The following is a 60,948-nucleotide window of genomic DNA, read 5'->3' on the forward strand; positions in this document are numbered from 1 at the left end:
ATATATGGAAAAAATATTCGCTACTGAGATTGCTGTCAACATTTCGTTTCAAAGGTGACATATTAAAAAAAAGAGGAAAATATAAAATGATAACTCATAATAGTAATCATGGTTGGTAACAGATTAGTTAATATTGTAGCATCGATAATTACTTGCAGATGTACTTTTGATGTTCACGGGGGGGGGGGGGGCACACAGAAGTACGTTACCATAAGAAGTGACAACAAAGCGAAGTGTTGAATTTTGAAAGAAAACAAAATGACAGTGTCTGAAGTGTGAAAACATTTCACAATTTGTCTTTTCTGTAAATAACGCGTTTGGGCTGCCTTTCTTTTAAAGTGTTCGTCATTTCCACATCAATGTAACACTTCCAGTAGTACAACAGTGAAAGCTATAGACATGCATGGAAAAGGAGTTAATGTATAAATACCCTGTGGGCATATGGCGAGCAGCATTCTAAAACAAACACACAAGCAAATGAACTAACGAACAAATAAACAGAATATGACGAGAAACCGCGTATTTCTGGTTCAATGGTTATGTAGTTCACAAAAAATACGAGATCGGGGCGAGGGGGGGGGAGAGATGTAACTTTTATCTTTCCCTTACATCATCGGGCGTGAAAGAGCACCAATACACCAGGCTACTTTTAAAGTAGAACAGTAATTAACCGACATCATCCAGGTTTTGAAATTAGAGTGATCAGTCTATGCAGGTGTTGGTTCATTTACTTCAAGTGGACGGTTATTTACAACATGATTGTTTTTCTACTTTGATGAGAAAGGAAAGAGAATGTTTAATCGATTCAGTACCGTTATATCACTTTGTTTAACAAAACTGCTTGTGTTTACTTTTAAGGACCGACATCTCACTATATTAGGACAATTCACGAAGGGTAGGCATTTAAATCAACAGACCATGTACGCATAAAGTTTGATCTGCATTGTACACTTTATAAGCTAAAAGTTCATAAAAATCTCTCCAAATTTGCATTATGAAAATATGTTCACAGTCCTTTTGAAACAATAAAACAACATTTGGGGATTTGTCGTCTTGTTTTCAAGGAATTCAACAATCTTTTATTTTCCCATAGAGTTAACAACGTATTCGGAGGCCATATTGGATTCTAAAATGACTAAATTTTGATATCATATGACCCCTATGGTGACCCCTTGTATTTTTCTTGTTTTAACTGACAATGGGGTTGTGTTTTAATGACCATGTAACAACTTATATCCAAGTCGCACACTACGTTAATGTAGTAGGTAACATTCCACCCTTATCAGCTGAGGACCAAACCCTAAATAACGCGACTTTGGGATTTGACATGATGTTAAACATATTAGTGAGTTGGACACCAGGATTGGCTGACCGAATCAATACCATTAGATTTTAATTTAATTAGCGTCTTTTAATTTCATGAATTTTCTCGCTGTAGACACCTAGCTTAGGTTTGGTTGATTGGGACTCGGACGCTACATTATTACAACGGAACGAAACACATACTTACACTCCTGACTGTATAAACCAATATACTTTATTTCTAGTCTACTCGTTAACGTGCTTAGAGACTATTGAGATCGCCGTTTAAAGGGGAATTGTCAGATCTGAACATTTTTGCCGAGTTATTTGTATTTCATGTAAACATAAGTTATGTTGCACTATCTACTGAAACATATTTCATCTCCATCTCCATCTCCACAGATAAGTGGGATTTCGCATGTTGGCAAATTAATAACATTTCAACTATTAATTACATATTTTTTGTGCAAACAATCGACACTATTACGATTATAGTAGATAAACACTTAATTAGGTGAAAATAGAATCACTAAACTCCGTACGTTGCTTTTTTTTTTTTAGGTAAAACAAAATTCCATGCCATAGAACTATTCATGAAGTCAAAGATTAACATAGAATTTCTGTTTAAAAATTTCCTTTTTTGATCAGGTGACAAATCAAGTGTGGGTAGACGCAAGGTTTTCTTAATGAGTTTCGGCAAGATTAACGATAAGAATGTTCTCGATCATTCTAATACAATCGATGAAACACGAAATACCCCATCCATAATCCAAATGGAGGGGAAGGGAAAACGGTCTGACGTTTTATTACGTATGAATGAACGTGTCGCGTTGAAGTTGCGTAGAAATCACCATGGCAACCATCGGAGACAATGACAGACAGTTGATTTGCACTACCTTGACAGATGAAATCAATAGGTTGATCAAATTCATCGTCTCATCAAACCAAAGTTATGGCAAATTATCTCTCTTCATATCCGTTAGAAATCAATGGCCTTGGTAGGGGAAGTAGTGAACAGATTTATAAGTACAAAGTACAAACTTCTTCTGAACTGCCATATAGCATTGTGAATGGCTGGCAAAGTTTAAAACTGAATCTGTCCGTGTATAGCCTGCTGGCTATGTCTGAATCATTAGCAGGCCACAGTGGATAAGTAGAACGGAGGGAAGTACCTAAGTACGGACCAACAACCTTTAAGACACGCTCTGTCGCCACGAGGGATTCCAGGGTTATAACGGCTTGCCAGTAAAAACATTGTGTTCATTAGTGTCCAAATATTTTGTCACGTGTGCCACTAATTGCTTCGATCTACGGGCTATTATGGTGATGTTTCTATATAACACTAGATGAAAGCGAGGGACGTACTTGACAACGTCGTGGTAGCTGATGGCACTTTCTTTGTATCATGTCCAATTTTTCTTTCACAATCTTTCGCGAGAGACCAACGCGTGACTTAGCAACATTTCCAACGATACGTGACGTTAAAAACTTGGTATAATGCAATAAAATGTCCTCGTCCATGAAAAACCTGTACGTTCTGGGATTAACTCTTCAAAGATTCTAACTCCTCACACGTCCAAAGCTGTGAGAAACAGATATTCTATCTTGTGTTATATGGTTGGACGATGAGCGTGGGCATACCTACGCATGCACGTATTATATTTGACGGAAGGATGCAAACTTTTAACTGAATTAGTTCAACATGAAATTTTTGTCTGCTTTGAATGTTGAAACATTTTTTGAAAGCAGCCCTTGACAACTGCGTCAGGCCAATATTCATTAATTGTTGCACTTATACCCAAGAAACTTTAATGGCTAAATCTAAGCAAATTATTACGAACGACAACTACATTTTTATAACCACGTCAGTAGATGCAAATAGTTCGCTTCGTTGGCTGCTAACGAGAGAAAAGAAAAGCCGTTAAATTACACTTAAAATGGGGTTATTAAAGCAAATCTTGACTGAGGAAGTGATCTCTTTACAATATGTCAAAAGTGGAAAAAATCTGACAGTCTATTTTGGACGTTGATGCAAGAACCCACGTTTGTTAAATACGAGAAAGTGATTTGACAGTTTAACAAGCACCAACTGGGATACTTGCTTTGAAATCTACCAGCCTCCAGTGCACTACGCCTTATCAATTCTTTGGCAGCAAATGGACGCGCTATTAAAATACTTCCCCTCTAAACCTGATAACTGTTCTCCCTACGGTTCAGAAATTCTTAATAGACGAAAAGAAACAGCTATTGACAGTTTTTAAAGTATTCAAGTTTTAGGCAGTGCGTAATTCGGTAGTCTATCACTATGCAAACAAAGTCCATTCGTACTCCACTAAGCCGTGATTGCCGCATATGTGGGATGGCCTCAGACTGAGCGTAATTTCAAATATCCGTGATATCTGCAGTAAAATAAACACTCATCTCCAGAATGTGTGAAGTGCTCAAAACTGCACTTGGTGGGCCGACTTAAACAGGCTGTGTATTTCGACGGCAAAATTTAATATTCGTCCCATGACGACGAAAAGAGAAGACGCCGCCTAGTGATACGCGACTATGAAAAATGGCAATAAAATGGCGTCTCTTGTAAGCCTCGCTGATGTATGGCCTACTCGTGATAGATTTGCCAACACGATTACCGATTTATCGAGACAAAGCTTTCCAGTAACTTGCTCATTAGCAAAGGGCACATTCTCCCAATACTTAACGATAGTCAAACGTCTTAGTACAAATCGGCACCGTCCTCCACTGGCATTATGTTCTTGATGGATGGGGGGCCTTGGGATCAGAGTGTCATACTTATTTCACATTTGAAGTATTTGTTTCAACAAGCCGTAATATTACAACAGTCGGGACCGAATCTCACATTTCGTGTCTGTTGTTTATTTGACCGGGATGTTGAAAGTCCCAGTCACGACGCACACTTTCCAGATTGCGTTATCATTTCCTTTGTACAGCAACACCATGTAATGTGGTTGTTTCCATATTGGGGTTTTGGATGGCACAACGCCAGGACCAAATTCCGTAAAAAGTTACGTCCAGAACAAAGATAGAGAGAGAGAAGCCACTCCGTCCAAATATCCCTCGACGTACATTCTACACCGTGTTTTACATCGCATTCAATTTAAAAGGGTAGACAGTGGTGTTTTTATTACCATCATAATGAACCCAATTACACGTCGACAACTAACGTATAATTACTGTTTACACAATGTCACAATAGCGATGTTTTAACTTTCGGGGCATTCGTGTAGAAAAAAGTACACCAACTGGCGCATTACATTGTTATTGAAACACCAGTTACCCGTTAGTGAATTTCTATTCTACCATCACTTTCTAATCGAAACCACTAATGTTGTCGGAGAATATTGATCCACTGATTGGAAATTATTCACTACCCTAGGGAGTCCAGTCGGTGGATGGTAGATGCTCAGTGAAGAATTGACGTATTCTCAATCACTTCATTCGTACCATCCATGTTGATTTCAGGTGACACCCTACGAAGACAGCCCTGACCAGGAGAGTGTTGTTGATGCCAATATTTTGTGCCATTCAACGGATAACAATGACGACCATTTTCCGCTTTTCATCGTGTGTTCTGTCATAGTTATATTTTTACACTGGGACGTTTTATCCTGGAATGGCAACGGACAGGGAGCGATCTTCACTGGAAACGTGGATTGTTTGTGTGCATTTTAAATTTGAACTCGTAGAAACTTGTCGTTGATGTGTGTGTGTGTGTGTAAACGATTACTATACCCAAAGGAAGGAACCGAATTGACTACTCCAATCCAATTCTACATTTTAATTCGTTATCAGCTGTGAACTATTGTGTGAGGAAAGAACAACACATAACATGGAATTGTCCTGGGTTTGGCTGATGACTTTCTTAGCGACGCTGCAAGTTGGTTTATCTCGGGAAAGTTCTATCAGAATCGGTGAGTCCTTGTTCTTGTTTTTCACTTTACTCTGTATCTGACAAACAACGTATATTCTGTTTATCACGTATGTATATTTTCCCCTATATTATCCTCACATTGCTACCATTTTCTGATTTGTTGTTCAGTATTGTCTATCACCGTTATTTGATTATGTATTCAAAAAATAACGATTGTTAAACAATGAGTTTTAATTTGGATACTGTGTTAGCATAATCACCATTTTAACGCTTTTAATTAAAACCATTGGGGACGTTAAGTTTAGGGGAAACACGCATACCAATCACGTCCGACTGCACACAATCTTCTCGTCTTTTCAGTTCATCGACACCTCCCTACCAATCACAAGAAATGCGATTTTTTCGCTACGTTTACCCCAGGCCTGCACCTGTTTTTCATCGACGACAATATATTTTTATAATGCCGACAGGGTACCGTTACCAAGACTTGTTAAACTTGAACGCACGTTTTGTCAAACTTGACGTTATTTTTCAATTGTAAATAACCGTTCTATTTTTTTCATTCATCTCTAGTTTAATACTTACATAACACGAGCTTTGGAATATTTTAAATGACATTCAAACCAACAGACACAGAATGCTAATCTCTTTTATTGAAATTAATCCTTTCGTGTTAACCCTCTTTATACAGTGGATAATGCACGTAAAGGGCATTACGAGGGGGGGGGGACTGTGTGTGTGTGTTAGGAAACCGTATTAAAGTGCAAGTCTGCGATTAAACCTTTACGGTATTCGACGTCTGATACTAAAAATCGCCTCGGGTTCTTTTGTTGAGAAATGTCAGGTTTCATGCATGTGAAATCATTCCTTGTTTTGAATAACTTCCAGACATGACATTTATAATGACGACTTTAATTTTTTTTTCACTGCAATCCTCTCTATTATTCGTACCCGTTTTTTTTTCATAATGCAACAACTTGTAGCCTTAACAGACACTGGGCGTTGACATTTTCAATATATGCTTTGGGTTTGATAACATCTCAGTATCATGTTGCTGTGCCAAAGATACGACAACGCGATTGGCTCATTTCTCCCTCAACAATTCTTCTTCGACAGCGTCGTTTTGATATTACTTGTTGCCAACCCATTTGTTTATATTTTCACATTGACAATTTTTTTGGATATAACAATTTTGTTTTGTATTCAAAGATGATAAATTAAAGGTGTACATGAAAAGTGAATCTTCAATGAAACTGTAATATTGAGAGTCATGGTCCCTCATTGTCTCATATTTACGTCATCGCAGTCATCCGTCTCACATTTTGACTGCCATCTTCTGTTCACAAGTTACGATATTGAAATAAATGCCACATCTCGCGAAGGCGGTACTTTGTCACGCAGTAACGTCGCGTTTCACTCTCTGAGAAATAGGAAACGTGACACTGTCAATTTTGTCGCCAAATATACTTTTAATGTGTTTTACATTTACACTGGATATTGACTTGGTCTGTGTGTCATACGTTACCGTTGCAACCTCTTTCGAAAAATATTGATTTTTTGAGAAGTTGATGAAAAACAGATACAAGTATGTCCGCCCACCATTGTTAGCCACTTCTGCGTACTTTGCAGGTTCCAAGAGATTTTAAATATCGATCATTTTGTCCATTCATTGCATTTAATTCAGTGTTGGTTTAATTATTGTCTCACTTGTTGAAGTCCCACAAACAAACTGATTAAATTTGAATTGTGCGAAGTCGGCCATTTTGGACAATGTTTCTTGTTGGACTAACGGCTTTCATCGCAATAATTAGTTTACATAAACTCTTCTCCAATGTTATATTTCACACCAACGAACGATAAATGCCAACATGCAACACTTCTCGCCTTCAACCCATTATCCGGCAGCGCCATGCGAATTAAGGGACCTTTTGAAATTGGTTCTGTCTGTGCGGTCTGCTCCTCACGTTACTCTTTTTCATCTTCTTTGGCTTAATGCAGGCTACACAGATAAACATTCGACTTATGATCAGATATCCGCGCTTTTTGAAAACTTTGGCAATTATCGTCAGGAAAACTGTTATGGTTCAAACATTCCTAACGTCAGTTCCTGTGATTGAACGATTGTGTCAATCGTGAAATGTCAAACTTATCACTGAACTTCATGATTGAAGTTAAATTTCAAGGTCATATTTTGTTTGACATCAGCTGGAGGAAATAAAACATGTGTTTCAAGAGTCCATTACTATGTTTTTGACGATATGAATGTTAATGAGTCGAGTGACCCTCTTTTTAATGTTCAACGCCAACCAATTATGCATATTTCCAGAAATTATTTCGTAAAATACACATATGCTAACACATGTCTAGTATAACGCTATAACTGACACCCTGTTAATTAACTCCGGTTGCTCATTGACACTTTGTCTCCAAAAACTAATCTCTCTTTTCACGTATCACGGGAGTTGAAAAGCAAAGAGGTATTTAACAATTATTTGACATTATTGCTGTAAACAGGGACACTTTTATTGTAATTAGGGCGGAGGCCAAAGTCCCTAAACAGTTATTTCAAAGGACAAGTGCGAAAATTACTCATTCTCGTTGTCGTAAATCATTGTGACTGTCCTTTTTACGGTACGGCGACACCACCTAAAGTACGATATCCCCATGTACGTCCATTAGCTTGGATTTGACATTCACCCATCCCCCACCCCACTCTCACACACGTGGCACATCATTCATGTCACGTAGAAATTATAAGACTAATACCAAATCTTATCCGATGTATGCAAACAGGTGATGTAGGGAAGGGAGGGGTGTCAAACCGGAGCTGGCGCATGTAAACACTCTAGCATGATACTCGTGGTATGGCGTATCAAATTTCAGATAAAGTACACAAACTTTTCGTTGATATCGATGTTTTCCCTAATGAGGACACGCATGTAAAGGTCAAAGTTCAGGCGCAAAGTTGGAAGTGATGTTCTCCTACAGCAACTACGCATACTTCGTACAATAATACCCACTACGATTATGTTCAAGGTCAGATTTAATGATCAGTTTGTTTCGATTGGTAAAGTACCGACAATAGGGTGCAGCTTAGTGTCCAAATTGATAATTTAGTTGATGGTGCACTGCAGAAGTATCAATGATAACCTTAATTTATTTAACTCATTGTGTAAATGTACCTCTATTGCAGGAGAAATAAAGTTGAATAAATCTCGCGAGACATATGGAAATATCAAACAAGAAAAATATTAGTTTCATTTTTACCGGTTAATCCGACCATACGGGATTTAAAAAACAACAATGGTTAAGAAACAGCTGTACACTACAACCAACAATAAAACACATTGCACAAAGTCGACATAAATTGATCTGAAACCACACTAGATAAAACTAGGATAACAGTTCGAACAATATAACCGCGATTTTTTTGTTTGTTTGTTTTTCATCATTATTTTAGATCATTAATTGGTAATTTATGCAAAGAGTTACTTTATCAAAATTTCAAGTGAGTTTACAGATCGACAATTGAAAAAAAAAATGAATCTCAGGAGTGCGTCACAGTTACAAATTATTTCATTATGGACTTGAAAAGCTAATGTGAAAACAAATGTTCATAAATTATTCAAGACCTTTTAAAATTCTGATATGCGTTGACGGTTTGGTTGAATTTATTTTGATTTGTTTCACATAATGTTTCGTATTGTGTTTATTTGAGAATTGCACTTGTAAACGGGAGATAGGAAGAAAATGCTTCATTTACTAATCATGATTTAATAATTAATTAAATTATTAATTTATGATTGAATATAATCTAGATAACCTGAATAAATTATTATGTGATATAATGAAATTGATCATATCTATTGGTAGATATTGATTATCTGCACACTTAGTCGTTCATTCATTTCTGAATCGTGTTTTGCGATGTGAGAGAATTACTTAAGGTGATCTCTTGGTGGTGTGGTGTAAAAGTCAGAGAATTGCAATAGCCTCAAAATCAACACGGGTAACAAAAGAGGGTTTTAATACAGATAATGCCACTTTTGATGACATTTAGCATTCAAGCTCGTAGACGCAAGATTTGACTCGGGTTAAGTAGCGAAGATAGTGTTCGTGACGACGTTACCTGATAACGGCATGCAATTTCGCAAATTGATTTTGTAAAAAAAAAAATCAGCCGTGAATCATTCACAAATAAACTAGGGAGTCTGTCGTGTTTTATGTAGAGGATGCCGTTATACTTATACACCAAGATATTACTAAAAATATCAATTTTGAGAAATATATATAATTTTCTCAGAATCTGGTGTTTCGGGAAAGCTGGATAATACATATTAGTCTGTGTGTGGAAAGGTGAATTCTATTATTGACTCTGATCCCTTGAAGTATAGTTTTAAATGTCCTGTAGCAATTCGCTTTGTTTGCTTTCGAAAGGTCAATATTTTTCAGTTATTCCATAGCTTGGCGGAAAAAAATCCCAAGGCAATGGTTTTTCTTGCATAAGACCACCCTGAACTGACACAATAGAAATCAGAGTCTTACAGATATTTTATTATTCTCATTAATATACCTGCGGTGTTGTTTGAAATATCAGGTTAGGATGTTGTTCTGAGAAATATGTGTCACCTAATACTTTCTAACAACTACTTCTCCAAGTATTGGTACACACTTTAGACCAAGAGTACAGAAATACACCGACAAAAAACAACCAAAAAAATGTCTCGCCGTTATATGTAAACTCCCATATTTATCTCATGAATGTGGCACATCTTGATTAACAACTCGTTTTCTGGTTCAATCTATTGTTCCCCAGAAATTCATAAAATCTGGTTTTGCCCAAGAGAGCTATACAAATGTCAGGTTACGTGTACACGGCACAAGTAACCCAGATACGCTATTTTCGCCATCAAGTTCATATTCGGACAGTCATATAGTTTCATTTTTTAGTAGCTTTGATGCGATAAGTACACTTTACAGTCGTAAACGAACATAACACGATTTTAAACGTCCAACCAGATTTTGTATCTATGGATGCTACATTTGGGACTTAACAAACAGCACACTGGAGGAAGAACCATCGATGCAAAGCAATAACCAAACTAATTTACTACCCTTTATATGAGAGCGTATGGGATTTATCGTAGCATCAGGAAAGGATATGTTGTTAGGCACGACCATAACAATGTCATTTTTGTACTGAAGTGACATTTTTTTCTAACGTTAATTACATTTTTAACCAAAACGACTAATATTTTACCCGTCTCACCACTCTGTTGTTGTTGTTGTTGTTGTTGTTGTTGTTGTTGTTGTTTTGTTGTTGTTTTTGGCGACACTTACAGGCCACCGCAGTTATCCGCAAGTGCTGACAACATGAATGCAGCACTTAAATTCAATTTGTCAGTCAGTATATTTATTCTTTATGTGAGTCCATGGCCTCATGTTACAACTGAGAAGGAAAGTGCAGAAGTAAAATTGGAATAGAGAGATATAGCTTGTTTAAACTGAATGCCTCCCGTAAGAGCAAAACACAGGCTTTTGCTCCTACACAAATTGTTGGAATGCATTTTTATTAAGATATAGCCTAATTACCGAAAATAGTTAATTATGCATATTAATCATTAAAAAATACAAACTGTGCCAACAGGCTTTATAGGATATGTGAGCTTTGGTATGGTTGATGTCTGCGCCAAATTATATTGAATTTGAAATTTGCATTCATAATATATAGCCTAATTACCAAAATTCATTAATTATTCAAATTACTAATTGAAACTAGATACTATACCAATAGATACTATACCAACAGATTTTATAGGGCATTCGCGCTTACTATGGCTGATGTATGTAACAAACATTCTTTATAGATATACCTTAATTACTGAAAATCATTAATTATGCACATTTCCCATTAAAACTGTAAGCTACACCAACAAGCACTATAACACATATGCACTTCGTTATGTTTAATGTATGTACTAAAATAAATTGAATTTTGAAATGCATTCTTAAGATATAGCCAAATTACCAAAAATAACTAATTATCCAAATTAATCATTAAAACTAAAAACTATACTAACATGCTTTAAAGTATATGTGTGTTCTGTTATGGCTGATGTATGTGCCAATTTATATGGAATTTCCAGCTTGCATTCTTAAGATATAGTCTAATTACGAAAGCTCACTAATTATGCAGATTATTCATTAAAACCACAGTTTACATGAACAAACTTATCAGCAGAGATGCGCTATGTTATGCGTAATATATACACCAAATTATATTGAATTTTAAGTTTGCACTTAAGATATAGCCTAATTACTAAAACTCATTAATTATGTAAATGACTAATTAATCTTCGTTGGATGTTTACCAAAATCTAATTAGTTCTTGTGTTTAGCATAAGATGTATAGCAAGTTTCATTAGAATCGGTGCTGTAGTTTTTTAGATATCATGTCCACAGGCAGACACAGACAGACAGACAGACAGACAGATAGACAGACAGACAGACAAAAGCATAACATGACACTCCATTACGGGAGGTAAAACGAGAGTATACACAAAACATGCATGGTTGCGTTTAACATGACTTACTACGATTGTACCCCAGCTTAAAGTTCAGAGGCTGTCCGACACAATGTCCGAATGAAGTATTGTTTGTTTGTTTGTTTGTTTGTTCTTTGTTTGTCCGTTGGCTGGTTAGTTGGTTGGTTGGTTGGTTGGTTGGTTGGTTGGTTGGTTGGTTGATTGATTGGTTGGCTGGGTGGGTGGTTGGTGTTGGTTGGTTGGTTGGTTGGTTAACAAAACACGATGCGGCGTGTGGTGATCAATATGTTGCTCTTCAAGTTCTGAACGACAATGGATTTATTTGTATGACCGTAGTATTCACTTAGGGGGGAAAAGTAGTATTGTAGCATGGGACTACGAGGCGTGCGTATGTGAAATGAGACGATTTCCGTACAATAAAAATACATTAACAAATTTGGATAGATGCAGGCTTGCGTTGCCTGAAGTTCAAGATTTTAAGAAAAAATGTTTCCTTTGTGAGGTCTAGAGACAATAATACTAACTGTAATCTCAATTGTTTGAATACGGAAAAGATTAATAAAAAATGGAACTCATTTTAGACAAGTCACATATTCGTTCTTTTCTATATATGTAGCAAAGTATGAGTTCGCCCACGCGCAATAAAATATTATGATCATAAATAAGAAATTTACATAATCCTGACATATTAATAACAAGGCAGTTCACGAATGATGTACTGGTTTTATGAGGACCGTTGAGTATAGGTCTTATAGTAGATTTTAGGAAGATATTAAATGGACAAACCGATCTTGATAAACAATACTAAATGACATTTGTTCTAATTCAAGTAGGAAAACACTCTCACTGCCAACACTGCTAAATAAAAGCAATTCAAAAACTAAACTTTAAGTTGGTGCATATAACAATTTTAATGTAAAGTGTATTCTACTTCAGGTTTATATGAGTCAATAACACCTTCTTTCTATCAAGTTCACCATGGACAGAATGATTATTTAGATAGGAAAGGTAAATCTTTCACTTGAAAAGTAAACCTTTTCGAAATTGTTCCTTCATACTTCGCTGCTTTACATCAGAACAGGGAGAAGTTGACAATATTGGATAATATTCCCCTGTCTTTTCCGTAGTTTAGCCGAGGAAAATACGAGTACGTGGCCTTGTTAGTACTAGACGAAGACGAGTAATGACAAAACCCTCATGTTACGAGTATTTCTAGGCCGAATATATTAAGACATTTATTGGAAGGAACTGTATTATAGCTACGCATGCTGTAATTATGAAAAACATGGTGAAAATAACAGGCGATTCTCAAAGACTTGGCTCATATTTCGAGCACCACAGAATCAATGACATAGACGCATGTTGTCATGACGTAGAATAGCAAGGGTATAAATTCCCTATTTTCTGTTCGAGCACTTCCAATTTGGTTTGCGTATAATGCGATTTAATATATTTAGAGTGGTGTCTTCATTCTGTTTTGTGTTGGTTATAGTAAATGGCATTTCTCTCTTGAATGGCGAACGGCTAAAATTGAAATTATTGGAATCCCTCAGAATGCCAACACACTATGTTGGTAAATTCGAAACTTTTTTGGTTCCAGTTTTGAGAAATGACCAGCGAGATTTCACAACTAGTTTATAATAATAGGTATTACTTGTATTTTGTGTGCGTGTTCAGTTAAACGTTTGACTTTGAAGTGTTTTGACGTCATACGTTTGACAGACCAAAATGAACATGCATAGACTCACAGACACAGACATAGACTGTTTCATTTTTGACCAATCTGAGATTTTCAAGGTTGTAACATAACAATTTCTACCAAACAGTAATAAGATATTACATCGCAAAGGACACCTTTGACTAATCAATAAAGAGTTCACTCACCCTGTAAATAAGGGGGGGGGTCAACGGCAATGTTGTCCGGTATCTACGGATAGTCGTAAATAACATCTCTACGTAGCCAAATCTGAAATACCATATATGGACAAAAAGTTGTAACCGAAGCAATAATTCCCTACCTGCTAACCCCATACCCTTCCGTAAAATACATAATGTCTGAAAAATATTTCAATTACAAAACTGGTTTGAGACATGAAGTAAAACTATACCACGAAGAGAATAAACTGTCTTGTTATTTCGACCTCAAGACGGAACAAGTACTGTACCGAAAAAGCAGGTATAATTATATACCGTCTATAGGTAAAACCATGGACCTATTTTCTCCTCCGTTCATAATTGTTCCAAAGAAGTATCGTTTTCTGCATCTATACATGGAATCATTACTTATTCATCAGTTTTAATGTCATAATGCTAGAGGAAAAAAGCCCAAAGTGTACATCTTTTACGATTTGAACACTTTACCAGCAATAGCCCTAAGGAAACAGCATCGAATTGCCACATCTTGCTAAAGCAGAAAATAAAGAAATCGCGCACCCACTGTGAATCACGGCTCTTATCAGGTTTCCATAACACCGGACCATTTGCAAAATTACAAGATAAGACGTTTCCATGGTAACATTATAATTGATAGCGCAAACAATTCAACGTTCGTGCTTATTTTTGTAACCTTTAGAGTTGCAATATACGATAAGGGTTTTTTAGAGTCATGATCTATTAATCATAACGTCTTATGTAGACTGAGTTGCGTATTGTTTTCTCGACGATGCGTTGTATGTATTGTAGACAAAGGAGGAAGGTATCAAATAAATGCCGTTGGGTTTGCAAAGTGCTCACTTTAAAGGGTATTAGAAATAGACAAATTTGAAACAGATCTAAATGATACAAGTTAATGTACGCTAATACGACGAAAATCGAGTGTAGGCCTACCACATTATTCCTATAAAAACTTTACCATTATTTCTCATTGTTTTTGCCAGGGCAATGATTAATGTTATCAGTTGGCGAGACGTTTACCTGTGATAAAGCTTGTACGCGTTTTCCTTAGAGCTCTCAATACGCAATCTATCAATGCTGAGGGACATGATATTTGACAGTCGTACACCTGCCATGAATTGAATAAATAGCTTGAACATAGATATTGAAATAGATGCAACGGAGAACACAGTTCTTTATTGTGAATGGCTCCAATCCTAATACTTCTCTAATGTTTTTTTCCTGGGAGATAAAATGTACAAGTACTACTAGATATGTTGTCGTCAAGTATGGCAATGGAGAATAATTTCGCAATCACATTCATAAACCCCAAGACGACACTGCTTCGACGAAACTATGAATAATTTACAAGAAGCACAACTCTCATGCATCAATAGTTTTCCAATAGTAGACATATATCCAGAGTACTATACTAATAGGATATCTACAGTAAAAGGCACGTGTATCAATGAAGAAGTCGATTAATATAATCACAAGATGGCACTCCATTTAGTACACTTCTTTATTACTCTACATTCACACGCCTAAATTATTCCCAAATTGCTCCTAGATCATTATTGTCTATTTGCATTTCCGTTTGTAAACTCGTTGTTCCTAGAAATTATGTAACAAATACGTGCTTTTTTATCTGAATATCGACTTTAAAGTTCCACTTAGAGAAATATTTTCAGGCAATATGAGTCTCTGCTTTTTTTTACATTTCTTGTACGTGAAAACATTGACCTCTCAAATACAATTCACAAAAAAAATTGCAACACCTGCTTTAGCTTAATATCATAATGTACAAGAAGATGTGTGAGATGGTTAGACACTTCACAGTTTGTACAAGTTTTACGATCGACAGATGGGGTTTTAAACACTACAACGAACACAGTTATGTAGAGGGTTTTGTATTTCTTGAGGGTGCTAATGTTAAATGATGTGTTTTGTGTTAATTTGTGTATGATATTGGTCAACTTGAATTCTATTATCCCATGTAAACATTATATGGTCACAGAAGGTGTTCAACTTCAGTCTCTGGAAGGGCAAACAACTGATAATATCTGGACACCTGTCCACCTACATGTGTATCATAACATACAAATTCCTCGGGACATTAACAAAGCAAAACTAACTAACTAAAAAAATAACATTTCTTAATACCATTCTTTTACTCATACACGGGCTCAGTGCTTGTTTAAACCCAACAATTGACAGCCTGTGGCGCCCAAGAAGCTATAATATAATTTCCTTAACATCTATGATCACATATGATTACTTAACCTTCCCCCCTCGTGACGTACAAAGCATAAAAAAAAACTTTTCTTTTGAACTTTAACATTTCTTTACACCACTCTTTACCCATCTACAGGCGGCATATTTAACCAACAATCGCCAGCAAGCGACGCCGAAGAAGCGTTTAAATTTGCAATCTCTAAAATTAATAAGGGACGAAATGGTACGAACAACAAACCGCATATCACGTATGATATTCAACTAATCACAGGAGACAACAGCTTTGAAGCCAATACCAAAGGTGAGTGACCCTGATTTGTACTTGAACTTGCCGTCAATAGAACTAATAGAAGATGTAGTCGTTCAATATATTAATGCAAAGAGCTTAAATGGAAACTTCTCATTCAATTAAGCATTCGATGAGTAAATTATTGGTTACATAATGTATTTATTTTAGATATTGCCAATGCTGTGATTAGTTTATTTCGCCACTTCCCCTTTGGTTTAAAATTTAGATAGTTAATTCGTGCCAATTGACCAGAAGTTAATTGGTAACAATGACCTTCTAAATTGATATCAATATGCAGTCTTAATGGTCGTATGTGACGTATTTATATTGACTTTAACAATCAGAATATATTACTTTCCAAAGTCATTGTCAAATGAATTTGGAGATTATGGACCGGAATGATCAATTTCCTCAATTAGTATGTCCATGGGCATCATTATAGAGCAAGTAGACAGGTGGAAACTTGCCACGATGTAGTATCCAGGGTGTAAACTAGAATGCTCTAAAAGGCTAGCTTGCCATACTAAGAATACCACATTTTGTCTATTGTGTGAGAAATCTGATTACAAAGACCTCGAGCCGTGCCATATTTTGTATGCCATATCTTGTTAGTTTGTATAGTAAAAAAGACTACTAGGTCTCCTACATTGGCCACAACATTCTCTTCGATATACTTTTTTGTGAGTTTTTTAACGGCTTCCAAACTTCTGTTGATTATCATTTTGCATGCTGCCATTGAACATAATTAGTTCAATCCGTGAATGTTTCGATCATAAAATTCCTTGATGAAGCCTCCGGATTCCACACATAACGGACAATTTTTCACATGACCGCTACATTTCAATTACATGCTATAAGTCAGCTGCGCAGTTAATATGCGAATTTCCCTGACAAATTAATGTTAACCAAATATGTATATAATTACATTCAATCTGACACTGACAATCTTTCAATGAGTGTTTACTCACAACAAGGTGATTTCAATTAAATGCGGAAGTGTTTTCGAACAGAGAAAAAAATCGTTAAGTCCTAACCGACTGAAGAGGTACCGCAGCAATTCAGGCTAATTACTAATACGTGCTTATGTAGAATACACAGGTCAACCTAAAACACTTACCATATTTGGGTACTTCAAATGTTCTCTTTGTGTCTACATCCAAATGTTTGTTCTTGTTTCAACAATATATATCTAAAATGTACAGCGTTAATTTTTCATAAAAGCAAATGTAGCAAATGTATGATATTGGAAACATTTTAACGTCAAAACTAGACAATTTACTATATTGACAATGAATCACTGACATGGGATCCCTTGTATTTGACCAAACATGCTCAGTGGTTTGGAAACAGTAAGTGTTTTCTCTTTAGCGTTCTTTTAAAGGTTCTGAAGAATCATTTCCGCGACGGCAAGAAAATTACCCTACCGAAGCTTACGTCATGCAAGTAAACTTTTGCGAACAGTGCAGCGTATGATAAGATAAATTTATCTCCTATTTTACTTCATACTGGGGCCATGGTATTGTGTATTATATGGATGATTTTACTTCATACTGGGGACATGGTATTCATGGTATTGTGTATTATATGGATGATTTTACTTCATACTGGGGCCATGGTATTGTGTATTATATGGATGATTTTACTTCATACTGGGGACATGGTATTCATGGTATTGTGTATTATATGGATGATTTTACTTCATACTGGGGCCATGGTATTGTGTATTATATGGATGATTTTACTTCATACTGGGGCCATGGTATTGTGTATTATATGGATGATTTTACTTCATACTGGGGGTCATGGTATTGTGTATTATATGGATGATTTTACTTCATACTGGGGCCATGGTATTGTGTATTATATGGATGATTTTACTTCATACTGGGGCCATGGTATTGTGTATTTAATATGGATGATTTTACTTCATACTGGGGCCATGGTATTGTGTATTATATGGATGATTTTACTTCATACTGGGGCCATGGTATTGCATATTATATGGCTGATTTTACTTCATACTGGGGTCATGGTATTGTGTATTATATGGATGATTTTACTTCATACTGGGGCCATGGTATTGTGTATTATATGGATGATTTTACTTCATACTGGGGCCATGGTATTGTGTATTATATGGATGACTTTACTTCATACTGGGGCCATGGTATTGTGTATTATATGGATGATTTTACTTCATACTGGGGCCATGGTATTGTGTGTTATATGGGTGATTTTACTTCATACTGGGGCCATGGTATTGTGTGTTATATGGATGATTTTACTTCATACTGAGGCCATGGTATTGTGTATTATATGGATGATTTTACTACATACTGGGGCCATGGTATTGTGTGTTATATGGGTGATTTTACTTCATACTGGGGTCATGGTATTGTGTATTTAATATGGATGATTTTACTTCATACTGGGGCCATGGTATTGTGTATTATATGGATGATTTTACTTTATACTGGGGCCATGGTATTGTGTATTATATGGATGATTTTCAATGTGTTTTACAAACCATTAGTGTGACGCAAATCCGCTTGCCTCCGACAATGTTCTTATATATAAATATCCATACATTCAGATATGTGTCAATAACTGCATTTTGGAAATTATAATACATTAGCGGCCTTACCCTAAGTTACACTATAGGCTATTTTAATTGTCGTCGGATAGCCAGACTCTTTCTTTGGTCCTATCTTAATATGTCTAACAAAAGAAAATGTCAAGTGATAAGAAGGAATTGCATGGCGCCAAGGAGATTTTATGATGATAGTACTTCGGCAAACGATATACCGTGGGTCGTTTCTCATCTCATTGCCAATCTATCCTTCAATCAACCCATTTTCTCTGAGAGAGAGAGAGAGAGAGAGAGAGAGAGAGAGAGAGAGAGAGAGAGAGAGAGAGAGAGAGAAAGAGAGAGAGAGAGAGAGAGAGAGAGAGAGAGAGAGAGAGCAATAAATATATAAGATGTATAGACATACGCTATATATCATTCACAGTAGATCAGTAGATGGGGTATTTCTGTCATTCGTGTTAACAACAATTTTATTTAAGGTAGCAGTGTGTGTGTGCATGTTTTTATGTCAGTACCTTGAAATTGTTAAAGGTCATGAGAAAGTTAACTCTATGTATCCAATTACAACGACAAAAGTGAAACTATTTTTGAAATCTAGACATTTCTGGTTATCCCTCCAATGTTTTATGTATTTGTTATTATTCAAAACAGAAGGATGTCGATAAAACCCAAGGTAACGATTCTGGATTTCACAACTCGGTGAATAATTTAAAAATGAAATTCAAACACAAACAAATTAGGTTATATATTCTCACAGTACAAATACACTGCCTTGCTTCTTGTGGATACGCGAGCGACAAGCCGTGTAGTCTGTAACCATAACAACAGCAAAACAGATTCAAAAGATGATCCCAATATGACGATGAATAATTTATTTTCACTCGGGGGATAAAAGTAGTTGCATTATTACTGTTTTTGATAGGTTTTGTAGCTCGGTGCTGTATAACATCTTCGGAGACTTCAGATCTAGCAAAGTAGTCACTCGGGTATTTCTTTCTGAAAATATCCATATAAGGAAATTTCTTGGGTTGAATCTGTTCATTGCTTTAATTTGCTGTGACCTTAATGTTTCAAAATCCAATTCTCCATGGAAATGAATTTAAAACGTTGTCTCAACAATGATTTACCTTAATAAGAAATGCTTCTTTATCACATCTCTTAATGTGCGGAAATAAAATTTCTAAACTTTTGCTGTTACTTTATTCAGGTACATAGAGACCCATCTCGGGTCAAATCAAGCAGAAAATCAGGGGTCATCATACAAACTTTTGAAAGGAATTGTCGATTTCCTTAGCAATAAGACGAGGAAACCCAAGATTCTTTTTAATATTTCAAAAGGGCCACGAAAAAGCTTTCATATTGCAAAGTGTGGATTGATTTTAGGAATTTGAATTTTCAGGGAAATTGATCCCTGGGGTGCATTCGACCTCGGAAGAAAATGTTTTACATGTCTCTGTCCCCGTAAATCGTCTATTTGTTATTCTTGTTGTAATGTTACTACAAATGCTCAATAGTTGACAGAACTCTAAATCAAAGCGAACACAGTCAATTCATCTGAAAATTTTCATCACTTTGGGAGACCTCGGTTGCTGGCAAATAACACATCTATGGGTTTCCGAACTACTTAGTTTAATGTAGCAAACGATGTTCATCTGTCAAGGGAAAATCACCACCTCTATCAAAGTAGAGTTTGATACATTTTAAAGTCGTTATTTAATATTAGAAAGGGTGAATGAGTGAGCGGCCCGTTTTATTACTTTTGAAGTAAAGTAAACTGAACTCAAAATCGAGCATATTCCATTCTGAAAAGGGGTTAGATTGCGATATTATTGACACATTCAGAGAACCTATAAACCAAAATAATTCGTTCTAATCATCGTTCAAGTGTGAACGTGCATTTGGTTAATTATTCATGTAAATATGGAGAAGCTTGCATAATTAACATGACATGCACCAGAGACTACACAAATGTTAATTATTCGGTCTCACACTCACAATGCACTTCTGTCCGCTAATTTTACTCGTTCTTGACTAGATAATGCTGATACGTAATGTCCACCATATTTGAAAGTGTCCGACAGATGCTGGAATTTTTCCGAAAAGAACTAAATCCAATTCGTACATGTAGTCGGTAGTCATACGATATATGTTTCTTTAGGGATTATATAAATTGTCTGATATAGTGACGAGTTTGACTGGGGGAGATTGTTATGGAGTAGTTCTTTAAAATAAGGAGTTTGCCTAAAGTCTTAAACATTGTGATTCGATTATGAAATTTGTGAAACTTGTTGACAATGTACATTTGTGCTGTGAAAATACCATACATACGGTCATTCGATTTCTAAAATTATAGAAGTATGAGTCTACAAGTAGAACCTAGTTTTTTTTCAATTCTATTGATATTGACCTTTCTGTTCAAGGTCAAACGACATTCAAAATGACTATAGTTGCACATGACACAAACCGTAGAATCTATTTTATTATGTGCTCAAATGAGGATGACTAGTTCTTTTAGCGCGTATTTCTATTCGGGAAAGCGCTGTACACCAAGTACATGAGTATGTTTGTATTACTTAAACAGATAGTATGCTCAACTTAAGTCAGTGATTAAATTTAAAGTTTCACTTCCTGTTTTTTACACATAAATGGTGTACACAGATTTGCGTTGCTTTCTTCTCTCTGTGATCTGCTATTCAAAATAAAGACTGTATTCCAAATACGATGACATCTTTATTGCCACGTGGGTGTCTCGTTTCATATTTTCCATATGGTGACAACAAAAACAAGCGGAGTTAAATATAGATTCTAAGACTAACAAATACACCGACAGTATATATAAGTAGCAATATGTCTGTGTTAGAACACTGGGGGTTAAAGTCGTGGTTAGAGTGCACATTCATTATTTTGTATCTTAAACTTGGGTGGGAGCCCAACCACAGGACGGACCTTGATTATATTTTGATTCCTAAGTCATAATGGTCAAATGGTTAGAGTGGCCAGCTAGTAATCTCCAAAATATTTCCTACGACCTTGCCATAACGTTTTATACTTATTAGTTAACGTGTGTATGCAAGACTCGAGTCAATTTAAGTTATACCCAGATAAGTGTCTACCTATTAGGATATGATTGTTATTAGCAGGATTAAATAATAAGTGCGTAGTGCCATGCTACGATTGTATACTCCAAACTGAGTTCAGAAGGTTTAGCCGTGGGTGTACCTTCATAAGCCAAAGGGTAAAACTGTACAGTACTTTCATCACGCTCAAGAGATAGCGTTATGTATGAAATGGGGCTTTATGCAATTGTTATCGTCGATTGAAATACAATGTTTTTTTACTGGAGTAAATCTTTCAAGAATAGATAACTTACAAATCATAGTTGTATGCATTGGTGCCCATTCAAAATATTGACCAACATTTCTTTCAAGTGAGGGTATTCCTCTGTGTCGACGTTTTTCTTTTAGCTAGGTGTATGTTAATTTTAACCTTTCAAAACCATGTAATAAGCTCAGATTCTGAATTACCCCATATGAATTGCTTAAAAACAAACTCAGACTCAGAGCATAGTATGGGAGTAAATCTATACAACACAACACAACACAACACAACACAACACAACACAACACAACACAACACAACACAACAACGTCTTACACAAAAAGTACATTTTCCTGACAAACGGCGACATTTTTGCTAGAATGCTGGATTTGTTTAGAAATAAATGTAAATACAGCTTAACCACATGTGTATAACAATAGTTTTATTTAGCATTTTGCACATCATTTGAAAGAATTAACCAGTCATCGCCAGTTTGTGATCAGACAAATAGTTACATTCTTTACCAGAATATCGCACGGTTTACTTGTCTATGCTGCAACAAATAGTAGAACCAAATAACGGAAGTGACGTGTTTTTAATCGATAAACGTCTTCGATTAAGGCTCTACATTTTTGTTTTAACTCATTTTCTCATTGTACAGTTCTGTTCCCATTAATTGAATATATCCTTTTAAGTTGCATAAGTCCTATTTTAAACATCAATAATTTATACACATGTTGTCTTGAAAATGTCAGATATCACGTGATACAAATATCTGACTCGGTACTCGAGAGAATTTCTTACATTCTTGTACACGAATCATAATATTACCGATTGAGAAATTAGAAGTCATACCAGTGGCTAACAATGTAATGGTTGCCAAATCGTTCGGTTTTAATAACTTACCATCAGCTTCAAATTCTGCAACCAACGAGGAAAGCACTGTGTAACATAATTATTCTGAAGTCCTGTTGACATGACATGAATTCATAGCTTCAGACCATGACACTTTCAACGGCAAACAATAAATATTTTAACTTAGCTTGAATGTCATTCGGTGATGTTTTGATCTTAGTTTTTACTGTGAAAGCAAACTATCACACTGGTATGGACAAAACAACGTATTTAAGAAATGGTTGGATGAAGCGAACACATCATTACATTATTTTTTTTCTCGCATCGTAGTGGTATTGGCTAGCTGAGGAAGACCATTCTACGTATATTGACCTTGGATATGTAACATAATACCTAATTAGCTATTTTAATTAATTGATATGCTTCTGAACACTCCATAGATTATGTTTGACCTTCGTAACAATACGCACAATACGCCGTTGTTTGCGCAAAAATAACAGACTAGTTTTGAATATTTTTTTATTCGGCAGCAAACGTTTTACGTGTTGTTACAGTCACTATAGTATGTGCAATTACAGCTGATCGAGTTCTGCATATCTACACAATATCGCAGTGGCATTATTAAATCAATATTCACAAAAATTAACAGTTGCATCCAACAAAGGCAACTGGATTAAAGATGGTTCTAGCGCTTAAACATGCTAATTGGTTCATTACAACTTATTGATGAGTAATAAAAATATTTGAAAAATAAAGATATTCATATGGGTGCATTTTCTTCTCACAATTATAAAGGTTGGAGGTGAAATTTAAGTAAAAGGATTTGGTCACAGACATTCGGAGGAAATAAATACAGCGTATGGGGAACTATTTTCGACGGAAATATGTTCATTCCTAATCTATCATATTTAACACAAAACTAAGTCTATAATGTATCGATGCGGAAAGACTGTTCTTTTGGTATTACTCATCCATAATACAAAGCTAAATCCAAATATGCTGACGTAAACAAATTATTCCGTTCAGTGTATTAATCTTTTAATACACAACTAAGTATCAATTTATTGGGATCAAAACATCTTCATCTTCATTACTCATGAATTGAGTCTGTATTAATAAAAAAAAGCTTTCCATCAAATGTAATCATCATTAATCCAAATTGATTTGAAATATGTACATAACATTGAGCAGAGATTATTTTCTGTACGTACATTTTATAGTAGGCACATGAGAATACTAAAGGCCCAGTAGATGAATTTCAGCTCATTGAAAAAATACACGAATCCTTTCATTTCATTCCTTCTGATTATGTAAATTACTTACAATGTTTAATTCTTTTTACATTGTTTGATGTCCGTATGTAAGCAATTATGTATATTGCAATGATCTATAGTAATTTCTTGTCAACATAATATATGTTGTTGGATGCTGATATGGTTTCCCTCACGATGGGATCGTAATGATACAGCAAGTACAACATAAAGAATTGAAATAATTAAGAACATCTATAACAACTCATTCCAGTTACAGCTGAAATGTGCTTACAATAGCATTATGCAAATTAGTGGTCTAAGCATAGAACATCATATTGAGGCAAGTGTTTATACAGTTCAAACCCAAAACAATAACGCGTGTCACATTAGGGAGCAGGATCTCGTGATTTGAAGTCCTGTCCTCTCACGCTTCTACTAAACTACGGTCATTTTTAATACTCATTGGCACACGTCGTGTATATAATATTGAGTGTATATTTATCAAACGTAGGTGGTAACGAATGATAATGATTGGCACGTGTAAAGAGCGACATCGAAGTATAACAAATCATAATTTGTAAATCGGACATTAATTTTACAATATAATTTAGACAATTGGTTTGTGGCTAGATTACAATATACAAATTTGTAATCTTTTGTGTGTAGCTTTTAATGTTTTTATGACAATATGTCTGTCGTTTTATTTGTTAATATTCCTACTGTCATAGATTTACGTAAAACCTTTAATCCATATGAATTATCAACTATGGTATCAAGGTTACAGAACATGGGAGGAAAAGGTGTCACAGAGTCATCTAAATGTTGTAACATTTCTGGAAGAAAACATACAGAAACAATATTGAATGGTGTCAATTATTAATAATGCTTAGCCCAAGAAGATATACGAAATTCAATGTAAATAATGTTCTAAAATAACCCTTTAGGATTTATGTTAAGCGGTTTGTGTAGAGATTTTTGACCGGTATATTTTGGAATGTGATACATGTTAACGAAATTGAAGGGATTTGAGGATGGGACACGTAAATACACTAAAGTGACACATACAATCAAACTCATAAGCAGTAATATATGCTAACTCCCCTCCCCAACTGACTGGCCTCTTCTTACGTTTCTTCATATGGTAACAAGTAATATCAAATGTTAAAAGTCCAATAGAATATAAATATGTCGATTTCTCCTCTTGTTCGTGAATGTATTATTTTAGAAGGTCACCCGTCAGTATTTTGATATACCACAAATGCTCAGACATGCTGAGTGTTCACAAGATGATGTAACACAGTGTAGTAGTAGTTTATTATAGTGACCTGTGACATTTTACAGTAGGAATACACAAAAAGAAAATTTTTTCACATAATGCAGTGGTCATGCAATTGCGATTGCTGCCATATACGACATACGTGTTTCATCTTATTTGTCATACCAACAGAGAAGTCATCATATTTTTGATGGAAGGTATGCGCTAATAGATTTTGAAATAGCTCCCATCGTTCTACCAATGCACCAGTTTTAAATCAGCAGCTGTTAGCACTAATCACAATCTGCGGGCCATATGCCAAATATTAATCCCAACGCCTCCAGCAATTCAGAATGAGCTGGAAAAAATGGATCGATTTCGACTTAATTGCTGACAATTCTGAAGTAGAGTTTCATCATATATACGTACAGTAAAGCGCCTCTGTCTAATTTTATAGATTGTGCCGTGCTAGTACGTATCAAAGTAAATATATATATCAAAGTAAATATCTTGAACAATTAAAAGAAAACATCCAAGTTCAAGAACGCAAACACATTATTCACGTAGAAACTTGTGAAAGTAGCACGTATTTTGCAAAGTTATGATATCAATGACATTTAACAACGTAACATGCTCAATGTATATTGCTTAATTAATGGTCGCCTCGGTATTATTATATTACATTTTACATGTCCAGAATTTATATCCATCCATGAGGAAATGTTCTAATTACGTTTTCGTCCGTACTCTAACATGCTAGCTATAAATTTATTGCTGACAGTGTAAAGTTTTGTCTTCAATATACAGTATATTTGAAGATGTGATCATAATCCTTCTCACGGGATATGTCGCACAGCATTGTCAGTATTCCGACCAAAGAATACGTTCAACTGAAAATAATATTCGAAAGTTAATTGCTATATTCAGGGAAAAGTCCATCGATGGAATTCGTTGACCAATCATGAGATCATTCTTTAAGCGATGCCAGCTATATCCAACGTAAATATTATCAGTTGTAAGCAATCTTAGTATTAAAGGATGTACGATTTGTACTCATGTCCTTTTTTGACTTGGTCTGTCAACAACGTGCAAAGGCAGAATACGAAGTAAAAATCTTATTGAGTCAACAAATTGTGGCACACAAAGGGGACCTCGAAACGGTGAGATGGGTTCTCGATAGTCCTGCTTGAAGACGGTGCACGGGTCTATATTACTGACACAACCCCAACAAGGAAGGGTCGACTTACTCCGTACGCAAGCAGGACCAGGTTCTCGATAGTAAATGGTACCAACACTTAAATGGTACCCATTATTTTTCGGTATATCAAATACATTTTCCCGTTGAGCGTTCTAGACATGTTATTTGGAATAACATTACTTTCAGTATGAATCAAAAGTGAAGACCAAACCATATAACATTACAGGCATGTCACCACTTATGCTCTACTCTGTACTTTGAAATAGTGTATTAACAATGTGATGAATGTATTGCGGCATCCTCGCTACATGTATTATCGTTCCACAATGCAACAATAAAAACAATAATATCCCTTGAATACGATGGCTACAAAGCGACCATATGGTCGGACCGTTAATTGTACCTAGTATAATTGGTATCATGAAAGCCTTAGATGTATATGCATGCAGTTTAACCACCAATCATACTTCAATAGTTACTATTTTGAAAAAAAACGAAAGTATAAGTTACTTCACAGAGGGAGTTATAATAGGGAACTTGCAATCCAGACTGAGCATGCTCAGACGCAAAGGACTATGGGATTATATGTGGTTATCGTAATACCTAATCAGGAGCTACCGATAAAATAAACCTCCCACAAAGGTCAGGGTGACTATGAATTGATTATCTGTGGTTACAAACGATGTAACAATATTGTTTACAATAATAATTGATTAGAATTTATTATCCCATTTCCCATGATGCAACATTCAACATGGCGGGTTTGCAAGTTCCCTACAGTTACTTGATAAAATGGATGTAGAGAAGATAATTAATATAGTATTCTGAAATACTATTGGTTGAAGTAAACACATGTTATTACTTAGAATGGCGATTCTGGACAATGGATTTCAAATAAGTCCGAACAATGTAAAAAAAACAACTTATCAATCTCGATTAGCACCAAATTATCCTCCCAAATCTCAATTAATGAAGGCTATCATCCAAACGCCCATGTGTGATATATTTGACGCACTTTCAACTTTCATAACGGCAAAATATGCAATATCCCATATCGATCCCTCATCCGTGTACAGTTACATGTAACACAATACTGTACAACAAAATACTGTTTCTCTCACATACTGCCAAATAATTCAGGCAGGTAAGCATGCCATCTGAATTACTAGATTGGTGATTTATATTTCATTTTTCGTAAGGAGAGGTGATGTTGTGGGTGTTGGAATTTTCTGTGTGTGTCCGTTAGTGTGTGTTCATGATAAGTCAATTTAATTTATGCAACGATTTACAATTCACGTGACAGTTATTTTTATTGATGCCAGTTATCATCCCACACAAAACATTAAAAAGATGACATCTTATAAAAAAATTATTATTATTGATGCCACAATTTGCGGTTTAAAGTGACTGCGTTATTAGTCGTCATCTCATGTTAAACTCAGATGTTTGTGTACAATTTGCATAGTTTTGAAAAATGAATGATATCGTTCCATGTGTTATCTGTCCAGCTATATTCTACTTTTGACATTGCAGGATTTAGTCACGTATGAATGTTCTTTTCCCCCTGTAAATTATCACCATCTCAATTAAGAGAACATCTGGGGCCGTGCACGCATTCAACCAGTAAGGTCATGCAGTGCTTCGTGTTAAATTGCTGTATTAAATAATTACAACAAACAAAGTTCCTCCTTGAGCTAAGTTACGAGGTGTAAGCTCTTGACCCGAATTCACCAATCATAAATAAACCATTCTTGGGCATACATAATTAACTCACTTCAAGCAGAACTGCCTAGGGAATTAACCATGTTTGTCCCTCTGTGCATTACGCAATTCTGCTAGAGACCAGCTAGATTACCATACTTCTTGTATATAATTGTCACTAGAATTCAGGTTTACGGTCTTTGGGAATTAAACATGACACTCTTTAAAATGAAATACAACAACATGCCACAGAAATTCTATTTCCATACTATTTTCAGGCTCATTTAAATAAAATTTTCGTATTTCGCAAACTTGTGTAAGGCATTGAGGTTGACTTAAACAAACGAATCCATTATGTCTGATAAAGCTGCAACTGGAAAGTTTTGTAACTCTTTATTTAGATATAATGACGTTATCGTAATATTGTATACCCTGCACAGTATTGAATCAACTATGGGTAAACATGTTTGTGTGGCAGTAGACATAGTATGGTGTTATGTGTCCGATCAAAATGATTTTGGGTTCACACCCAAATCAGCGCCCAATAAACCATAAATTCAACTTATTACAATACTACTTATAGACATGTAAATTATGTCATTATGGAATTTAAATATTGGTATTCAACAATATCTATTTGTATTGCTGACAAATTATATACCCTTTAAAATATAGTGCAGATTTATGTGAATGGAAACAAATTCAAAAAAGAGCTAGATAAATGTTTACGACTACAATGATATGAATTTGGACTGCTAGTAGCTTCGACCAGGCATATCGTTTTCTAACATTCTTTGTAACCTTTCTGAAAAACAACAACTCAATTATCATATCAGTATCTATATCAATATGTTCATACTAAGTATTACCCTATCAGCGAATCCTCTTTTAGTTTATAAATTGGTGATATGTATCGTTGCAAGAAATGGCATGCCATGCTGAAGTGATTAAACTTTAGCATTGATCTTGATATCGAGTAGGTAGACATGCTTCTGATATCTTATAATTCATTTGAAAGATACCACCAAGCACATTTCACTGTGATTATTAAATGTCACTAATGAGAAATGCCAAATGTTTCTTAACGTATATTGTGCCTTGTAAAATAAATTCTCACTCTGGCCGTTACTTTGTTCAAATAAATTCCTGCCTATGCTAATTCTTTTCAATAGAAGTCAACGTGATATTAACATTATTTATCCATTTTAGAATCCAATATGGCCGCTTATTACTTTTTTTAACTCTATGCGCAAATACGACATTGCCATATTCAAAAGGATCAGGAACAAGCTTGCACATGGCAAAATTTAAAGGAAAAAAATTGTCCTCAAAGCGCATTCTGCACTAAAATCTAATGTATTTTTACATCACAAGGCATATTTCACTCATTTAGCCTGGTTGATATCCAGGAAAGTTACCACTTTGATGTAACTATAAGAGAACGTGTTTTGTATCGGTGAAAGCGGTGCATGTCATTACTAGTGTAACACAATTAATTTATAGCAAAGTTACAATTTCATTCTTTGTTGCTGATTTAATTTGTTAATGTATTGATATAACTAGTGTATGAATATTTGAGTAATTTAAAAGAAATAGACAGATACAAGCTAAACAAAACTTTTGAATATTAATTTAGTTGTATGAAGTTTTGAGAAGTACTTTTCTGACATTAACTGACTTCTTAGGAAATCATTCCGTATATTTTTTAAGACACTTTACTTATTCATTCTTCTCAAATGTCTAATATCGTCGGTAAAATTGTGGTTGTTATAAGGTAAGCCGTATCTGGCAGCTAAAGTTTAAATATTTAAACCAGCTTATGAAAAAACTGACTCAGCATATTAGTACGTAGAAGGGGATAAACTGAACAGAGCGTGTAGCAACTCCTGTATGTTTAAAAATCTAATGATGTTACCTCTCAGACAAATTTGTACAGCAAAATGGTTATGTATATTTTAAAAGAAAGCGTACCATTAGATACTAGAAATATTGTTGTAGTGTGTTTTTAATATGAAAGACGCGACTGCTTAGCAAAGATAAGCGACCACACCCTACTAAGAGATAAGATGGAAAAAAGCGTAATATAGTGATGTAATGAATATGTGTTCATTTATAGATCAAGGTGCCTGCAAAATGTGACAACCTGTCATGCGTGCTTACATACATACATACATACATACATACATACATACATACATACATACATACATACACACACACATACATACATACATACATACATACACATATATGTACACACATACATACATACATACATACATACATTACATACATACATACATACATACATACATACACACACAGTCACACACACACATACATACATACATACATACATACATACATACATACATACATACATACATACACATACATACACATATACATACATACATACATACATACATACACACACATACACATACATACATACATACATACATACATACATACATACATACATACATACATACATACATACATACATACATACATACATACATACATACATACTAACAGACTGATACATAATGACAGAGAGACAGAGAGAGACAGGCAGACATAGAGACAGGCAGACATACATACATACATACAGACAGACAGACAGACACAGACAGACAGACAGACAGACAGACAGACAGACCCATCGAAAATAAACGACCTTTTTGCAAAGTTTCCTTTCTCAATATTAACTGTCCCGATCAATTCGAATCCCATATTTCCCTCCAATTAATCACACCAAGTTACCACTCCAGCTAATGGATGTAATTTCTTGTGTGTGTCTAAGATGTACTCAGCGACAGTAAACTTGTTCTTCACATATACGTCTACATCTCTTCACATGAGTAATGAAACGAACTTAAATGTCATATTGCGAACAATATGTTAGGCTAATGTCCCTGTTTAATCATAGTTCCATTACGTCGACCCATTATTCACAAAGTATGTCGAGGGTTTGCAGAACACGTAGTTCGCGGGTCAAGGGCTGCCATTACTCCCCTCAATCAGCTAATGTACTCTTTCCACACTAACGCCTCCCAATAGACGATCCAAAAAGATGAAATCTAAAAGAATATCAAATGTTATTTTCGTACCGTAGCATTCATGTTGCAGCTTCAACGATATATCTTTACAAATGTCAAGATTGACAAAAGACATTTTTAGAATGACATATTCGTATTACATACATTGTGAAGGTTTATTTGTCAGAGTGCACTCTCTGTGCGCCACTTTCTCGGATTATATTTTTAAATGCGGTAACTGTAGGGCGTGGTGTTGGAGGTAGGTTTTTACATGAATAAATGATGCAGATAAAAATCTCAGTGAAATGTAGATGATGCACTTGCATGCATGACATCAAAACAAATATGTCTCCAATTTTACATTCATCTCCTTCGTTAAGAAACGTAGGTATTCGCAAGTTAATATACATGGTTTATATAATATTTGTAAAAAGGTAAATTGGTGAAGTTATTTAGTATACATTAATCTTCTAAGAAATATCTTATAATCAATATTATTTGAGGACAAATTATTACTTTATGGATAAATCTTTTCACATGAAAGATCTAACTAAATTATTCAATATGACTGCTCAACCGCAAACTGACTTTATCAGAAAGTAGATATATAGATAAGAATTTACGCCTCCATTTATTATTTCATCTTTCAGACAGTTTTAAGAAATATAATCTTATACAATTTGTCGTCTCTGGGCTGCATTTTGCTTCATCTCAAGGAAGTTTAATAGCCAATTTCATATAAATTGCCGTATACAAGTTGTTTGATTCAATTTTAGGCTTTGGCTGTAATTGAGTTCGAACTGAAATAGTGTTGTGACTTTGCGCATCAACTCATGTTGATTGAATCGGAACACTTAAACGATGGTAGCGTTCTTAAGGATACACAATTAATCATGCCATCTGTCCACTTGCCCATTTACGACGCATTCGCCTCATTTTATGTGATTGCGTACATCTAAATATATATATCTGCTCTAATCTTGTTAAGTATTTGATAAGGAAAATTGCTTGGTATCCAATTTATGGGTTCTTTTTATCGCTTTTTGAAATCAATATTTATCGCTAACATTAAGACATTCTTTCTGGTCTTTGATACTAGCAATAATTGCCTATTTGCTCACTCATTTGGAAATATGAGCTTAATTAAGGAGTGGAAGGAGTAACCCCTCTAATCAATTCAAGGTTTACGTTGTACGTGTATTTTGCTTCATCTGTGGAAAGTACAACACTCGTCATTCGAAGCTCCCTCATTTGCTGTGTCCTTGAAATGTGTGAACTTCACGTAGATACAGAGTCATTACGTCACGATTCACCTTCAAAGTTCCATCCTATCCAACAAGTCGAAACGCCATGCTGTCCCAGTATCCAAATTCATAGTTTAAATTCCACTGTCAATGTTTGGTGAGACCGTAAGTCTGTCTTGCAAATACATTCAGGCCAAAAATAATGTAATGATATTTAAGCTGAAAATACGCTAATTCTGATGTTAGGTAAGCATGACATTCTCGTCCCTTGGATGGTACGATTTCGTCTGGTCGGAGAACAACACAAATTGATAACCTAACCTAGTGTAGAATGTCTTCAATAAAAAAGTGAACTTCGATCAATTTAGGATATATCAACGTCCATTGACAGGACAAGTAGAACTATTTCATGGTCCTCCCAAAATATCATGATAGCATAGTTACTTTTTCGTGCTCTTTGTTTGTATTTTCAGAAGTCTAAAACTTATTAGTATATATCTTTTTCTGTTCTCTGCAAATGTACCATTCGTCCAGCGAAATAAAATCGTATAATATTGACAAATCTAAGCTGGAACAAAGTTCATGTCAGGCGTAGAAGGGTACAGTAACATATGTATATCAAAGTATCAATTGCACACCGTAAGCTACTTAGACAGTGTGTAGACTAAAGATTAAAGGTAAAATCAACTATAGTATTGATTACGTCCAATAATGACAACGGTTTATGCTTTGAAGTAAAGATTAGGTACTAGACAGGTAGTAATCGTATGGAACTTTATACTGTAGGTCAAAGTATGTGTAATTATTGTTCTGTCATACGTTCCGGATCAGTCTTGCTATATCACATAAGTACTGGATAGATTTGTACTTCGGCTGAAATTGTTACTCAGAAAAATACTAACAATCTGTTTTTGAGATATATTATGAATTGAACGAGACAGTTTTAGTGTGTTTACTTAAAGTATATGTCGAAGCAATGATCAAAAGCTTGGAATTCTTACTGATCCATTTCTTTGTTCCACTATAAATAAGGATTTCTATGTCTGAAACATAAAACTTAAAAGCTGCAAGTTTGTTTTATTTCTTACTGGATGTCCGTAAAAAGCAGACTAAAAACGTGGGGGAAAACAACGACAGTTCGTCCTTTTTTCAAAGTGCAGAGACACATTAATGTTACTAAAGGAAATGGCACGACAGACTGAGTGGGTATGCATTGTACATACAAATTACGTTTTTGTTGTTAACGCTTTTCTAGGAAGCCGTCGGTATTTATTTTTACTATATATTTCCAGAACATTGTTTTCCATCCGAAAAGATGTCTGTGTCGAATTCCTAAACCGTACTGCAGATAATATACTAGATGGAATGTTTAAAGTTGATATTTCGAAGCAAAGTTATATCAATATAACATTCATTATAGATATGTTCATCTGTAATCTCCTCTAGAGATGTATTCAAAGATTGCGCATTGACATCGAAATGCCAGATTATATCTGTGCATAATAATATATCTAAATAGATATGGTTTCATAGCTAAAGTGATGACATTTCAAGTATATTATGGATCTAAGATTGATGATAAAAATTAATAATTTGTGTGCACAACATGGTCCCAGGGCATGAACTTTGTCTATTAAGCCAAAGTACACGCGTGTATGTTCAACCCTTATGTTAGACTACATCTGCGGAAATAGGAAGTCATAAGTTGCAATTCAGCGTGTCAAGTTTTTGAAGATCGCCACTGAAGGCAAGGATCATAACAGCGTTAAACTCTTGTTGTAACTTGTAACTTCCTATTTCCTCGGATTTTGTCTATATGCATATATTGCAATTAGTACTGTTCTCCCCAGTCAGACCTCTCTCTCCCTCCCTCCCTCCCCTCTCTCCCTCCCCCCCCCCTCTCTCTCTCGATTGATACTCGACTTGTATTATAACATAGGTTTGTCATTTCCACCTTTTGAACAATCAACAATGTATTTGATTGTAGGACTGTGACAATTGTTACTGTCACATTAAATTTCAATAAATTGTTTTCGGTAATACATTTAATTATCTATAAATACGTGTACAGTTAATTGTATTACTATCTAACAATATCACATGTACATATTTACCTATTGCTGTTTTAATTTTTTTATGACCAATTTATTTTTACTAGCATTGCTTTGTAATGAATATATGTTTTGAATAATATCATTTGACATATCCTTTTTTTTAAAGTAGCTATCATACTTTCTTGAACCATTTACGTTCTGATATGTGGCAACTTTACCATTGCCTGTGTAATGACATTATTGTGACGTTAATTACCTAAACATATCCTAGCTATTGATCCTAATTTATGGCATGACCTGAGTTGTAAAGCATTTAATTCAAGTGAAAATACTTATATAGCCTCTATTAAAATATTCTAATATAGTGTTAATGTCAAAGCATGTCTTTTATAATGTTACAATTGTCTTCTAGCATTGTTGGAATCGTTGATTGTACAATAGGGTTTCATCGACATTTTTATACGTATAATACATTACGTCATTGGATCATTGGATCGCTTATAAGTTGAATGGTAATACCATGTTTGAGTTTAGTAAATTGTAAGTGATGGTTAAGTATGTTTCAATAGATTGAATACTGTGTGTCATCTTTTAAATATGCAACAAAATTTTAACGTCTAATCTCAGCCTGTGCCCCCTCGAGTGTGTATTTTATGGCAAGTAACTTTGTACGTCTATTTTTGGGTACGGTCAAAGTATTATGTTTCAATCCCGGGTCTTAATTGGAATTACATAGGATAATTTTTTGTTGTGGACCTACTTTTTTATAGCTATTGCCAAACAAGCGGTTTCCACTTCCAGAAATGAATCCCACTTCGAAGCGGTTTATAGATAACCCTCGTCAGCCTAAGATGGTTTCTTGTTTGACACCATTTCTACTTGTTGTAATTCTTGATTGTTTTTCCGTCAACGGTATATGTAGTGGTATGTTTACAACAACAACAAAAACAACAACATAACATCAATTTCATACACACATTGTTACATAGGTTTCTCTGAAATAATGAATTGGTGGGTATAAATGAACAACCGTTGTCCCGCCTGCAATATTTAACTATAATAAAAAAGATTGTGGGATTTTAAGTTTGGGACGGTATTTTCGTCATTCTCCCCAAGTTATACACGATTGCTTCTACATTGTTTATTCACTGACTGATATGTCAGACTTACTTCATTGGACATCATTCAACCCTCACACCTTCATACACACTAACTATGGTATTGATGATTTATTTCTCGGTGAAATATTTATAACGTGATACATGTGATCCTGTATTTTCTCATTCAATATTCATAGCGATTTTTTCCTCAGTGACTGATCCAGTGTTTTTGTTTTCCGTGCGGTATATATTAAAGGGCAGAGATGGATTATGCTAACATTGGAGTGCGAATATAAAATAAAGTGACAATCTATATAAGATATTCAATCTGGGAAGAATTAGAAGGGTATCATAATTTCTGCAATTCTGACAGCATGAACTATGCAAAATAGAGTCTCACGGGTCGGTAACATTGATAGTTGCAGGAACGTCAATGTTTTGAGAAATGTGATGTTGTATGCATTAATGAAGAGATTCTTACAACTTTTAATGCCTCTTCATACATTTAGATCGTATGTAGTTGCCCTGTCTAAGAGGCCCTATCTGTTGTATATTTGTGCATGAAGGGCGCCACTGTACTTTTGTGATTTTGTGTTGTCTGTTCATATTTCTATGTGTCTGTGTCTATGTCTCTCGCTCTCTGTTTAGATGTCGCTGTCTCTTTGTCTCTGTCTGTCTGTATGTTTTCCTCCCTCCCTCCCCTCTCTCTCTCTCTCTCTCTCTCTCTCTCTCTCTCTCTCTCTCTCTCTCTCTCTCTCTCTCTCTCTCTCTCTCTCTCTCTCTCTCTCTCTCTCTCTCTCTCTCTCTCTCTCTCTCTCTCTCTCTCTCTCTCTCTCTCTCTCTCTCTCTCTCTCTCTCTAACCTGCGTCCGTCTATGCCCCATTTGACTACGGCCTTCTCTTTATCAGTGACCGTGTACGTGTCTGCGTGAGCATAGAGTATTTCAAAGGTTTACGTAATCGATATCTTAAAGAAACTGTAGTATAAATCGAATGCACCATAGACTTTGTCTCACAGGTTGTAAAGGCTTAAAGGCTTAGTTATGGCCTAATTATATTTACCGACAACCACTAAATTATTAATGCGAACGTTGCATAAGAAAGTCCGTTTGTACAGACGGTTTAAATCTCTAAGAATCCAAATGTGTCTGTATAGATACCGTTGTCATTATATCAGTAAGCGACCAAAATACAACATGGGCAAAGTATTTTAAATCACTATTTTTTTCTTTTGGGGTGGACATATTTTTTGTGAAAAGTACATGTTCAGATTACTAAACTTTGGAAATGTGTGTATGTGCGTATGGCAGATGACATTTTAACATGCTTTTGTCTAATAGCCTACTATTAATAATACTGCACTACATGTATACAGACTAAGTTTACAAACAGTCTATATATTGTATACACATTATGATATATACATATATATATATCTTCTATGTACGCATGTACAGAATTAATGGTGAAATTTTGTTAACTAAAAATGGCAATTATTATTTTATGATTTCGAAATATAGTATAAATATTTAATAACGTGTAGAAAATGTAGGTATCAAAGTGGACAATATGTCAGACAGTGAGAACTGTGTTGGTGTTACAGAGTGACAGAGAACGTAATAAAGACGACACACTTGTATAAATGTATGCATTTCGGTTAATGTTTCTGTTGTCGACACTCTCGGAAGAAATCATTTACACCATTTCTACATGACTTGTGAATGTGTAATGGATGACAGAGGCATATCGAAATGAGATTGTAACCAGCAGCAAATGTGGTGTCGACATCAATTCCTATTTCTAAGAATTCAAACTACTATCTCCACCCCCAACCTCACACTTCCATTCCCCCTCATATATACGATAAACCAATAATGTCGCCATTCTCTACTTACAATTTCGAAGAAAACAGAATATTAAATTCGAATATAACAGACTACATAGATAGATAATTATGCGAAAAAACGTAGAAAACGGATATTATAGCAGGTATAAGAGGTGAGATTGAAGAATTACTGTTCCTGGTTCTCTAATCTAGTAGATCTCTCTAAATTCGTATAAACATCACGCAGTTAAAAACAATGTTCCTATTATCGTCAAAATAGCCACCTGAAAAATTGCTATCGTCATCAAAGTTTCAGGCCATCGTTACATTAATCCCTTTGGTAGATTATGTCAGCTCCTCGTTATCTTGTTGCCATGGCACCATCTCGATTGAATATTTCAAACGTTTTCTCATGTACCATCATCACCGTGCTATCAAATTACAATACAATATTATGGCATTATTACGTACAATTTCACATAAATATGAAAAAGATAATGCACATTGGTTGCACAATAAACGATAATAGCTACTAATTATTTTTAACGATGTAATTTGTGGCAGATGGAATGTTTGCCTTTACTTTAGGATGTTGCACTTTTGATACAATTTTAAGAAAACAAAAACACAACCAGGGAGAATATTCACGTCGATCATTTGAAGGCTAACATACCATATAATGTGCAATAAATCGGTCGCTCTATTTTTATAGTGTACTTGGTCATTCTGATATTTGTTTACTTTGAGTGTAGGGCTTCCATTTTGATATGTTTTGGGTTAAAAACACGTCGAAAACACATTTATTTATTTATTTTAAAAATGTGTAGAAAATGTTCAAAATTGGTAGGCGTATAGCCTCATATATAAACTTAATCCGAGGAATTAGGAAGTCACATGTATTAACTCGAAGTTTCACACTTTTGCGATCTATATATCGTATTACATTGTATTTAATGACCTTGGGAAGTACATCTTCATCACAATTTGTCGCTACCATGCAAATCAATTAATACTTAATGTTTCTTTTGTATCATATCTATTAATATTTTTCAACTTCCTATCATACTATATTTGATAACGTAAAACCGACAAATTATATCTTTACTATATATAGACATAGATGCGTTTATCAATCAAATACGGCGTCATTACACTGAGTGACGTAAGTACAGACGTCAGATGATAAAGCTGGTTTCCTGTACATAACATGACGGAAATATTACTTTTACCGTTTCTCATTTTCCTGTAATGAACAATGTTGATCAACTTGATCATATTTGAAATCGATCGAAACTAGAAGTTCTTTTGGGATAAAGAATAATTGTTGTTGTTGTTGTCCTTGTTTTGTTTCTGTCCTTGGGTTTTGTTCCTTTTCTTATTGACATGATGGTCGTACAGGCGGTGTTGGTGGTGGTGGTGATGATGATAATCTCTATTTATACTGGATAGTTCGTTAAGTATATATATAAACACTTATCTCCCACGAAGTGAAGTCCAATGAGGACCATCCCTCATGGGTTCAGTGTTAATGAAGGAGGAAACCGGAGAAAACGTGCATTGTTAGGTAGAGTCAAATAAAACTGAACGACACTCTCCTTACTTACAGCGTAGTAAAATTTAATCAAACTCTGAAAGGGTTCGAACCAGCCCATGTGGTAATAAGCAAGTGGTTTAAATACTCGGCCACCGACAACATGATGATGATGATGATGATGATGATGATGATGATGATGATGATGATGATGATGATGGTGGTGGTGGTGGTGGTGGTGGTGGTGGTGGTGTGGTGTGGTGAATTCATTCAAGCCGCGCCGTGTCAAAGAATATGATGTGTCTATATGATTACTTTTATATCATTTATTTGATTACATAATGCAAACCTGACAGCCGCCTCCACCGTATAACCTAGGTCCGTTGTCCAGTACTCATGACATTATGAAATGCTAAAATGGTGCCAACGCTCTTTCTCAGTGTTGACTTTGTCGATCCATAAGGAATTGGAAGTGATGATCCAGTTTTACTATGTCATTTCAAATGAAAGGTAAACAGTTGTCCTAACACAAATGAAAATTGTTATCTGAAATGTTCGACAAAACATCTAATCAGTCTTTGTCAACAGATTCAACATATTAAAATTCGTATCAAAGCCAAAAATGTAATGTATTAAAAATTAAGAAAGATGTAATAACTAGGTTATAAATTCCGTATTTTCTGTTTGAACGCACAATCTACCTTGTGAAAGTGAACCACATTTGCAATGGGCGTTTCCACGTAACGGTTGTATGTACTAAGACAGTTCGTTGTCATCATTTGAAGAGACTGCAATTCGCATCTCGGATCATAATCTTAACCCTCTACCTGTGTTTCAATGTATATGTTATTTTAATACAGCGCCATGCTATATTTTCAAGAAATATTCTGAATTCAAATATGTCGATATCGGAGGCTAATCCACCTGTATTTAATTTCAAGAATTTCCACAGGGATTTTTAATGCGGCATTTTTTTCTCGAAAAGATTTGACATTCCTCCTGGTTTAAGGGTGAAGAAAATATCAGTAAGCTACCATTAAACACGAATCGAAGGTATAGAGAAAATGTTCAGCTAACATTGTCATAATTTGAAATATTCAAATCTGTATTTCCTACAAAAATAAGTTTGGTCGACGAAGGACAGAACTTTGAGAATATAACCTCTACTGACAAGATAATGACGTGGATGTACTAAATACCACTCCATCTGTCAGAACCATGTCCTTCTGAACTGACTAAGCCAGAAAATCGTGAGTGCTTGCGGCCAACTATTCTTACATTAGTGAATACGGTCTAAGTATGTGGCTGAAAATCGATATTTGTCACTAAATAGGAGATACGGCATGTGCGGGGTCAGTCTTGTTTGCTTACTTACGTCACGATGAGGTAACCTACGTGACATTTAATAGGATTAGAGATCTGGGCTTTTTATTGTTTATAGTACATAGGTAAATGTTCTGACTGAAGCCCGAGGTAACCTGTACTGGGATGTCAATGTACTTTGTTTGGAAATGTGTACTCTTTCCATAGGTACACAAAACAATATATACATACTAACTTTCACACCTACATGTGTACATACATATACACAGTCATATACTCAGACAGATAGACATATATACAGACTACTCACGTGCATGTGTGCGAGCACATACATGCATACATACATACATACATACATACATACATACATGCATGCACACACGCATGCCTACGCACGTGCATACACTTTTCCCAACCTTTTTCTTTCAATATTACACATCTCTGTCGATTACTCCAATATTTCGTCACTCAAGTTAATGTTTTCTATTCCTGCGATCATTATCTGATTAACATTTGCTCTGAAGACGTATGTGCTGTGATGAGACAGTAGGGCAGGGAAGGTGAACCGCCAGCAGCGAAAACTTTACTTACATAAACATAGCCAGGCTACTCTGCATACAGTCCTGCCGTTCGCTGATTGAATGGGTCAGGGTCGGCCAACTGGAGGACAGATACCTCTCCACGGGGATAACCAGGATCAAGAAAACACATACCAAGACGTTCTCATTCTTGTCATTCTTAATGGGGATATAGTGCACATCCTATTGGAAATAAAACCCATGGTTCATTTCAACATGAAAGTTATTGGGATCTGATTAGCGCTCTGTGTACGTAAATTGTTGGTATCGATGTTAATTTAATTAGTGGAACCCATCCTGGCCAATTAGTGTCTCGCTTTCTTCCATTCCTAGGGTGATTTGATACTCCCACTAGCTCACATATCACGTCCAATTTAATCGACTTTTCAATTTCCGACGTTGATTCGATTAAAACTATTTATGCCCTTTAACCAAGATATGAATTGTCTGCTGCTCAGATTCTAAGCTGTCAATTAAAAGTACTAACAGTAAAGTTTTATATATCCGCAAACTTAAAGAAAGGGATTTTATCGGAGAAATATATGAACCTCTGCTGCAGCTATCGAGAGAGGGACGCATATGTGTGGTGACTATTTCTGCTGTCTCCTTCCTTCACTACGCAGGTCATATTATTCATCATTGAAGGCAATGGCACAAAATGATGAACATGTTATCTGCCAACTATTATAACTAATATCCCTAAAAACAGGTTTAATGTATTATTGATGAATTCGGCAAACTGAAAGCCACAGATATTGCAAAACTGAAATCGCATTTCATTGGGATTCAAATATTAAATATTCTAAGCACAGTCAGAATATTTACAGTCATGAATAAGGCATTGAAGTGTCAACACAAGAAGAAGAAGATAAGTTCGGTAGCTTGTGTCATAACATGTCTTGCAGTCATCTTTCTGAAGTACCGTGACAACCTCCTTAACCCTAGCAGTTTTGCAACAATAGATTCTAAATAATAACGTATGATATTACAACACTTCAAATTGGGGATTTGCCGACAAAAAATGTTCCGTTATCGCTACTTTTCCCAAGTAACGACATTTCATTTAGCTGTTATTCCCCAATATTTTTCGTCATTCGGCGCGGCCAAGGAAAATGCAAGTGACCTAAGGGGCCTTTGTCACTACTCGTCTCGCAACTCGTTGTGACAGCCCCTATTAGCGCATGAGTATCTCCTGCTGAATGAAGAGAAATATTGGAGAATAACATAATTATACCAGCAGCAGTAATATCCAAGAAAAATCGGGAAAAGTAATGGCACCTTTGAACATTTTGACTAATGTTAAGAACATAACAGAACCAGTGACGTAGACACCCAGTGTCGTGACATAGACGCGCGTTGTCGTGACGTAGATAGCCCAGATTATATATTCCATCTTTTTTGTTTAACTTGACTCGTACATAGCATGGTCTAAATGTCTTGTTCAAGCGTGGGTGTCATCACAGGTGAGAAATAGGATGTCTGAAATTATCGTTTTGTCCAAGTTGGGGAAAACGAAACATCGAGCACACTGATCGAGTCTTTAACTAGTATATGGGCAGAGAAAACCCCTGGGCCCTGTAAATCAAACAATGGAAGGTTGGTTACTATATGCATCCACAAAGATACTATGACGAGCTACAGGTGGTGGCAAAACCCTACATCTGTTATCGAGCTAGGGAGTTTGGGATAGGCTAGGGAGAATTAGGTCAGGTTTAGGCTCCATAACATAAACCAATGTTTTCATAGATTTTGAGTGAAACACTATCCCACAGATACATGGATAATGTATACCTAAAGGTGTTGTCCAATTCACCAAGGAAGGCTTTTACGCCACGGATAGACCCAAGAAGGCTTATAACCTGGTATGAAGTCTCCACACATTGAATTATGTGTTGGTTCCCTTCTTCATTTAACCCTTGAAAAATGATAAATATCAATTTGGCAAAAGAAATTTGAAAAATGTGCAAAGGTTTTGAATATATGAAGAAACAACTAAAACAGCCGTCTTTGTAAAGATTTGAACTTATGGACTATAAGTCTCAAGAAAATGTGATAAAATATTCTCTATTAGTACTAGTAATAGTATCAGTAATGTCACAGACCTTACAATTTAACATACGACCGGATTTTGGATTAGGATTTTAAAAAATTGAAAAAAAATTATCTAGCAGAGTTATATAAAAGGTTGGCGATGAACAAAACAATTATCCTTATAAATGCTTATAGCTACCCTGATAACACGGTATCAACCATCAAATAGTGAGATTCAAATATTACGTTTAAACACTGTTGTGTTGCAGACTGCAAAATTTAAACATCATGATGTAGTTACACTGCTGATATAATGAAAAATAAACACTCAGAACTGTTTAGTATTACAATAGGCACTTCAAGCTAATATAATTTCTTTCAATATTTCAATCACTCCTCTACGTAATTAGGAATATCTTATTATGTGTGTATGTGATATAGCGCAAGTGACAAGTACAAGTTTTGAATTGTGATTAATTTGAAGCATACATATTGCATTAAGATAAAATTATGTTTCATTGATATTAAATAGCTGAAGTATAAAAAAAATGCATGATGCTTTTCAATATACCAATGCTTTCGAAAATAGCAAAATTATAGAAGATACAAATACATTGAATAAATATACAGGAAAATACATTGCTGCAATTTTGAACAAAAATGAGTTGATGTGATGTTTTAGAAATTTAAGCAAAGTCGCTATAATACACAAATCTGTGGGTGTACATTACATTTCGTAGAACATGGTGTACAGTGTATAAAATAGATGTGTGTGATATTCAAAGACTAATCAATCATTAAGATTACTATTACGATATTTGTCATTCGTTGTAAATTTTCGAGTGATACATGAATTCTACAACCAATTTTAAAGCAATACTTTCAATTTTAATAGGACATATTTTAAAATGATTATTCATGTTTAAGAAACGGTCTTACGTAGGTATTTGTATATAAATGGTCGCCATCCCCATCCACCAATGAAATTGTCTCGATCCACGCCATATATAATGATTTAATTTTGGACATCTAAATCGGATCACGCAATTAGACCTGATAGTGATGTAATGAAATAAGGGCAAATTTAATAGATGATGAGACAGCTGTGATGTTTCCAGTATGATTTAGGAGAAGTATTTGATGAAGTACCATTTATTACCATGTACATAATGTATGAACAAGATGGAGGGGGATCTGTGTGATGTCGAGGCAAACAGAAAGCAAACTATAAAATCTTAAGTACAAGGAAAACCCATGCATGTCCGCTCTTAAATCACCTAACACTATATTGCAAAGTATTTTTTTTAGATATACTAGTAGTAGTATTCATACACAAATATTACGCCAATGGTGTACTAATAGGTCTAGTCAACTGTGGACTTGAGATAATTGCACAAATAATGGGCAAAGAAGATTAAATAGCAATATAATGTACATCTACATGGGCTGTAAACAGACGAAAGCTATCTTAGAAGTTTAACATACGACACCATATCTGAGCGAGAAAATCTCCATCACTCACAGCAAATGGCCACTGACAATGTTCTTTTTATCTCATAAAAATCATTAATGTGTGCATCTTCGTCTGTGTGGAAGACCCAGTGTGATGGTAAAAACTGATAAAACGAGTTATTTCCGCCCTCTGAGCCGTGCTGGTGATTGATACTGATGGTGGTTTGTAATGGAGCATTCTTTCCTGTAATCAACTAAAGAGGGCTCTAGATAAAGCAAAATTGTCAAAATGGGGCAGATTTGATTGTTTAAAGTTGATCATACCCTAGTTGATTTGACTTAGTGTGTGTGTGTGTGTGTGTGTGTGTATGACCTCTACGTGTGTGAGTCTGTTTTTGTCTCTATTTATGTCGAAGATTCTAGTTGATTCAATAGTGCATCCGTTCCCCGAATAATCTTGGATGGAAAAAAGCGATGACGTTCCATTAAAATAATTGATAATAATTACTTGCTGCTTCTACGTCAAAATATGTTATTTAATAATTTGTATGGAAATCACTTCAAATATAACCACACTTTCAACATAGCAATTTGGATGTCAAGAAATTTTAACCGCCTTGTTCACATTGGTTTCCAAAGAAATTAAAAGTCGAAGTCAGACAGGCTTCTTGCATTTATTTTGCCAAGAACAACATATTTGTGAATGTCCTTTACTCATAGACTCTCTACTTGATAATTCCCCCCCCCCCCCATGGCAATGTCAACATGTTGACCAAATAATGTAACACTGGGTATGTTTATTTATATGAATCTATACACTGTATTTTAAAGTAGTGTTTGTGTATAAAACGAAAGTATGTACTGATTTTGCAATCTTACCGACTTGTTTAACCTTCGCACTAAATTACCTCAAAGACTACTTGATGAGTTACATAAATGAACAACTAATAATTAATACACAACATAATTATGATAATTGACTAATGGATTCTAATGGGGGTGTCATTAGTAAACATAGAATCAAGAAATCATATAAACAGAAATTTCTTCTAAATTTGTCTGGAAGTGTTTGGCACATTTAATAACATGCATTGTTGACGTGAATGGCTTAAAATGGAAATAAGCTGAGATGACACGGTTTCTGAGGTAACATGTCCTGCACAAAAACTGATATTTGTATTATTCTACTTCTTCGAGCAGATTTGAGCCTATTACTTGCGAGTATGTATGTATGTATGTATGTATGTATGTATGTATGTATGTATGTATGTGTGTGTATTTATGTATGTATGTATGTATGTATGTCTATTAACATTGCAAAATAATTTAAACAATAATATTCCTTGGGGCTTGTCGAACAATTTTGGTCATCCTATCAATATCATGGATGTAGTATGCATATGCGTCTCGCAAATGAAACGTTAAATTGTGTTGTTACTTAGTACAAGAAAACGTAAACCCAGTGTTACTTAAAAGCAAGAAAAATCAGGAGTCACTGCATGACCTTTTTAAAATAGATGTCAAAATGATCCCAAAATTAAGCCATTTTAGAATCCAATATGGCCGCCGAATACTGTCTGAACAATATGGGGAAAATAAACAAATTGTCGATTTTCTTGGACACAGGATCGCGCGCCCATATTTCTCAGCTACTTAGTTTTGAGAGATTTGAGAACTTTGAATTTCAGTTAAATTAGTCCCCTGGGCGCATTCTACCCTAGAGACTAGCCGTGTAAGTACAGGTGTTGGATGTTGCTCATTATGAATAGAACGTTCTGTTCAATAACCTTTATTAACTTTGAGTAAATTTTGTTTGTTAGTTTGCAGGCAACTTAACATGAGTATTGCAGCTGTGTTTGGTCCTCCTACATCAAGAGCCGCAACAGCAGTGCAGTCTGTGTTGGATGAAATGGAAGTCCCGCACATTGAAGCCAGATGGGACCACAGGAGAGAGAAAAACCGTTATTCAATAAACCTGTATCCTGACTCGAGGCTTATATCCAAAGCTATATCAGATATTGTTGAATACTACAGATGGAAGAAAGTAGCAATCCTTTATCAAAACGAAGACAGTAAGTCACTTAAATGATTGACACCCACACATTATGAGAGCAGTTAGATGTTTCGTGATCAGCTTTACCCTACAGAACAGAGAAATATTGTCGCTCTAGGTAGCATACACCCTACACCATCCCAGTCCAGTGTGGTAGATGAAGCACATTGATACTGAGCATACACATCACACTTTAAAAGTCGAGTTTTCCTTTCACAAGCGGACATACACTGGACGTACACATAGTGTGTTTATATGGAGGACATTTTTTTCTATACGCAATACATTTTGTACTTACATGTTCAGGTATGGAATTGCGGTAACCCCGCCCCCTAAACAAACACACACACACACACACACACACACACACACACACACACACACACACACACACACAAATGAATAAAGACTCACATTGGCATAATATGAAGCTTTCCACATGGTATACTATACTTTGCATGAAACGATGAATATAATAATGTCTGGATTATTAATTAAATTGACAAAAAAACATGTTGAGCATGATTTCCAATACTAGGGGAACCCTGACGAAGGTTTCACGCCTTCCCCCTCCCCCTATGTAGATAGGTACTACATGTATATATAAACACATCTTGATAATTCTTTTATTTCAGGTCTAGTGCGACTACAGGAGACTTTTAAATTATCAGCCAGTCGGGAAATAGAGATCAGTGTTAGGCAACTAAAAAAGCCCAATTTTAAACCGGTTCTGAAAGAAATCAAGTCTTCCGGTTTGAGTCATATTATCATAGACTGCGAATTCGACCTAGTGAAACAGGTTCTTGAACAGGTAAGTATTCCTGGGCGTAAATGTATGTAGAGTTAGTTCTATTTATATTATTAACCTGTGTATCCAGCTAAAAGGCTTGTCTGTTTTTAACCCATTTAACGGAGGAGTTCGTTACCTGTTTCAGCGTTGAGCGTGGTTTTGGAAAATCACTGGAAAACACTGCAAATTCCCTAGCTGAAATTTGGTTATTATCTGTTCCCTGTACAATTGATAAGGTGGTATTTTGAACTGTGTTTTATCCAGGGACAATGTCACATAACTCCCTTGTGTGCCCACATTACACTTTCCCTAAAGCTATCAAATGTGAAAAGGCAGCTTATTCCTAATCCCTTGCTTCTAATTATCATATGTATCTTTGTCAAAGTTATCTCTCCCTTCTACATCGACTTGTACTAGCACTTGTTGTCTTTTTCTCCAGCGTTAAGTTCCCGAAACAATGTCAGGCCTCTTTTGTATTTGAATCCGAAATACGGATACAATTATTATTAGTGTACTGTAGTGAATCGATGCCTGATTTGGAGAGTGGAAAAAATACTTATTTCTATTTAAGTACTTACAAATATTATATACCACCTGAATAAACTCGACAACCTTATCATAATATTGATAATAACGAACAATGTTATCTTTGTCAATTGTGAGAATTTTGAGGCCTAAAACATAATTGTTTGGTGCCGGTTACCCGACCCTACCTAGTTTTTCACTGTCTACCCTAAACTAGTTTTTTACGTATTTGAGGGAAAAAAAATCGCAAAATAAAATTGTGAAGTCTCACAAGAACAAGTGGATGCAGAAACCGACATCAACTTAAAAAGATAAAATAAAACTGTTCTTCCAATCTGTAATAGCAGTACATCTGGTAAACAACAGAGATACCATTTGTAGAAAGCAAATGGAAAACCTGAACTCTAGACACTCGCACAGAAAAAAATATAATAAAATAAAATAAAAAAACTACCTATCCCACCTATTCTAAAATTGAGCGTAATCGGAATCACAGTTTTTTTATTAGGCCTAACAGAGTTTTGAAGTGAGACAATATCAATGCCTCGTACTCTAGTCAAGTATATACAAACACTAGCCTACATTGGCGGCACTCCACTACATGAAGTGTATGGTAAAGAGCGCCACTGACGTTTAGAGTAGATATGGTGTTTTCAGTCATGTCAAAACGCTATATTCAGAAATACAAGAGTTGTACATTTTGGCGGCTACGTGGAGAGCTGTTCAGAAGAAGAGGTGAAGGCCATGCCAGTCGGGTCCCACAACTTCCCCTAAAAAACACATTAGTATTCCACGACAAACTTCGGTTGCATCCCGGTCAGTCAAAATATTCTGCCAAGTTGAACTTTGCTTTCAGATTGGGACCCATTTGGGAATTCACAGAGTTGTTTTAGCCACACTTTTTTAATAAGTCTTTTATTTACCGACGAGAGTTTTAGCTTTCATTTTTCCTCATGTGACGCGTCTTCTTCTGACACCTCTTTCGAAAAAGACTACGTTCATGTTGTACATATATAACTAAATTGGCTTTTTGTTGTTGCAGGCCTTAGAAGTGCAAATGTTGACGGATATCTTTCATTACTTTTTCACAACACCGGTAAGTGATTTTGTTGTTTTTGTTGTTGCTGTTGTTGTTTGTGGTGTTTTACAAAGAAAGTACCGAAAATGATTGACGACACTTTTTGATTCAAAGTCACATATAAATTGTATTGCAAGCGAACACTTAATTCAATATAATCTAAATCATTAGTCAATAGCCAAGACCTTAGAAGAGGTTACATTCTTGTTTAAAGCGTATATGTAATGTCCTTTTTTGCAAATATCTTCTCCGAGCGTCACTCTTTGAAAGTTGTCAAGAAATATGTGAAATGGTGATTTTGTGCTCACAAAACGGATTGAGTAAAGTAGGCAGTTTGCGAGAATTAAAGCCTGGTTTAGAAACTCATTTTGTTTTCTTGGGCAGGGCAGTGGTTCATAATCCGTTGTCGATAAGCTAGGGCATCCGCTCTTTGTCAGGGTAATATCAAAGGATTACACTACTACACTAAAGCATTTTTGTACATTACCAGTAATTCGTGAAGTGTTGATACAGTAGGATATTGGAAAGTTGTGATTAATATGAAATGATTATAGCCTAGAAAACACGACAAACATAAATTAAACGGATTTTTTTCGAGTCCATAGAGGTTAGGTGTTAAATATGCATAATGTTCAATCATTGCCCTTGAACTGGAGCCAGGGGCAATGTATCAATTGACGAGCAATCATCTGAACTATTTAAAATGTACACGTGTAAAACATGTACTGAACTCGATATTACAAAAAGTGTTGAATAAGTTTGTGAAACGGGACGAATGTATAACTCATCAGTGGGTTTAATAAGCGTATGGTGTTTCTGGTAATGGGTAAGTGGCCAGATTTGCCTTCTTCTTCAATACAATCGCAAGCCATCGTATTTGTATATGTTCATACAAAAGTATGTGAGTGTGTGCTACTGCTTACTCTAGCCATTGTTGGCGCTCTTTTGTGATGAGCCTATCCAATCATTGGTAAAATCATATGAACTCGTATAGTAAACAGTGCCACCATCGTTTGGCGTGTGAATTCTACCGTTTCTGCAAGAGTCCTGGTGGTTTCGCGAACATGTCCATATTTTATAACCTAACCTAAAGTAACTTATTTTAAATGTCTGTTAGCCTTGCCTTGTACAGGATTACAACAATGTCGCTCTTTATTTTTGTGTGTAGGATATACACCTATTGAATTTGGAAAGGTACAGCGAAGGTGAGGTAAACATCACCGGACTTAGAATGGTAAACGTCGAGGATAAAAGGGTACAGTCAGTCTTACGAGAATGGAGAGAGAAGAAAATCAATGCCGGGGTTCAGGATTTTGCAAAACAAGAAATGTCTGTAGGTTTTCCTTTAGTTTTATCTGTATAGTTCTTTTTTTTAAAGTCCATGAAAGTGTCGATGTTGATGGTCATGATCACCTTCATTAATAAATGCCCTTTGACTTTATAATGTCAAAATACTTTTGTAAGTTTTTAATGTATCGTTTTACTTTTAGTAGGATTTATAGCAACACATACATGTATATATTATCAGATGCACGTTTTTGTACCTTGAAGTTTGATTGACCTTGAAGGTCAATTATCAATGCAAACTCTAGCTATTTTAATAGGAAACTTGCAAACCTCGCCATGTTGAATGTTGCATCATGGGAAATGTGATAACAAATACTAATCAATTAGTATTGTAAACAGTGTTGATACATTGTTTGTAGCCATAAATAATCAATTCATAGTTACCCTGACAATTGTGGGAGGTTTATTTTATCAGTAGCTCCAGATTAGGTATTACGATAACCACAGATAATCCCATAGTCATTTGCATCTGAGCATGCTCAGTCTGGATTGCAAGTTTCCCTATTTCATTCGGTAGTCACATAGAAGTTAAGTATTAGAGGGGTACGGTGTCTTCTAAGAAGACTTGTTCACTTTTGACATCACTATCTCAACAGACGGAAGTTGCTCTAATATTTGATGCCGTGGATGTCTTTACCAAAGCTTTGATGGGGCTTGATAATGCACAGAATCTACAACGTTACCCCCTATCTTGTCAGAGATCTAATACATGGCACGTCGGTCATAGTCTGTTTAACCAGCTAACATTTGTAAGTACAAAGTCACTTTCTTTCGAAAAGTAAATTTTGATGTCAGAATGCAAAAAAACATATTGCTTCTTCATTTTTCGGCAATATATTGTTATTGTAAATTGGTCTAAATCACTATAAGAGAAGCACACGGTATCCTGCTGAACGATACGAACAGTGCACTGCATAAGTTTACACGTTTTTATCCGGAAGAGAGCTTTCAATTTTTGCGAGATGCACGTAACAGATATCGATGTACACGTACGCCTTCGAGTAAAGCTGAATATTGGGTATGTAGTGACATTGCAGAAAGAAAATTTAAATTTACAATGTAGTCTGATGAAAAGAGAAATGATTGTATGTGCGTATAATGAACATATTTTCGACAGCTTTTCTAAGCGAGAATGATTGGAATGTGTATGTAATCCATATGCAATGCTCTCTAACACGTCCATAATTTTAGTGCGATATGTTTATTCAATCACTGCATAATTCTGTCATTATCACAGGTTCACAACTTCAGTGGACTCACGGGGTCTATTGAATTTGACGATAAAGGTGTAAGAACAAACGTTACCATGGATATGTTAGAGTTACACGACGCAAAACTTATCAAAGTAAGTATTATATAATATTGATGTTCACTAGTATCCGATTATGTTTGAGTATATATCAGTAGAGTGTTTCAAAGTTAAGTTTGCGATTTTCTCCAAAGAGTTGCAGACTCTGATATTGGTAATATTAAAACGTTGGTGTACAGTACTGTATTCTCCGACCTTGAAGATGTTATTCTTTTCCAACAATCGTGTCTAAAATAATACTTTACTGGTACGGTATGTTGGTATTTTTCACTAGGCAATGAAAATGTATGACAAAACAAGTAATGTATGTGTAATTGTTTAATGTGACATTTCGTTAACTTCTGTTCTAAATGTTATACTAACTTTCAAACCTACTTTTACTAAGATACGTTCTATTAGTAAGTAGTGGCATCTAAACAGACACACAACTGCGCGACTATTATAAAACAGAACCATTTGTTGAGTTTCATTGCGCCCTTTCACTTACACACATACATACATACATACATACATACATACATACATACATACATACATACATACATACATACACACGTACACGAATGCATACATACATACATACACACACACACACACATACATACATACATACATACATACATACATACATACATTCATACAATCGGCTTCAGCAAACACGTGACGATCTATATTTATATCTCTTTTCCTCGTCTTGGTAGGTTGGTTTTTGGGAACCGAGCAAAGGAACAAACTATACGATGGTACCATCTGTTGTTAAACCCAATGTAACCAATGCGTTGAAAAATCGTACATTCATAGTAACAACGATATTGGTAAGTAGCTTTAATATCTTCTTTACTTTACCTGACATTCAAGTTCTATTCCATGACTGGTACCACCATAACTAAATCAAGACAAGTTTGACAGTGTCAACAATGGCACAACACGCACCATATAAGACTAAGTTATTCGACAAGAGTTAAAAAAGAATGCATTTGTAGTGTAATAATAATTAATAGAACATGTTTATAAAGCTCCTTCCACAATAGGGAACTTGCAATCCAGACTAAGCATGCTCAGACGCAAAGGAGTATGGGATTATTTGTGGCTATCGTAATGCCTAATCTGGAGCTACTGATAAAATCAACCTCCCACAATTATCAGGGTAACTATGAATTGATCATTCGTGGTTACAAACAATGCATCAACATTGTTTACAATACCAATTCATTAGTATTTATTGTCACATTTCCCATGATGCAACATTCAACATGGCGGGTTTGCAAGTTCCCAATTTGGATTGGTGTTGTAGTCATAATATTTTACAGTTAGTGCCCCTGGCACAGACCTACACCGGTACAACGTAGCTTCCTGAACTCCCTGAGGAGGATGCAATCAATATTGCAGCTCTGTAAGCGCTTAAAGCACACCTGTTCTACCAGCTGCAGGTCGCCAATTATACAACTGGGTTGACAATCGTCGTTCAAATCTTGCCCAGCTACTTTAATAAGACAGAAACAAACGGCAGCATCGAAAGTCGAATCAGCATCCTACCGATTCAAAGCCGGCCGGCCATTTTAACAAGGCGGTCATCATGACCATCGCTTTCTATGAATATAACTCATAACTCATTGTAATGTAATTGTATGTTTCAAATCTATTTTATAAAAATTATACGAGTTACTATGCCTATCAGCTTCCGAATTTGTTTCAACTGCCATCCCTTAGCGAAACATAATAGTTCAAAGACGTATTTTCCAATTCAAATGACTGACTGACTGACTGACTGACTGACTGACTGACTGACTGACTGACTGACTGACTGACTGACTGACTAATTGGTTTTAGCAATTTCTGAAAAAAATATGAGTGGTGTGGTGGTCGGCTAACTAATGATTTATTTCTTATTTAAAAAAATAACAGGAAAATCCTTATGTTATGGAAGTGGCCAGTGAAAATGGAGAGATATTGGCTGGTAATGACCGTTACAAGGGATTTTGTGTAGATCTACTCGCAGAAATAGCCAACATTCTGGGATTTGAGTACGAGCTGAAATTGGTTCCTGATGGTAAATATGGCGCTCTAGTTGATGGAAAATGGAATGGAATGGTGGGACAGCTGATTGCAAGGGTATGCATCACACCACTTTTGAATGTATTCATTAAGGGGGCCTTCAGTATTTATAAGGGGGAGGGCCGGAGGAAATCAGACATGGTCTGTTAAGTAAAACAAGACCCTCCCCCGTTCTCCATTTGTAAAAAGTGACCCTCCCCTTTGTCCCATTTTCTAAAACATGACCCTCCCCATGACAATTGCATATACTGAAAGTTAATCAATATTCCCATTATATGTATTCGTATATTCATTATATGTATCCCATGTTGAATACTTCATATAATGTAGAATGTAAAAATTAATGTTGAGTGCTCATCTTACTTTTACATATAAAAACACACAAAACATTGACAATAATTGAATCTTCAATTTGGTCACAAAACTACGGATTGTAAAATGTGACCCTCCCCAAACAATATAATGCAAAATATGACCCTCCTCAAGAACTGGTTTGTAAAATGTGACCCCCCCCCCTGTAAATACTGAAGGCACCCTAACAGTTATTGTTGGATAGACAATGGAGGTAGAGGGACTGAGGCTGTCCCATGCACTAATATTAATAATGGACATGCCCTCTCCATGTGCCACGCTTCGTCTTCAGATACTAGTACTCCACTATACAGGAAGGCATTCTGCCCGTCCGGCCGTCCATGCATGCGTTCTTCGGTCTGTACAGGCTATTTTCTCAAACTTGGTTCAAGCTTTAGGACGAGGCTGCTTGATGAAGGTGTAGAGGCATATATTCGTCAGTTTTTGCGATTTCAAATTAATGCAAGTTCACCAAATTCTGCCAAAACTTGTAAACAGCTTCAATACACATTGCACCTGGCTGTATGTCAGAGTTGAAGTGTTACCAATCTTTATAACACATACACAGTGTTTACAATATTTTTTTTTACAATATTTTGTCGCCTACAGAAAGCGGACCTTGCAGTGGCTCCTTTGACGATTAGTTACGCACGAGAAAGAGTCGTCGATTTCGCCAAACCATTTATGAATACAGGTATCAGTATATTATACCGAGTTCCTGAGAGCAAAAACCCGGGTGTCTTCTCTTTCCTGAGTCCACTAGACTTTGATATATGGTTATACATGCTGCTTGCCTACCTTGGAGTCAGTGTTACGCTCTTCATTTTGGCGAGATTTACCCCTTACGAATGGTACAACCCACATCCATGTAACCCAGAGTACGACATGGTGGAGAATCAATTCAATCTTACAAATAGTTTGTGGTTCTCTTTTGGCGGGCTGATGCAGCAGGGGTCAGAGGTCAATCCGAGGGCGCTGTCCACACGCGTTATCAGTGGGATGTGGTGGTTCTTCTCCCTTATTATCATTTCCTCGTACACTGCCAACTTGGCTGCTTTCCTGACAGTCGAGAGAATGGTATCACCAATCAAAGATGTAGATGATTTGGCATCGCAAACTGAAATTGAGTATGGAACGCTGGCTGATGGGTCAACAGCAGCTTTTTTTCAAGTGAGTGAACATAACTATTAATTTATAATACACTACAGAATATTATACAACTTTGTAATATGATTAAATGATCAATAGCACTTTTGAATCAATGCGCTATATTTTTACTTTCCCATTTCATCAAAGATAATACTTAGTAAGAACAATATTGATAACGATGACATAAACACAATAACCCATCGACCCACACACACTTACACGCATATATATATATATATACATAGATACACACACACACACACACGCACGCACACATACATACATACATACACACACACACACACACACATACATACATACATACATACATACATACATACATACATACATACATACATACATACATACATAATTACTTGCACATGCTCAAAAACACAACATCAGTTCGAAACAAATCTTTTTGCTTCCCTTATTATCAGAATTCGGAGATTGAAATATATTCCAGGATGTTTAACTTTATGGAAGGTCGGACCCCAAGTGTATACGTGAAAACCACGCATGAGGGTATTCAACGCGTACTAAACAGTAAGAACTATGCCTTTCTCTTGGAGTCATCATTCAATGAATACGTGACAGCAAGGGACTGTAATCTGACTCAGATCGGAGGCTTGTTGGATTCCAAATTCTATGGTATTGGAACGCCACTAGGTGAGATATACTTCACTCAATTGATTTGTTTGTTTGTTTGTTTGTTTGTTTGTTTGTTTGCTTGCTTGCTTCCTTGCTTGCTTTAACAAGAGAGAGTTAAATAACTAGCAGCTGAGGGTATCTTAGATGCACCTAAAGTGGATATGGCTGTACTTTTTTGTGGATACCTCAACGATACTGACGCTACGGTTTCGAGTGATTGGGAGCTGGTATTTTCCAAGCCAGATTTGCCTATTTTTATCACTTTATTGAAAGGGAAATTAAATATAGCTGGAAATATTGCATATGTTTTAACAATATTTTAATGCCCGTGAACAATAATTCTTTGCATCTTTACACCACCTATCTTTTCTATAAAGAGAGATGCCATTGTCATTTTAGCAGTCGACAATACTCTCTTCTTTTGGTGCGTTGTGTGGACGCGAAATGAACCCTGAGAAATACGTAATCAGCGCAATATTTAGCATAGAGTCTATTTATCAAAAGGCTCAAAGTTGTCATTAGCACAGTAACACTATAACACTCTTCTTGATTTTTTTTTCAGGGGCAAAATACCGTGACTCCGTTACCGAAGCTATACTTCAACTCCAAGAACAGGGTACAATTCAGAAGTTTAAAAAAAAGTGGTGGTTTTCAGAAGGTAAATGTGATACTAAGGACAAGAAACAGGAAGCAAATGCTCTAGGTTTTGAGAACATTGGTGGCATATTCTTTGTTCTTATCGGAGGACTTGTTCTCGGAGTGATCTGTGCATTGGGTGAATTTGTATGGAAGTCAAGACAAAATGCAGAACTTGACAGAGTAAGTAACAATAGATTCTGTCTTTCAACCCTTACTCAGGCCAAAGAAAAAATGTTTTGGAAAAAATGACATGACTGATAAATAGGTGTTTGATACATTTTGATACAGTTTACATGGCAAACACATGTACAATTAACATACTGTACATACATATATGGTACAAATGTCATTTTATTGCCGCGTATGTGCACTTCACAGGTGTTGAAGAATAAAATATAAGCAAAAAAGCTCGGATTCAATTGTTCTCAGGTGACAAAGACTGGAAAGAAACACTTTTTCTTGGCCTAACTATACATAAGTAAACGTAGACTGTAAAATATGAACGTTGGTGGATCTGCAGTGTTCACCCTTTAGCTAGCTTGTATGATTTACCAAGCAGTATTGTCCCACTAATTTTTGATAACTGTACATGTATATTTGCTCAAATAACTTTTCACTTAGACTCTGGTAGGCGTTCCCCGTGTGACGTCATATTAAAAGAATTGCCAAACTGAAATACCCGAAATCCTGAAGTAAAACTTCTTCGAAAACTGCCCATATGGTCGCCTACGTTTTTTGTTCAAGCGTGACCTTTCCCAAGCCAAATGCCTTATGGGAGCATGAAAGATATAAGTATGTGGGCGCCATTCCATGTTCATGTGTGTTATTTTACAAATTGCCAGATTTCCAGCAGTTTGTATGCACAAAAAAGAGAATCATATTACAAGTTTCTTTGCTTTATCTATGCTATTACTTGTATCACCACAGAAATCCGTGTGTGCTGAAATGGGACAGGAGCTCTCCTTTGCCATGAGATGTCGGACAAAGAAACCGTTACACGGCGAAATCGAAGAAAAGTACATTGAAATGGCGCAGACAGTGCAATCTGGTGGACAAAGGAACAACTTGAATCAAATGTCTCCAAATCTGAAAAATGGGAGCACAGTGACTATGAGAGAAAGTGTTGGTTAACAAACACCAACTGGCAAGGAGTTCAATAATCCAAGGAAAAAAGATAATGTTTTCCTGTGTCTTCCAATCTGCTGTTGTTTATCGCTTGTGCATGCCCGTACTTGGTGCAACTCCAACTGGCTGCCAATCACGAAACGCTCGTGCAACATGTGACCAAAAGGAGAACAAACGATTCTTCGTTTAAATGTGACTGGAAATGGGACGGGTCGATTGGTGCTTCAGTTTCTCAACATGACAATGCACATGGTTCACGGTGTATACAGCACAACTCGTCATGGATAATACTTTGGTTTCGTCGTCAACTGCGACTTACCTACTTTTCAAGTTCGAGTATGCAAAGCGAGCAATACTGTGTACGTAGGAGTGTTTTAGCTATAATTGTTCACCAAACTCATTGAAAATACAATGAAACAGTACTTTTATATACTTATTTTGTATTATGATGTTTGTATAACTATACCTCTAACAGAAGAAAGTATGTGCACAAGCACGATACAGTGTGCTGGGCACGTTCAATTTTAGAACAATAGTTTTCAACTAGCAGGCTATACAGGTAGATTGCGAGTAGCTGTCGGTCATTTACCCGAAGAATGTACATGTACACCTTTTCTAAAAGATACACAAAAGTTTAACATAAAATTGTCATTTTATCAAATATTTCTTTAGACGGCTATAAAACACATTTGACATGTATGTTGGTTGGCTGGCTGGCCGAAAATCAAGCACGCAGAAACCTGCTAATATCGATGTTGTGTGTAGAATTTAAATTCGTATTTAAAATATTTAAAATAAAATGGGGTCTTTTTATTGAGTTGAATTAAGGATTTTCGAAAGGCAATTTGACATACTAAAATGTATGTCATAGATGGATTGACAAATAAACACTAACAAACTTAAAAAGAATAGAATGAATATTTATTTTTCTGGAAGTTGAATTTCTCACTATGATACGAATAAATGAATGATTGAATGAATGAATGAATGAATGAATGAGTGTGAGTGAGTGAGTGAGTGAGTGAGTGAGTGAGTGAGTGAGTGAGTGAGTGAGTGAATGAATGAATGAATGGGTGTGAGTGAGTGAGTGAGTGAGTGAGTGAGTGAATGAATGAATGAATGTCATTTACACGTTGCGCTGACAGTTTGCATGAACATTTTTGTATTGTGGACCCACAAGTAGAGTTAGACTACTCCTTTACCACACATCATTTTTGTGTTTATTTAGTCATATTAATCAGCTATTTAAAAATAATGAAATAAAATTATAATTGAGTTTCAAAGAATTGACAATTCTATAAAAATGACGCTATGAGTCGAATGCAAATTTATTTTCTTTTCATAAAAGTTTTATTGTTACTATGGTATGAATATATTATGTTGAATTATCAATATTATGGTTGCATCTTGATGATCATGTATTTATGACATACTTTTGTAGATTTTTAATTACGTAAATGTTTCAGTTTGGCAAGAGTGGATTAACAGTTATATTTTTTCATTTCTGAATAGACTGTAAGACACGTCGTGTCGCTCCGCCCTCACCGGCCTCCTCTCTCGTGAGAGGGATTGACCAATGTGTGAGGGCGCCCCGTCACGACGTACCTAACACATAATTTCTGAACTGATGAAATATTTGTAGATGAGTATCGATGATTCCATGTTCCAAGTAATGACACATACGAATTTCTAGAAAACTGTCAGATGTTAAAAGTGAATCTCTAAGAATCTATTATGACTTGCGTGAGTTCATAAAGATCTGAAATGGCACATGTGAGTTTCGAGACATCTTTGAAATGACTGTGATTAAGTCAGTGAGTTTCGTGCATACCATGAAATAAAATATGTGAGTTCCTAGGAACCTGGGAATATCTCGTATAATTTTCCATTGAAATGACAAAAATGACTTTAAAATTATTTGGCATTTGAGTGTCGAGAATGCCATACTATGAAATATCTAGTGTAAGTTTGTAGACTCCTATGAATTCATGTTCGTGAATTTGATATTACTTTGACACGTGCGTTCCGAGAATGCAGTGAGATTCTAGGAACCTGTGAATGTCTCATGTTAGTCTCTAGCAGCCTACCAAATGATAAACACGAGTTTTCTCAAAACTTATATAATGGCATACTTGAGTTTCCAGAAGCATTACGTGAATGTTTCCTAAATTCTATGAAATGACAAATGTGAGTTTCTTTCAAACTAATTTTGGCCGTCTATGTTTCAGTAGTAACATACTTACTACACGATCTACATCGAAGTGATATTGTTTTCAGAATGGCGACGAATCCATCATGAAAAATCAAATTATGGCGTTTGATACAAGACACTGTACTTTGCCTAACATAAAAGCAGAAAGATTTCCTTGCGTGACCAACTCCAAATGAACCTATCGGTTTTATAGCTGGCTGTCGTCTTCTTCGTTTTTGTTTGACTGATTTGTTGTTTTTTATGGAGGAGGGGATAGTATACCACCCACAAACAAGGTTATAAACTTAGCGTATACCATTTTATTCTCAAGGATTGAATTCCATCAATTTGAACTTGTGCGTTGCAATTTATTTTGAGGTCAAAGGTCAAACGTTAACTTGCAAATGACAAATCAGAGAGAATCTTTTGAAATGTTATGAAATCCATTATCTATATTTTCTCAACTTCATGAACATTTTTCGTCCAGACCTGTCTTAGTGCTAGTAATATAATTATCGCAATCCAGGGTTTTGTTAACGTCAATAGGGAACTTGCAAACCCGCCATGTTGAATGTTGCATCATTGGAAATGTGATAATAAATACTAATCAACTAGCATTGTAAACAATAATGTTACATTGTTTGTAACCACAAATAATCAATTCATAGTCACCCTGACCATTGTGGGAGGTTTATTTTATCGATAGCTCCAGATTAGGTATTACGATAACCACAGATAATCCCATAGTCCTTTGCAGCTGAGCATGCTCAGTCTGGATTGCAAGTTCCCTATTGTGAACTATTGCCAGATGAGAAAATATGTCAAACGTTTTGCCGAGGTTTGTCTCTTTGAATATTGCAAAACTGTTGTCAGAGATCTAGAGTCAGAGGGACTTTTAGAAAGATTACCTGGATTTTACAATATAAATAAATATTCGTTTTCAAAAAAATATGTAATATGTGGATTATGGAAAACAACATCCATCGAGTGATCATTAGTTAAATATATATTTGTAACTATGTAGACAAAGCCAGGTTTCCAGTTGGCAACATGTCTAAATTAATAACACTGTGAAAACCAATCACAAGAAGTCACCAAAAGACAAAGCAAATAAATGTTGTCCCTCACATGATGCTACTATTGACGAAGGCCTTGATATTCAATATGCAAATTACCAAATGAAACATGCATAAACTATG

At 35.6% G+C, this 60,948-nt stretch overlaps 1 protein-coding gene across 1 annotated transcript; it reads left to right on the forward strand.

Annotated features, from left to right (window-relative positions):
* The first annotated feature begins 5,107 nt into the window (after positions 1 to 5,107).
* Positions 5,108 to 58,914, forward strand: LOC144433433 (glutamate receptor ionotropic, kainate 2-like). Its single transcript, XM_078121751.1, has 14 exons — positions 5,108 to 5,237; positions 15,986 to 16,150; positions 46,307 to 46,558; positions 47,175 to 47,350; positions 48,897 to 48,950; positions 50,101 to 50,265; positions 50,876 to 51,028; positions 51,517 to 51,624; positions 52,290 to 52,403; positions 53,494 to 53,700; positions 54,604 to 55,164; positions 55,584 to 55,812; positions 56,357 to 56,613; positions 57,361 to 58,914. Exons 1-14 carry the CDS (start codon positions 5,156 to 5,158, stop codon positions 57,562 to 57,564), a joined length of 2,727 nt encoding a protein of 908 aa, XP_077977877.1. The 5' UTR covers positions 5,108 to 5,155; the 3' UTR covers positions 57,565 to 58,914.
* The last annotated feature ends 2,034 nt before the right edge of the window (positions 58,915 to 60,948 follow it).

The sequence above is a fragment of the Glandiceps talaboti genome, chromosome 3, assembly GCF_964340395.1.
Source record: "Glandiceps talaboti chromosome 3, keGlaTala1.1, whole genome shotgun sequence".
Classification (NCBI taxonomy): Eukaryota; Metazoa; Hemichordata; class Enteropneusta; family Spengelidae; genus Glandiceps; species Glandiceps talaboti.

Excerpts from the sequence above, each read along its gene's own strand:
- LOC144433433 (XM_078121751.1), top strand. The coding sequence starts at position 5,156 with ATGGAATTGTCCTGGGTTTGGCTGATGACTTTCTTAGCGACGCTGCAA. Across the intron at positions 51,029-51,516 it reads TGTTTAACCAGCTAACATTT|GTTCACAACTTCAGTGGACT; the intron begins GTAAGTACAAAG and ends TCATTATCACAG. Across the intron at positions 56,614-57,360 it reads AAAATGCAGAACTTGACAGA|AAATCCGTGTGTGCTGAAAT; the intron begins GTAAGTAACAAT and ends GTATCACCACAG.